Source organism: Dama dama, chromosome 30 (genome assembly GCF_033118175.1).
Source record: "Dama dama isolate Ldn47 chromosome 30, ASM3311817v1, whole genome shotgun sequence".
In the NCBI taxonomy this organism is placed as follows: domain Eukaryota; kingdom Metazoa; phylum Chordata; class Mammalia; order Artiodactyla; family Cervidae; genus Dama; species Dama dama.
The window spans coordinates 28,634,261-28,706,349 of NC_083710.1; the positions used below are offsets into that span (position 1 = coordinate 28,634,261).

Genomic DNA, 72,089 nt, shown 5'->3' on the forward strand with positions numbered 1-72,089 from the left:
TTACAAGATATTGAATATAATCCCCTGCACTATTCAGTAGAACCTTTTTATTTATCTATATCAGCTATATATTTTCATGCAACAAATCTATCCTATAATGACTTAGAAAAGCCTTCAAGTCAAAATAAGTAAAAATAGTGCTAAACCACATGTTTAGTATAATTCCACTATGTAGAGAAAGTTTTCTTTATGTATTTTTATGTATACTTATGTATATATTTAAGTGCTTATTAAAAAACTACAGAAGGACTCACCCTAAAATTTCAATATAAACTCAAAAACTGAACAGTGTCCTTTAGCCAGCACTTCCCACATCACCTGAAGTTCCCCTCTTTTCCCAGAGGAAGCAATCGCCTCTACATATTTCTATGTTTGAATTTTTAAAATAAGAATATATTTGTAATTCCTTGTATAATTATTAAAACATTTGTTTTTTAAAATCATATGACACTGTGCAGATATAACATGCTGCTTTGATGTTACTCTTGCACAGAAAACATCTGCTACTTTGCAGATGGAAATAAATTGGCCTTTCTTTTTTGCCTTTCTCTTCTGTCAGCATTAGCAGCAAATTCCTGTAAGATCTTCAGCAAAACAGATTACCCTATATGCTTACTTCTGATTGACAGAGAGGCTTAGTGTGCAGAGTAGAGACATGAACAGAATATCTGGGTCACCTGCAAGCAAAGTTTAACATCTGTAAGCAATGTAAGGTCACATTCCATGATATCTTCAGCAGCAGCTGGCCTGCCAGCATCGTAATTACGTTTCATGCAAGTCTGCCTTGCCAGTCTAGACACAGGAAAACACAGATGAGCTCAGGATTTTTAAGCAGGCTCTATATCCTGAGCTGAAACCATATGACCATTAAAAGGCAGAGCTGAAGAAATAACACAGGAACACCCTGAAGTCATTAGCAGAACTAGCAAGGAGCAAGAGTCCCTCTGCAGTAATAACGTGAAGAAAGCCTCTTCCTGTGTGAAGTTTAATGGATGGCAATGTTCTGTCTGCCGTATGTCTCCCTCTTGATCCCCACAGCTATGGCAAACGGGGTAGACAGTGATGCTGTTTTCTCAGGAGGAAACTGAGACCTCAGCCCATGAAGGCGCTGGGTTCCGTCACTAATCACATGACTTCAGGGCACCACTTCAGGGCAACAATGAGGCACAGCCCGAGAGGCAGACACACCCTTCTCCCACCCAAAACATGCCAGTTTTAGACAGGCATTAAAGAAGCCAAAAAGTCCCTCTTGGCGGGTTCAGCAGGCTGTCTGAGATCATTCCTTTAAAACCTACTCAGGTCGTTTCAGCAGCACCCCGAGTGTTGCCATCTACAGACCAGGACAATAAAATATGCATGTCCATGCAATCACAGGCATACATCATCTTCTTGGTGAGCTCAATAAATTTTTTCTTCTATCGATACTGGGACATGCTCTTAGACCTCTCTCCCTCCTAGGTAATTCTGTTTGAAAGAGTCTCAAAAACCTTATTTAGGATCATTATAATGTGGGTGTGTCTTCTTTAAAAATCAAATTTTGTTTCTATATCAAAGCACATCTTTTGATATCATGTTATGTACTCTTAATAAAGAAAAGAACATCCAGAAAGATAGACTAATGGCAGAATGCCCAGATTAACTTAAGATAAATGCGAGCCAACTGACAAAAGGAATAGAGGGCAGCGGAGGAGGGGCGGGTGGGAAAACCAGACAGACGCGGTTGACAGCATGGGAACGTGTCTGCTTTTCTGAACTAACCGTCAGTTCTGCCATCCTGATGAGGGCAGAGGGTGATGATGCTCTCCTACTCGCAGTCGAGGACCTGCTTGTCTCACGGTCTGTCCTCACCGTCACCATGCAGAAGGATGCTGTCAGTAAGATTTTTTAGATGCCATGACTGCACACTTCCAAATGGAGCAAGAGCCTCCCTTTGCCCCTCTGTGTCTCTGCTCTCGTGGTCTACCCGAGTGACCTTAATTAAGTCACTTTTTTTTTAAACTAATTTTCTTTGGCGTATAGTTACTTTACACTGCTGTGTTAATTTCTATCGTACAGCAAAGTGAGTCAGCTTTATGTATGTGTGTGTGTGTATGTGTGTGTGTGTATATATATATCCCCTCTTTTTTGCATTTCTTTCCCATTTAGGTTATCACAAAGCACTGAGTAGGGTTGCCTGAGCTCTGCAATAGATTATTATTAATTTTATACATAGTATCAGTAGTCTATACATGTCAATCTCAATTTCCTAATTCATCCCACCCCCTTCCTCCTTTGATGTCCATACATTTGTTGTCTGCATCTGTCTCTTTATTTCCGTTTTGCAAATAAGATGATCTATAACATTTCTCTAGATTCCACATAAATGCATTAATATAAAATATTTGCTTTTCTCTTTCTGACTTACTTCACTCTGTATGAGAGTCTCTAAATCTATCCACATCTCTACAAATGACCCAATTTTGTTCCTGTTTATGACTGAGTAATAATCCATTGCATACATGTACCACAACTTTTCTATCTATTCCTCTTGTAATGAACCATTTAGGTTGCTTCCATGTCCTGGCTGTTGTAAATAGTGGTGAAACTGGGGTAAATGTGTCTTTTTGAATTATGATTTTCTCTGGATATGTGCCCAATAGGGGGATTGCTGGGTCATATGGTTTCTATTTTTAGTTTTTTGAGGAATTTCTATACTGTTCTCCATAGCAGCTGTACAAATTTACATTCCCACCAACAGTGCAGTAGGGTTCCCTTTTCTCCACACCTTCTCCAGCATTTATTACTTGTAGACCTTTTTAATGATGGTCGTTCTGACAGGTGTGAGGTGATACCTCATTGTGGTTTTGCATTTCTCTAATAATTAGTGATGTTGAGCATCTTTTCATGTGCTCGTTGGCCATCTGTAAGTCTTCTGTGGAGAAATGTCTGTTTAGGTCTTCCACCTATTGTTTGATTGTGTTGTGTGTGTGTGTGTGTGTTTTTTTTTAAATATTAAGCTGCATGAACTGTTTGTATATTTTGGAGATTACCTCTTTGTCAGTTGCTTTCTTAGCACATGTTTCCTCCCATTCTCAGGGTTATCTTCTCACCTTGTTTATGGTTTTCTTTGCTGTGCATAAGTCACTTATTTTTTTGAACCTGTTCCTCATCTGTGCAATAGATCTCAATGGACTGCATGCTCTGCCCAACTCACAGAGCTCTTCTAAAGGTGCAGATGTTTTCTGTGCAGTAAAGCAAAACACAAATGAAGGATTCTGAGTCACATTAGCATTGCCCTGTTATTGAGATAAAGATTAAATGAGTTTAATCAGAGTTAAACCCACAGAGCTAGGAGATAACCAGAAGCTTATTAAGAGAAGCTAAGGCTGTTTAGGGAACAAAAAACAGGACAGAGTAGTGATATGGGTCTATAGAGCATTTCTCATTTTAATTTTTTTAGTCCTGTCTGTACATCTAAGAACAATAATAATTTTTAAAGCTAGATATTATTGCGAGTTGAGCGCCACACTTGTGGTTTGTGTACATTGCCCTTCCTATGAATCACGGGGTAATGAACGATGCTGAAAAACCACACACAGCTATTTTTACAACAGCTCGTTTGTTCTTTCACTCAACAGATTTTTGCTGAAGGTCTACCAGGCACCAGATCTCTGCTCAGCCTCAATCAGGATACATACCATGAAAGAAAGAAAGAGGTGACCCATCAGTACTAACAATATGGAATGCTAGTAGGGAGTAGGGAAGGATACCTTCACTAAATAGGAGTGGTCAGGGGTGAGTGCCTGGAGGACAACATTTGAGCTGAGAGCTGAAAAAGGAAAAGGAAGCTGGGCAGGGTGTGAGACAAGAGCATTTCAGGCAGGGAGCACAGCAAGTGTAGAAGGTGTGAGGGTAGAAAAGGGCTTGATATAGCTGAGGAAGAGATAGGAACCCAGTGGGGCTGGAGCCTAGTTGCATAATATGATCATCTTATAATGCATGGTTCCATGGATACCTTGTAGATGCCATGAAAATTTGAACAACTGTCTTGCCGCATTAGGAAGACGAAGCTGTGTCCTGTCTCATCAGGAACAATGGGGACCCCAGGATTTGTCCCCCCACCCACCAAGAAGGAGACAAGGTGGATGTGCTCATCTTGAGCACAGCATTCAACATTATCTGCTTTAGACCACATCTGTCACTGTTAAAGTAGTCAGTGTCCTATAGTTTCTGTTCAGATCAAAATGCCATCTGCTGGAAGGAGGAAGTAGATGGTACATCTTTTATCCATTGTTACAGAAGACTTGGATGATCCCTCTGACCAATGAAATGCTCTCCATTCATCACAGTGCCATGTTTACTTAATCAATGAGATGGGAGAGTAGCTAAATATAATGTAAAAAGAAGATCTTCAGAGGATTGCTGTGACTGCTTCTAAAAACCCTTTAGAATTGAGTCAATCTATCAAGAAGTTTTTAATTTGCTTCTACTATGCTAGGCATTGTGGAAAATGCAAAGTAATATAAGACAAAGTTTCTGCCCTCAGGGATCTGCAACTAACCCCTAGAGAAAGGATGCACTGAAGATGAAACAAGAATCATGAGATATGACTGCTGTGTAACTTAGAATGTTGTAGGAGTCCAGGGCAGGGGGGTGGCGGGGCGGGGGGTGGGGAGCAGGCGAGTAAGGAATTGACTGATTACATCAGGAGTGATGTCAATCGCAGTAAGTTTCAAGTTGTTCTATGTCTGGTGTATAAGTGAAAGTGACAGTGAAGTTGCTCAGTCGTGTCCGACTCTTTGCGACCCCGTGGACTGTAGGCCACCAGGCTCCTCTGTCCATGGGATTTCCCAGGCAAGAGTACTGGAGTGGGTTGCCATTTCCTTCTCCAGGGGATCTTCCCGACCCAGGGATTGAACCTGGGTCTCCTGCATTGCAGGCAGACGCTTTAACCTCTGAGACACCAGGGAAGCCCCAATAAATGGTTTGTTGAATAAATAAGTGAGGTAGATGTGAGTTTTTATTTTGAGGATATGCATAAAATGAATTGGCAGTGAGAAATGGGGGGAGCTCAAGGCGAGGGGGCCAGCATGATTGTACACAAGGATAGGGATAAATATGACATATAGAGAGGTAATTCAGAGGCAGGGTGTATGAAGGATATCATACCAGTTCATAGAAAACTATGAATGGCAAAATCAGAATTTTGAATTTGGTTAAATAAACAGTTTTAGGTTCCTGAGAAAGGGAGAAACATGATTTTCAATAGTGTTTTAGGAAAATTACTCTAATAGTTGAATTCAAAGGAAAAGAAGACAAAGGTCCAGTTACAAATTATCAAAAACATTTTTAGAATAACACAGTATAAAAAATAAATTCATATATACATAAAGTTATGCATTAGTTAGAGATAGTACAGTGTATCTATGGTAATAGTAGGAGGCTGAATGATGAAGTTGGCAGTCTGTTACACAGTGAAAAATCCAAGCTGTGTCCTTAGGTCTGAGATGCTGCCTTGCTGTTGCTCACGCAGATGTGTGCGGTGCATATTCCTGCCTGAGGGCATTTGCAGCTGCTGTTCCTTCTACCAGAAATGCTCTTCCCCAAATATCCGACTGGTTTATTTATTTTTTTTTTATTATTTTTATTTTTTTTATTAGTTGGAGGCTAATTACTTCACAACATTTCAGTGGGTTTTGTCATACATTGACATGAATCAGCCATAGATTTACACGTATTCCCCATCCCAATCCCCCCTCCCACCTCCCTCTCCACCCGATTCCTCTGGGTCTTCCCAGTGCACCAGGCCGGAGCACTTGTCTCGTGCATCCCACCTGGGCTGGTGATCTGTTTCACCATAGATAATATACATGCTGTTCTTTCAAAACATCCCACCCTCACCTTCTCCCACAGAGTTCAAAAGTCTGTTCTGTATTTCTGTGTCTCTTCTTCTGTTTTGCATATAGGGTTATCATTACCATCTTTCTAAATTCCATATATATGTGTTAGTATGCTGTAATGTTCTTTATCTTTCTGGCTTGCTTCACTCTGTATAAGGGGCTCCAGTTTCATCCATCTCATTAGGACTGATTCAAATGAATTCTTTTTAACAGCTGAGTAATATTCCATGGTGTATATGTACCAGAGCTTCCTCATCCATTCATCTGCTGATGGGCATCTAGGTTGCTTCCATGTCCTGGCTATTATAAACAGTGCTGCGATGAACATTGGGGTGCACGTGTCTCTTTCAGATCTGGTTTCCTCAGTGTGTATGCCCAGAAGTGGGATTGCTGGGTCATATGGCAGTTCTATTTCCAGTTTTTTAAGAAATCTCCACACTGTTTTCCATAGCGGCTATACTAGTTTGCATTCCCACCAACAATGGCTGGTTTATTTCTTCACCTCCTTCAGTCCTCTGTTCAAACGCCTCCTTCTCAGTAGGCTTTCTAGACCTTCCTTTTTAAAATTGCAGCCATCCTGAAGCTTCCCACTCCTCCTGCTTTATTCTCCTTCATAGCATTTATTACCATCTCACATTCGAAATATTTTACTTCTTTATTTGTGTACTGACTGTTTCCTCCAACTAGAATATAATAATCTATGAAGTGAGGGATTTTTGTTTGTTTTCTTCATTGTTTTATCTCTAATGCCTGGAACATGGTAGATAATAAATAGTTTGAGGATAAATAAATCAGTTTGAAGCAAGTCTACTTTTTTGGTGGAGGCACTAAAATAGAATTATTCCTCCCAGTAAACTCAATTGTAGTAAAAATCTACTGCTAGACTTATGACCCAGAGAAACTACCATATCAAAGCACATAATACTATTTGATATTAGACAACAGTCTGAAACTCAACACTGTAAATCTGCAAATAATCTTTTTTCTTACATTTTATTTATTTATTTATTTGTGGCTGTGCTGGGTCTTCACTGCTGTGTAAGCTTTTCTCTAGTTGCAGCAAGCAGGGACTACTCTCTGGTTGCAGTGCACAGGCTTCTCCTGTTGCAAAAGACAGGCTCTAGGGTGCTTGGGCTAGTAGTTGCCACTCCCAGGCTCTAGAGCACAGGTTCGGTAGTTGAGACACAGGGGCTTAGTTGCTCCCCAGCATGCAAGATCTTCCCGGATTAAGGTTCAAATCCATGTCTCCTGCATTTGCAGGCAGGTTCTTCACCACTGAGCCACCAGCCAAGTCCTCTCTGACTATCTTAATTGAAATAAGTTAAGCAGACAAGTGCTACCTGCATCCTTAACAAGACACTAATTGATTTTTAAAACAAAACCAAGCCTGCTTTTTTTAAGGCTTTACGTTGTCTAGGGTTAGCAATCTTTATAAATGGAAAAAGGTTCAGTGTCTCATTTACTAGTGTCAATTCTTAATTTCACAAATGGATTGAGAGACGCTTTCGCATAAACATAAAATCACAGCAACATAGTGTTGTTCTGTCAGTCAATTGGAAGCACTTTCTGAGTGCTTCCTTAGGAGGCATTTTACCCAGGGTCATAAAAGAATAGTGGCCAAATACAGCCTGCCGAGTTTAGACAGCAGACCTTTGAAGTGAGAAAGAAAGCCAGATTTCCAGAAATTAATGCTGTCAATAGAGCAGAAAGCCATGCAGAAGGAGTAATGGACTTCATTTCAGCATCAAGCAGTTATTGTCAGGCATGGTCACAGGAACACTCTAAGTCACTGGCCAAGGGAGCTAGTCTCAGGGAACTGTCCAATGTACCATCTCTCAGTATGTCTCATGAAGCCAAATCCCAGGCTTGTTCTACTTCACCTCTCCCTCATTCCCTAGACTGTCCTGATAAATATGGGACCACTAGCCACATATTACTATTTAAATTTAAAATAACTCAAATTTTAAAATGTAGTTCCAAAACTGGTGGTTGCCAGAGGGGTGGGGCATGGGGCAATGAGTGAAATTGGTGAGGGAGATTAAAAGGTACAAACTTCCAGTTACAAAATAAATGAGTCATGGGGAATATAGTCAATGATATTGTAATAACATTGTCTGGTGACCATTGCAAAATGGTCATTTTGCAATGCTTAAAAATATTGCATCAGTATGTTGTACACCTGAAGCTAGTATAACATTGTAGTCAATTATACTTCAAGTTTAAAAGAAAAAAAAGTTACCAACTTATATTTCCAACCAACATGAAATTAAGAGAAGAAGGGATTTATGGTCTCACCTAAAGCAAACATAAAATGGACAAAATGTATGAAGCAATGGTTTTTGTGACACTGGGAATTTTAAGTGAGACGACAGTGAATCAACACTGAAAGAAAAAAACGTGGCCAACACAGAATTCTGTATCCAGCAAAATTTCCTTTCAAAAATGAAGAAGAAATAAACTCTTCTTCAAACTTACAAAAGGTGAATTCACTCATCATCATCACACACACACTGTTAGAGATATAAAGGGAGATTAAAGCAAGTTCTTTAGGCAGAAAGGAAATGATCCCAGGTGAAAATATAAATCTATACAAAGAAATGAAGAGAACTGGAAATTATAACCTCAGGGGTAGATGTGTAAATATTTTCATACTATTTAATATCTTTATAGATAATTGACTTTCTAAATAAAAATAATAACAAGGCAGTGTGAAGTTTGTGATATTTATAAAATGAAGATGTGGGACAATAGCACAAAGAATGGGAGGGGAGACAAGGAAGTATATGTTGTAAGTTGCTGATACTATTAGTGATGAGTTTTATAATCTCACTTGAGGCTGGATTGTGACAAGTGAAAATGTGTACTATAGACCATCAATCCACAAGTATAAATACAGGACAGTTACCACTTATAAGAAAACAATGGAGAAAAGATAAAATAATTTTAAAAAATATAACTGATCAAACGAGGAAAAGGAAGAAAAAAGGAAAGAACAAATAGAACAAATAGCAAATAAATAGCAAATGATAAATACACACCTAAGTAACTCAATAATTATATTAAATGGAAATGGTTTAAACTTCCCAATTAAAATACCAAGATTATCAGAATGTATAAAAGAAGCAAGACCCAACTATATGCTGTCTAGAAAAAAAAAACACTTTAAATAAAAAGTAACAAATAGGTTAAAAAGAAAATAAGGGAAAAAAGAAATGCTGTTCTAATATAAGGGCTTCCCTGGTAGCTCAACTGGCTCAGCTGGTAAAGAATCCACCTGCAATGCAGGAGACCCTGGTTCAGTTCCTGGGTCACCAAGATCCCTTGGAGAAGGGATAGGCTACCCACTCCACTATTCTTGGGTTTCCTACATATTGAGGTATATTTCAGAGCTCAGAATATTATCAGAGATAGAGATGGTCTTTTCATAATGCTTGGCAGTTTTTTGTTTTTTTTTTTTTTCTGTTTCATCAAACCCTGGTAAGTTCCACTGAAGTATCACTACTTAAAGTCCTACTTGTGTCAGCTATTGTTTGAGAGGTATATATTCTTATTAGTGTAGAGTCACGTAAACTCATTTATATATTCCCTCTCAGAAGGCAAGCTTCTTCCTGAACCCTAGCACTTTTAGAACCCCCAAATCACTGCTATTTACATTTACCATGGCTTCTGCTCTGAACCCAGTCATCAACCCAAGAGCTAGATCACTAAATCACTAATTTCTTGAGAAAAAGAAAGAAGGATAAGTTATATCTCTAGTTCCACTATGTGCTTCTCATTTAAAAAAAAAAATGCTCATTCTTGAGACTATATCAAACTAAAAAGCTTCTGTATATTGAAGGGAACCATCAAGAAAATGAAAAGGCAACTGGTAGAAAGGGAGAAAATTTTGTAAATCATATATCTGATAAAGGGTTGATATTCAAAATACAAAACAACTTATACAACTCAATAGCAAAAAAAAAAAAAAAAAAAAAATCCAATTTTAAAATGGACAGCTCTGAATAGATCTTCTTTCCAAAGAAGACATGCACATGGCCAACAGGTTTAAAAAGTGCTCAACATCACTAATCATCAGGGAAGTGCAAATCAAAGCCATGATGAGATATCAATTCACACCTGTTAGAATAGCTATTATTAAAAAAAGTAAAATAAAAGAAGAAGTGTTGGCCAAATATGGAGAAAAGAGAACATTTGTGTAATGTTGGTGGGAATATAAACTGGAACAGCCTTTATGGAAAACAGTGTGGAGGTTCCTCAAAAAAATTTAAAATAGAACCACCATATGATCCAGCAATTCTACTTTGGGGTAATGTATTAGAAGAAAATGAAAACACTAACTTGAAAAGATGTATGCACCCCCATGTTCATTGTGGTAGTATTTATAATAGCCAAGATATGAAAATTATCTAAGAGTCAATCAATGGATGAATGGATAAAGAAAATGTGAAATATAAATGCCATTCAATACTATTTAGCCATAAAAAAGAAAGAAATATTTCCATGTGTGACAACATAGATGAAGGCATTATGCTACGTGAAATAAGTCAGACAGGGAAAGACAAATACTGTATCATCTTCCACGTAGAGTCTAAAAACAAAAAATACAGCAAAACAAAACCCACCAAGCTCATAAATAGAACAGATTGGAGGTTGCCAGAGGCAAGAGGGCTGTGGTAGGGTGGGAAAAACAGATGAAGGTAGTCAAAAGGTACAAACTTCCAGTTATAAAATAAATAAATCATGGGGATATATTGTACAGTGTGGTGACTATAGTTAATCATACTCTACTGCATATTTGAAAGTTGCTAAGAGAGTAAGTCCTAAAAATTCTTATCACAAGAAAAATAAATTCTATAACTATGTGTGATGACAGATGTTGACTATACTTATTGTGGTGATCATATGCAATATATACAAATATCAAATCATTATTCTGCAAACCTGAAACTAATATAATGTATGTCAATTATACTTCAATTTAAAAAATAATAAAATTGGAAAATACTCACTACCGTTTAACCAACAATAAACATAATTTGGATGTGAGAAGTGACATGGTATATAAAGATGAAAGGAGACAGACAAGAAGTAGATAATTGTGATTGTGTTTTAATTAACATAGATAATAAGTGTCAAAATTCAAGTTCTCAAGTTGCCTTAAAGCTCATTAGATAAGAATTCAATTAGAGGATGAGTTCTGTTCCTAAATTTAATGAAGAGATGGTGCTGGATTTTACTAACTTTCATTTCCTGAGACTACGAATGTGAGAGAAAGTGAATGTATTCCTTGCCTTTTCAAAGTCGATTAGATTGCTGGAGACTTGCCTGCATGTTAATGGGAGAGAGAACATTCCTTGACCCTGTCAACTGAGGTGAAAGCTTTCTCCCCAATGGAAGATATTAGGAAAACCTTCATCTATTTTTAACAAAATTATTTAAAATTTTGATACTCAGAATATATCTGAATCTCATTACACTGATAAGTCGTCTTCAAATTTCTCCTCTGACTTTACTACTGTCAGCAATAGCAGTAAACACATTATAAGTAGCAATTTCTAAGGTGTCTGAAATAAAATTATCCTCATTTCAAAAATGAGAAAGCTGAGACACAGAAAGGTAAAATGACTTATCCAAAATCACACAGAGTGGAAGAGCCAATATAAATTAAATCCTCAGTAGAGACTGATGGAAAAGATTTAACACATATACTTTACCTATAGATGGAATTTTTGGATCATGTTGTGCTTGTTCAGCTTTACTAAAATATCCAAAATTGACAAAAAAAAATTGATATTTTATTCCAAGCCACTTGAAACACCCATCATTTCCTAGGACTTGTCTGAAGTAAGAATCTCCATCTTTAAAAGGCCAAGTATTTTTCTGCAAATACTTGAGAAAGAAAAAAAAGAACAGTAGAACTAAAGTGGTCTTCTCATTATTTAATTATAATTAAAAATTTATAGATGCAAGTGATAAAAATAGAGCACATAGAAATCAATTTCAGCTCGGTTCATTGAGTATACAAAAAAAAAAAAAGACTAGAAATACTTTATAGTATTAGTAAGTATATTTAGATGGTGGGACTGTTAGTAATTTTCCAAAGTTCTCTAATAAAAGTATACATTTAAAATAGGTTTAAATATTTAAACCCTTAATGGACACCGGGGCTTCCCTGGGGGCTCAGTGGTAAAGATTCCACCTGCAATGCAGGGGCCGCAGGAAATGAAGTTTCAATCCCTGGGTAAGGAAGATCCCCTGGAGGAGGGTATGGCAATCCACTCCAGTATTCTTGCTTGGAAAATCTCACGGACAGTGGAGCCTGGTGAGCTACAGTCCATGGGGTCCCAAAGGGTTAGACACAACTGAGTGACTTAGCAAGCAGCGTTTTGAAGACTTTTTTTTTTACTCTCCTAAAATGTTTTTTAAAATCAAATATTAATTGGAAAGAAACTGAACATTTTGGCCAAAAAGAGTTAGAAAACAGCTGGGAAGAATTATAAAAAATCTCAGGGAGCTCTCTCCATCCCTGGAATTCTTCAGGAAAAACACAAACTCTATCACCTGGTTGCCCTTTACGTATACTTTTTTGTTTCCTTAAAATACCGTTTTCTCTACTTTTATCACCACCTTAAAATGTCTTTCTCGTCTTCAAAGCCCACCTTGTATGTCACCTGAGCCTGTGTGAAGTCTTTTCTGCCCCCTCCAGGCAATGTTGCTCACGTATACTTTAAGGAGGCTCTGGGTCCAAGATCCGGCTAAGTTCCCTGGAGATAGTGTACCATGGGAAACAGAGTGTGTGTGCAAGACAGTGGGAATCCACAGGTCTGAAATTCAGTAAATACAGAGAAATCAAGAGAAAGTAATCTCTGGAAATCAAATATGGGGTACCTACCTCTATCTCTGAGAAAACTGCCTTCTTAGTGTCTTGTGAAAACAGAATAAGAAAATGCTGTGTGTAATGCACATGTGAAAACAGAATAAGAAAATGCTGTGTGTAATGCACATGTGTGCTAAGTTGCTTCAGTCGCATCCGACTCTTTGTGACCCTATGGACTGTAGTCCACCCGGCTCCTCTGTCCATGGGATTCTCCAGGCAAGAATACTGGAATGTGTTGCCATACCCTCCTCCAGCAGATCCTCCCAACCCAGGGACTGAACCAGCATCTCTTATATCTCCTGCATTGCAGGTGGCATCTTTACCACTGAGCCTCCAGGGAAGCCCGTATGTAATGAAAGGACTCAAAGAAAGATTCCTTTCTTCCTCTGGCTTTGGGGAGAAGCAGACTATGGGTTTGGTCTGGAGGCCTCTGGGTGGAATGACCTGAGAATAGCAGGGTAAATAATACACAGAGGGAGCCACGAGCAGAATCTTCAGAGAGGAAGATCCCCTAAAGATCAGGAACTGCCTTGCTTCTGACCTCCCAGGTCCTCACTCCTAGCTAATTCCTCCAGCTAGAGGCTCAGCTTGATTCTCTTCACACACACACACTTCCCATGCTGTGACTTTTACTCAGATTCCTCAGTGGATCCTGACCTATTATTGCCATCAAAGCCATGGCCTCTGATTCTGGTTATCTGGGTCTTTCCCTGGGCCCCTGACACGTTGTGCCTGACATCGGAGTCTCTAGATCTTGCTTTGCTTCCTAAGTCCTGAGTAGCTGCTCCCTTCCTTAGCACCTGGGCCTAGGTTAGCTTACTGTTTATGGATACTTAGCCAGGCCCCTCCTGACTTATTTTCCCCAGTGTCTTGGTTTTGTTCCTTGAGGGGGGAAAAAAAAACAAAAACATAATGTCTAGAGATTTCTACGGAGAAGGCAATGGCAGCCCACTCCAGTACTCTTGACTGGAAAATCCCATGGACGGAGGAACCTGCTAGGCTGCAGTCCATGGGGTCGCTGGGAGTTGGACACTATTGAGCGACTTCACTTTCACTTTTCACTTTCATGCATTGGAGAAGGAAATGGCAACCCACTCCAGTATTCTTGCCTGGAGAATTCCGGGGACGGGGGAGCCTGGTGGGCTGCCGTCTATGGGGTCGCACAGAGTCAGACACGACTGAAGCGACTTAGCAGCAGCAGCAGCAACAGAGATTTCTATAAACTGCGAGATAATTACATGAAGGAAAAAAATGCAGACACTTCCAAAAATATCTTTGAATAAGTGAAAATACATAATCCTTTGCTGACCAAGTTCTGTCACCATGACCAAAATATCTCGCCACTGTTCTTGACTCTCCATCTGCTTTGCCATCATCTTTTTTGAAGACAGTGTTGCAATAGCTTACCAACTGGTCTTCCCACCTCCAATTTGACCTTCTTCTCATCCAAGGGCCTAAAAATTCAAATGCTTAATTAGAAGAAACACAAATGAGTGACCAGGGCTGATATAAATACATGTGAAAATTCCATGCAGATGGTGGGTTGGTGCAATGGAGAGAATACTTGTGCCATATATAAGGGGCACCCACTCTCGTTTATGGTTATGGTTTTCTTTTAGGAGACAGTCTAAAAGAATATTTATTTCTAGAATTTCCTATTATTTTTCCAAAAAGACCCCAAATTTAGACTTTTATATTAAAAAATCTCAGTGTGGGCTACCCCCCTCCCTCTGTCTCCAATTGAATAAATGCCCCCGTACACCTGAGCTGTTTGAAGTTGAGTTTGGTCATGAACAAACCAAGAGTCTTGACTAATATAGTTCTTTTTTTCGATATTTGTGTGTTAAAATATACTGTAAAATAATCATCATAGTAACTCAAGCTAACATCCATCATCATACCTAGTTACTTTTTTTTCTCGTAATGAAGACTTAAGATCTACTGTCATAGAAACTTCAAATATGCAATATGGTAGTATTAACTATAGTCACCATGCTGTACATTATATCCCCATGACTTATTTTATAGCTAGAAGTTTATACCTTTTGATCCCCTTCACCTCCTGCTTCTGGCAACCACCACTGATGGAAATATAGTTCTTTAATGAGTGTTTACATGACTGTCTCCCAAACTCAGAGGTGAGTTTTCAGCTCAGGGCCTGCGGCAGAGTCACCTTTGTACCCCTGGTGCTACACAGGGGTTGGCAGCGAGCTAGAATTGAATTATTTACAAATGAATGAGTGGATGAATAAATATATATCCTTTGCAGACCTATTTTGAATGAACTTTTCAAAATAATAGGCAGCAGGAGATTTAGCTCTTGAAATTGTTGAAGTTCATTGAAACCGATGTTTATGTTTCTTATTCAGGATCTTTATTCTTCCAAAGAAAAAGGGCTTGCACCTGACTCCTCAAGGTTGCCATCCTGTTGACCCCTCCTGAAAATGAGCAGTCAGCTCTCACAAAATGCTGGTGCATTCAAGTAGAATGAACACAAAATTCATACTTCCTTGGGGTACAAATTGACTCAGAGTACACAGGCAAATAATAACTAAGTCTTCCCAGGTACAAGGGACAGAACAAAGGGGCTTTAAGAAACAAAACAAAACAGCTTTTAAATTACTATTCTGAATGAAGATTGGGTAATAAAATGCAGTGATCCTTCCATGCCATTGTCAGAGGCCACTTCGATGCCTGAAGTTGTTCTTCGTTTTTGTTAACATTCATTCATTCATTCATTCATTCATTCATTGCCCACAAGTAAATACCTGCTAAATCACATGACCCTGTACAGGATTGACCTTGACACAGTTACTGCCAGACATGCACAAAGCCTCCCTCTGTGTGTGTGACAGAGAAATATCTTCTCCATTTTCCTCTTAAGTCTCAGTTTCTCGCACCTGACACGCTAGAACAAACTAATGATCACCTTTGGGAAGGTGCTGGCATGTGGCTCGTTAGAGTGGGAAGACAGTTATCAATTATCTGGTTGAAACCTCTAACTTTGTTTTTAAATTTATTTTATTGAAGTGTAGTTGATTTATAGTGTCATGTTAATTTCTTCTATAGAGCAAAGTGATTCAGATACACACATGCATATATATGTACACATCCTTTTTCATATTCTTTTCCATTCAGTTTCTCCAGGATATTGAATATAGTTCCCTGTGGAATACAGTAGGACCTTGTTGTTTATCCATCCTATATATAGGGCTTCCCTGGTAGTTGGTAAAGAATCTGCCTGCAGGAGACGCTGGTTCCTTTCCTGGGTGGGAAAGATCCCCTGGAGAAGGGATAGGCTGCCCACTCCAGTATTCTTGGGCTTCCCTGGTGGCTGAGATGGTAAAGAATTCACCTGCAATGCGGGAGACCTGGGTTCGATCCCTGGGTTGGAAACACCCCCTGGAGGAGGGCATGGCAACCCACTCTAGTATTCTTGCCTGGAAAATCCCCATGGACAGAAGTGCCTGGCGTGCTACAGTCCATGGGGTTGCAAGGAATTGGACATGACTGAGTGGCTAAGCACAGCACAGTTGATTTACAATATTGTGTTAGTTTCTGCCGTACAGCAAAGTGATTCAGTTATGCATCTTAGATATAATAACTTGCATCTGCTAATCTCAGCCCCTATCCCTCCCACGCCCCTCTTCCCTGTGGCAACCACACGTCTGTGAAACCTCGAACTTTAAAATGATGAAACCAAGGTCCAGAAAGGGTAATATCCACCAAAAGCCCACAGCTAGTTAATGCGTATACCTGACCCAGCCTGGCAGTTCTTGATTCATGGGACTGAAACTTGTATTCACAAGACTGAAACTCTAATTACACAGTTCTGCTGACCTTGAGGTAGAAAAATGCCATTCCTCCAAAGAGCATTCTGTACATTAGCCACATTGGAGCAGGAAATTTGCAAGTGAGCAACTTCGGTTTTCAGATCTCGTTATCGGGCGAAATGTCTGAACCTTGTAACCAACCGGCCTAAAGTAGTCAAGTCATGAGCACTGTTTCCTACATCCAATCCACTGGGAGGTGGGGGGTTCCCATCCCCCTCCCCTGCCTGGAGCTCAGAAGCTCTCGGCCCAGGCGTTTCCTGAGGGTGAGAACCAGAAGATTGCTTCCCAAGCTGAGTTTTTGTTCCTCACTCTGAGCAATAAGGACAGCTCCAGGGAGGCTTGGGAGAACTTTATGAAAGCTTTTATTTGCCTGAAAACAGGAATCAGAAGGCACTGGAGAAGGCAGGGCTTCAAAGGCTCTCTTTGTTGCTGTGTTCCGTCAGGGCCAGTTTCCTCTACGAACTTGGAGCATTTTATTTTCAAAGATGTTATGAACACTGGTAATGTAGGATGGCAGCCAGAGAAATGCTATTGTCCGCTAAATCCTCCAGCTAGTGTCACAGAAAAATAAAATTCTTGCCAGTCTACCCTGTCATTGAATTCTCATCCATCAATCTGCCACATATGTGATGCCTTGGGAATGTTTGGGCAGCTTTTGTAATAGGCGGGTACCAGAATCATCCCAATCTAACGACTGTCTGTCGTCATTGCAAAGATATTCCTCCTTCTGTAGGCTGGCCATTCACCACCTTGAAGAAAGCCTTCCATTCACCAAACACCTGAGCCAGGCTTGCTCTGCACAATGATATGAAGAAAGAAGCATCTTTTTCTCTATTCACATTTCCATGGTCCTCCTTAACTTTTATGCCTCCCACCCCATATTATGACCCCAGTGTGGACATGTTTTTTCAAATCTCAAGGACCCAGCGTCACACCAGCCTCCCCAGGACCCGTCCCACCTTCACGCAGGCTACCATGCAAATCTTGTCTTCCCTACATACCTTCCCTTTCAATGGGAAAATAGCTAGTTAATCTGATTGACAGAATTGGTGTTTCCCAAACTTTTGTCATTTGTCACCCATCCTCACATTTTTTGCATTGCACTTGAACCACCTGCATTGTCATCTAGCTGGTATTTTTATTTTAAATGACTCACTTTTTAACTGTAGGCAATCATTTTAATTTCATTTTAATCAATAGTATCTGTGAAATTACAGATTAGATATGTTATTTAATTAAACAGGAGAAATATATGTAGAAATGTTAAAGAAAAAGTATATATTCATTCATGTGCTACTAATATCATCTTTGTACCAATGATCCTGCATTTCTCAAACTCTGGAGAACAATAAACCAAATCAATCTAAGATATTGGCTGGTATAGGCCTGATAAGCCTCCCCATTTGTATAAGAATTGCATTTTAATGGCCACTTTTCATACTTTTAAGCCAACTGAAAGAGGGAAGGAAACATGGTGGAGTGGAAGGCATACTTTTTTCTTTTTAAGCTGGAGAAAACTCAATTGTTTTTAATTTATACAGATTATACTGTTGGTGACTGCAGCCATGAAATTAAAAGACACTTGCTCCTTGGAAGGAAAGCTATGATAAACCCAAACAGTGTATTAAAAAGCAGAGACAACACTTTGCCCAAATGTCCTTATAGTCAAAGCTTATGGTTTTTCCAGTAGTCATGTATGGATGTGAGAGTTGGGCCATAAAGAAGGCTGAGCGCTGAAGAATTGATGCTTTTGAACTGTGGTACTAGAGAAGACTCTTGAGAGTCCCTTGAACTGCAAGGAGATCAAACCAGTCAGTCCTAAAGGAAATCAACCCTGAATATTCTTTAGTGGATGCTGAAGCTCCACTACTTTGGCCACCTGATGCAAAGAGCCAACTCTTTGGAAAAGACCCTGATGTTGGGAAAGATTGAAAGCAAAAGGAGAAGGGGGTGGCAGAGAATGAGATGCTTGGATGGCACCACCGACTTCAATGGACATGAATTTGAGCAAGCTCTGGGAGATACTGGAGGATGGGGAAGCCTGTCGTGCTGCAGTCCACAGGGTCCCAAAGAGTCAGACATGACTTAGCGACTGAACAACAACAGCATACTGTTGGTGAGCATTTTTGCTGCTTTTCCCTACTAAGCCCCTCTCCTGGGCCTTCCATAGTCCAGCTATGCCTTCTTCCAGGGCATGGATGTCAGCCCTGGGATATCTGAACTCATCACATTAAAAAACAAAGATTTGTACCCAGGTCTTCGCTATTTTCCTGAGATTCCACAAGACACAGTGGTGCTGTGTCCCACTGCTGACCTTGTACCTCTCTATGGAAGAATTATACCACACCCTCTCTCCATCAGTATCAGAGTTGACCATGTGATTTGCTTTGACCAATAAGATGCTAGAGGAAGGGCCATGTATCATTTCTGGACAGAAGTTTAAGAGCTGTCTCATGAATCTGTCATTGAGTCCAAGAGCAATTTTTTAAAATTGTGTACAGTTTTAATAGCTACTTTCCATGTACAGTTATTACAAAATATTGGCTATAGTTTCTGTATTGAATAAGACACAATTGAATCTGTCTTTTATGCAACAGTTTGTGTCTCCCGCTCCCCCACCCCATACGGCCCCTCCCTCTCTCCGCACTGGTAACCACTAGCTTGTTCTCTATATCCGAGTCTGCTTCTTTTTTGTTACATTTACTAGTTCATTGTATTTTTTTAGATTCCACATGTAAGTGATATCGTACAGTATTTGTCTTTGACTTCGTTCACTTAGCACAATTCCCTCCAAATTCATCCACATTGCTGTGACTAGCAAATTTTCATCCTTGTTTATGGCTGAGTAGTATTCCATTGTGTGTGTGTATGTGTATATATATATATATATGTATACCACATCTTCTTTATCCATTCATCTATTGATAGACACTCAGGTTGCTTCCATATCTTGGCAATTATAAATAATGCTACAGTGAACCTTGAGGGGCATGCCTCTTTTTTAATTAGTGGTTTTGTTTTTGTTTTGTTTTTGGATATATAACCAAGAGTGGACTTGCTAGGTCATATGATATTTTTAGTTTTGTGGAACGGTTCCTCTGTCCTTCCTTACTTTCATGACCTTTAAGTTTACAAGAAAATCATTTCGCAGACTGTCCTTTCAGTGTGAGTTTGTTTGAGGTTTTCTCATACTTTAACATGATTGGAAACTTTTTGTCAGATTTCTTCAATGCAAAGTTACATTTTACCCTTAGTAATTAATAGATATTTCATAGACAGATACTTTTAGACTATAGTAAAATCCCCTTTCACCCACTAGCTTTAGCATCATCAATGATTTTTGCCTGAATCAATTATCATTATGATGGTTGACAAATGATGTTTCTCTAATTCCATCATTCCTTGTACATGTATTTGTTGGCCTTCTACTGTAAAGAAAGGCTTTATCTTCTTTCAGTTGTTTATATCAGTGTGGTCCGTGTATTCCTTTATTATTCATTGTGTTATAATCCACAGCTGCCATTATTTATTTTGATGCTCAAGTTATCCCGTATTTGACCAGGAAAAGCCACTTCAAGGCAGCCTCTGTGTTTTTTTTAACCTAGCACATCATTCTCTGAGTACGTCTTTACTTTTTGGTAAAAAAAAAAAAAAAACGTGTCACAAACTCATCTTGTTCTTTTCCCTGTTTAGTCCTGGAGCCAGCCACTTCTTTAAGGAGTGTCTTTGAGTGTCTTAGTGGAGAGTGCTATTTAGAAATCAAGATCTAAGTGTCAGATGTGTTTATAGCTGCCAGGCATCACTTCTACTAGATTCTTTCTTTGTATGTAATTGTACTATTTAATTCTAGCTAGTGCTCTGAATGGTATTCCAGTTACTATACAATATGGCCTTACATAGGGAAATGTGGGGCTTTTGTCTTGTATTTTTTCAGCATGGATGTTGGACAGATCTAGGAAATATATATGTACAAACACACACATATATATGTGTGTGTGTTCTCAGTCATGTCTGACCCTCAACGATCCTATGGACTGCAGCCCTCCAGGCTCCCCTGTCCGTGGAATTTTCCAGGCAAGAATACTGGAGTGGGTTGCCATTTTTTTCCTCCAGGGGATCGTCCTGACCCCGTGATCCAACCTGCATCTCCGACATCTCTTGCATTGGAAGGCAGATTCTTTATCACTGAGCCACTGGGGAAACCTACATATATACCTACCTACACATATACACATTTGTGTTTACGTATGATGTATGCATACATGTATATGTACACACATAGGCACATGCACACATTGAGAATTCACATAGATATAGCCAATTGCCCTCCAAAGCCACAGGTTCATTCTAGCTTTCACCCTTTCCACATTCGTATCTTCTTCCTGGAGAAACCCAGCTCCAGGTTTCCTTGATGTATTTACTATTTTCTTAATCCTCCTCAGGCCCCCACTCTTTCCCCCTGACCCCACCAGGCTGCCTCTCCACAACCTCCTTGTGCAGGCCCAGCCCCAACAAAGCCCCCAATCCCCTAAAAATACTCAACTGCCTTCAACTGTGTGGGCTCCATCCTCTGTCCACCTGCCTTCTCACCCTCCTTGGAAGAAAGAAAAGAAGTAAGGGAGGGAAAGTGGGAGAGAGGAGGAAGGAAAGGAGAAAGGGAGGTCAAGACTGACCCCCCCCCCTTTTTTTAATTCCTGGTTCTTTTTAAATTACTTCACCTGTATATACACCAAGATATTCTTTTACATAGATAGAATAACATCATTTTTGTGCAGTCTTTTTGCATTTTGTTCCCCAACACCACCACCATCCCATTCCTTCTCACAAGATAGTATACATAACAACATCTGTGTGTCTGTGTGTAGTATGCAAAACCAAATGGGGATTTTTGCCGATTTTACTTTCCCAAATGGGACCTTATCTTCTAGATTATTTTTCTTAGTATTCATATTTCCCACTTCTGAGTTTTTTAATCAATAATACCCTATGTAATTCTCTTTGTCAGATAGCCTAGTTCTAACCCATCATTTTTTTTAAAGAGAGAACTCTTATCTGAACTCTCCTGTGACCTTTGCCCAACCACAGCTCTTTCTCATCTCTTTAACCAGCACCACCACCATCTAGCCACTCAAGTGGAAACCATCCTTGATCCTTCCCTTTTTTCTGCACCACATCTTCCTAAATGTAACTTGAGTCAGCCGACTTCTCACCATCTCCTTTTCTCCCACCACCATCTCTCATCTGACTTGCTGCAGAATTTTCCAAAGTGCTTTATCCACTTCAACTCATATCCCCCTGAAAGTTTTTGGGTTTGAGTTTAGCTTCAAGCATTAGAAATTTAAAATTACTAAGGATTCAAAAAAATGGATTAAATGTGCCAACAAGAAAGAAGTTTTCTTGCTATGCCAGAAATAAATTGCTTTTTCAGCGAGATATGCTCTCCAATATGATGCTTTTTCTCATGTGTGGATATCAGACTTATACTCATTGACTCTCTTTGCTTTCCAAGATCATGTTCCTTTCTGTTTAAATAGTTTCATGCACTGGGATAAGAGTCTAAAAGTTGGGACTTCCCTAGTGGTCCAGTGGTTAAGGTTCCATGCTTCCACTGCAGGGGACCTAGGTTCAACCAGGGATCAGGGAACTAAAATCCCACACACCCCAAGACTTTGCCAAAAAAAAAGAAAGAACTAAAAATCTAAAAGTAATGGATCTAAACAACAATATAACTTATCAAATGCAACTGAAAAAAATCTGTTCATAGAGCAAAATTAAGTGTGCATGTTGGTTTTAGAAAACATGTTCAATATTGCATAATGCAACCATTGTTTCTTATGCTTAGGCCCTCTTTTATCTGTTCCACCAATTTCTCATTTATTCAGTTAAAATTGTACACTTACATGAAGGGAAGGAAGAAAGGATCTATTGTGCAAATAACAAAATATATAGCAGTCTCTCAGTCTTCCTCCATTGAAGCTCCTTTTATCTCAAAGAGCAGTTTGGAAATGAGTCCTGCTCTTTGGAATGGAATGGATGGTCACCTGCCATGGATAGAGCATGCACTTCTAATTTCCTTGTTACAAGCATCCTATTTTTAGTAGAACTCCAGAATGGCTTCCTTTCTCCTTTGAATGGTGTTGCAACGTTTGCACTATTAGTCTTGTCATCTTATAAGACAATCCTCCCCAGATAGTATTTATATCTGGCAGCTTGATGATTGGAATCAGCATTTAATTGTGCATATTAACAACTGCAGTCACACACAGATTCTATTAACCTGGAATGCTGCTGGGCTGCCTATTTCAGAATCCTAGAATAAAAATAATGCACAGATGTCCTGTCTTATTATCTCATTTTCAAAATAACCTTTTAAATGTTTTAAAAATTTACTAGAACTTGTCAATTTCACAGACTGTGAAATTAGATCAATTTTGCTCTTAATCCTGCCCGAGCTGAAAAAAGAAAAGAAAAAAAAAAAAGAAAGAAATATGGAGCTCCTGGATCATAAGGTGAACACTGTGTATAACCAGAACATAGTTCCTTACCACACACATCCCTTGCCTTTACCTTGAGATCTCAAAGGTTATTCAAGGTAAAGACAGAGCCTTTCCTGAGAGAATATTTTAATTTTGTCGAAATACTGGCTGCTCTTCTGTGGCTGGGGCAATGGCTTTCTTACCTCATGCAATTTCTCTGAAGAGTCACATAAGCCTTTAGCAAAGCTTTCAGCAGACTTTAAATTGAGTTACTACAATTCTCTGGTATTTTTCCCTCCATAACGTCATCAGGCTGAATCCCATGGTTCTTACGTGTACTTGCAAGTTGAGCAGACATAAATTTGAGCAGCATTTACCTGTTTCTGGGATGGACCCAGGTAGAATCAGGAAAACCTTCCAGTAGATAATGACAGTCAGAATTCCATGGTCCTAAGAATAAAATGTGCACTCTTGAGTCAAGAGGTAGGCAATAGACTTGGATGGAGGAGACAACCATACATAGTTTTCCCTTTCTTATTTTGCGTGGGTATGAACATGCTCCAGTAAGTAGCATCAGCTTTGAACCTGGCCCATCCATCCATTCTCCATACCACAGCCTGGATGAGGTTTCTGAACAGATGCTATCGTGTTGATCTCCAGTTTAAAATGATTCACTGACTCTCCACCGTCTTCAAGATTAAGTCCAAACTCCTTAACACAGCTTAGGAATATTTTACCATTTGACATCTGTCAGTATCACCAGCCTCAACCCTTGCCTCTCCACTCCAGCCAAACAGAACTCTGGGTTCTCAAACCCAGCCAGGTAGACTTGCTACCCACTCTGTTCATGCCGCCTCGATATGCTTTCTCCAATCCCTTGTCCGTGCATGCATGATAAGTAGCTTCAGTCGTGTCTGACTCTTTGTGAAACTATGGACTGTAGCCCACCAGGCTCCTCTGTCCATGGGATTCTCCAGACAAGAATACTGGAGTGAGTTGCCATGCCTTCCTCCAGAATCCCACATCCCTTGCCTGACTAATACCTATTCATCCTCCATATCTCAACTCTGACTGACTTCCTAAGCCTGATTATGGAGATTCTCTTCTGTGTTCCTGTAAATCTCTGCATTTATCCCTGTTGGAGTATGGATCACACTGGATTGTAATCAGACCTGTTCACCCTGATGCATCCTTGACGTGTGTATATCTCGTCCTGCCTGTGTATCCTAGCACCCAGCATGACATTAGCACATAACTAGGCCTTGGTCAGTATTTCCTGAATGAACAAAAGTCTGTTTCCCAAACACAAGCGTGTACCCACCAGAGGAACCTATGGTTATAGGCACGATGCTACACTGCTCCTCACTTTCTATTCAGAATAGTCCTATCCCCCCATCAGGATGCTGAATAAATGTTGAATAAATGCTTTCCGTATCAACATTTCAAACTTTAGCAAAACTGAAGAGATTTTCACTTGAAACGAACCCTCCCTTCTCCTCTTCACTTCTTCAAACTCTCCCTGACTTTAAAGGTCTCATAGAGGGCCGCCCCCGCCCGAGGTAGGGAGCCATCCCTGGTTAATAATGATGTCATATTGCTTGCTCACTTTCTCTCCTTCCTGTCTTCACAGATCCTCATTCTGCATCTTCTAGCTTAGCTCTTCATAGTATAACATCCTGTTGTTTTCTTACTGTTTCATGTTTAGCCCATCTCCTGGGTAAACTGTGACTTCCCTTAGCACAGAGAGGGGTTCTTACACTTCTTATTAAGTGTATCATGGAATCCAGAAAAATGCTCACTAAAGCAGCACTATCTCTATTAACTCTTACCATATACTTTCCATTGAAATTGATTCTTTTTTTTGGCTGTGCTGGTTCATCGTTGCTGCGCATGGGATTTCTCTAGTTGTAGCAATCAGGGGTGACTCTCTAGTTGCCGTGCGCAGGCTTCTCCTTGCAATGGCTTCTCTTGTTTCATAGCATGGCTCTAGGGCATGGAGACTTCAGTAGTTGTGGCATGTGGGCTCAGTAGTTGTGGCCCACAGGCTTAGTTGCCCTGGAGCACGTAAGATCTTCTGGACAAGGGATCAAACCCATGTCCCCTGCATTGGCAGGCAGATTCTCAACCACTGGACCACCAGGAAAGTTCCTGAAATTTACATCTTAGTATCTAGTTTCCCCTACTAGAGTCCAGATGTTTGGTCCTCTGTGGCCTAATCCACATCTTATGGTCCTTTCACCTCATGTCTGGGTAATGTGTGTGTTGTGTGCTGTGCTTAATCGCTGAGTTGTGTCCGACTTTTTGTGACCTCATGGCCTGCAGCCCACCAGGCTCCTCTGTCAATGGAATTCTCCAGGCAAGAATACTGGAGCGGATTGCCATGCCCTCCTCCAGCAGATCTTCCCAACCCAGGGTCCAACCCAGGTCTCCCACATTGCAAGTGGGTTCTTTACCATCTGGGCTACCAGGGAAGCCCCAATGTGTGTGTTACCCACATAAATAAATGTTCGCTGTGGTTGATAACAATGAGGATGATGGTGTGTTTTCAACAAATACTTGTTGATTATTTGGTTGATTTTCCAAGGCAGATCTATTTCCGATCTGAGAAGAAAAAAAAAACAGCAACCCATCTTTGTGGCCAGTCATTGGCTTAGTGGGGCTCCAGGAGTCCACAGATTTCAGGTCCCATTTATCTTTTGCATTTGAGCTTGAGCATCTCCATTTGGATGCCCAGGGGCCCCAGGGGTGATACCCTCTTTGATAAGTTGCTCCTTTTGGCAGATAGAGTAGCATTTTTACTATGGAACATTTACCTGTAAAGAATCCTTTTGTAATGAAGAGCACACATTTTGCTTAATTTAAGTCTGCCTAGCAGGAGGCAATAGCATGTAACTACCCCCAGCTGCTGATGCTTTCCTTGTAAGAATTGTATTTATTTTGAGATATGCAGCTGTAACGAAGACATTAAGAAATGAAGTCCTAGAACTCTGCTGCAGTCCCAAGATATCGGGATTAAGTTTATGATGAATAATATTCACACACCAACAGCCTAAGATAACAAACATTATCATCACTCTCTTTAGATCTTAGGATCTAAAATTACTCATCCTCTACTGAGTAATGAAGATTTACAGTCTTCCTCTTCTCAAACCAACAGCCTCACCTTCTCTAGATAAATAAACCCCTTTATGGAGGAGTCAGGAGGATGCAGGATATGCTTACCCCCATAGAACTTTGCAGCAGTGACAACTCTATCCTTCACTGATAAGAAGAGAATTTATCCCAGAGATCCTTGAATCCCTGATTAGTATTCTATCAGTATATTATAATGGCAATATTTTTTTCTAAAAAAATAATGTTGGAATGTATCTATAGCACTGATAATTTTTTACCTAATTTAAGTATCTGAAAACCTAGGTTCTTAGCTTTGCCTAAAATGGAGAACAAAGGGTAACATGATTCCTCCTTACTCCCTTCCCAACCCCATTAATCATACGATACCAATAAGAAGAGCAGCAAACTCTTGCAGCATGGCACAGCTCCAGGAGAGACCGTTCACACTGTAGCCCAGGGGCACAGCACAGGATACCGTAAGTGGGGACCGACCCCCTCAGGTTGTGCAACACGGCAGAGGTGAACATCCCTTTTCTCCAGAGAGAAAAGTACTCCTCAAGCTACTTACGTGTATTTGGAACCAGACCCTGAAAATGTATGTGGGCTAAGGACTCTGAATTCCCTATTTTTTCAGTCAGCAGATGCATTTCTCATGTATTTCAGCTACAGTCCTCAGGGTTGGCACCCTTCCTGATAGCGTTCCTTGTGGCAGGAGTAATAGATGATAGGGGGCTTCCCAGGTGGTGCTGGTGGTAAAGAACCCGCCTGCCAATGCAGGAAACACAAGAGATGCAGGTTTGATCCCTCGGTTGGAAAATCTTCTGAAGGAGGGCATGGCAACTCCCTCCAGAATTCTTGCATGCAGAAGCCCATGGACAGAGGAGCCTGGCAGGCTATGTCCATGGGGTTGCAGAGAGTCGGGCATGACTTAACTACTAAACACCATGAACATATTCTTTACACCTGTAAAATTTAGATAATGAATGTATATATGTATATATAAGCATCCTGCCCACAAACCAGTCGTTAAACAAGTAGCACATCACTGGCTAAATTCCTTTCCTCACCTCATCATGTTCTTACCTCCCCTAGAAAATCCCAGTCTATTCAGTGAAATGTTGACCATTCCTTCTGGAGCAATGTCCTTCTGGTGTCCTACAATGACAGCAACTCAGGGGTCTGGGTGACATAGTTGGTAAAGAATCCGCCTGCCAGTGCAGGAGATACAAGAGACGTGGGTACAGTCCCTGGGTCAGGGAGATCCTCTGGAGGAGGAAATGGCAGCCCACTCCAATATTCTTGCCTGGAGAATCCCTCGGACAGAGGAGCCTGGTGGGCTATAGTCCATGGGGTTGCAGAGTCAGACACAACTGAAGCAACTTGGCATGCACGCACACACAGGGGTCTAGGAACAGAATGAATCTAAAATGAAGATTATACAAAAAAAAAAATAAATAAAATAAAATGAAGATTAGGTTAGGGCTCCTCTGAGCGTTTTCCACTTAAGACTAAGCTTTAAAACAACCTATTAGTCATACTTTAAACAGAATTTCTGTACCGTTGGCTTCTCATCAGAGTTTTTGGCTTAGATTATTTTCATTTGGAATCCTTTTTTTCTTTCTGTGTTCTCCTTTCTCTAAATTGGCCTGGAATCCTGTCATTCAGGACTCCTAAAATATAGAACTCTCCTGATAGTCCCTGTTAAAAAAAAAACAGGAAAAAAAAAAAAAACAGACTACAAATGGAATCATTTCCTTCTACAGACAGCATCCCAAGATTTTGTTACAGTTTCAGACTCTTTCGATTATGACCTTTATAATCAATCAGTCTGAAATTTCAATTAGCACTAACAAGGTAGTCTGCAAGGTTAGACCCTTACCATTCCCTTTCCCGAAAAGATGATGCCCTGTCTTAAAAAAAATCTAATTTCTTTTGCTAACTTCCTTGCTGCACCCGCCTTCTATCTATAAAAACCTCCTACTTGGTTTAACTCCTGGGGGTATATTTCTACTTGCTAGCTGGGATGCTCCCAGATTCACAAATCATTGAATAAACCCAATTAGAGCTTCACATTTATTTTCCTCTGTTGAATTTTTGTTTTCTAACATCTCCCAGATGACTTAAAGCTGAGGCATCTTCTCCTTAACCTGCCTGACAGAATGCTTCTTCCTTCTTTCCCTTACCTCAATCAAAGTTGCATAAACTGAGACGGCAGGAGCCATCACTCAAATTAAACCTAGCCTCTGGGCAAACAGCAGGTAAAAGACATCTGAAAGGATTACTAGCCCTTCTCCCTCTCAGCCAAGTTTCTCTAACCAGGCAGTGAAAACAGGGCTGTTCAAGGCCTGGATGCAGAACTTGGGTGTTGATGCAGTCATCATTTCTTTTTCTGAAACTGAGGTTGCTGAGCTCATTCACACCCACACACACAAAAATTAATTAAAAATATTACTAAAAAAAATTAATAATTTTTTTCCTATGGCACAGCTAATCTAGAATCAGAAACTGTATTAACTTAAGACAAATACATCAAAGCTTTGGGTTAGCAGAATTCGTAAGAGAGGGCTGTATCTCTCGCTATTTTCTAAAGTGAAGGAAATGTATGCAGCTCATTTAAAAACTTCTCACTTCACACCTGAGCAAATGTGTTTTAGGCACCAAATCAATGCTTTTATATAATCACTTCAAAATTGGAGAGCCGCTTTAAATTACAATTATAATCAAAATTAATAGCATGACATTTTTTTTTTCACCATTAAACGTCTGAAAAAAATTATCCCTCTACTTTACCGGGGGACTGTCACCAACTGATTTCAAAACGACCCTGGCTATCTCCTGGTTAGCTCCGGTTGTCATTGACTAACATGTCACATCCCACCTTTCATCAGCTTTTGCCAAAATAATGTGAAGACAAATCTGCTTATATTTTCTCAAACCAAGGAAATACAGGGGGTGTAATGTTTTAAATTAAACAAGTTTGTTATTCTCATAAGAATAGAAGAGCTTAAAAATAGTATACCAATTCAGAGAGCCCTTATTCTTATTTCATATACTAAAGTAGCTTTAAATACTGTATTACATCCTTTTGGAAGTTTGGACATTAAGCAGCTACTGGACAACTTGCAAAAATAGCAAAGATTATTTTTCTAATATAGTGCCCAAAACAATAAGATTTCTAATATGGAAGAAAAAGATTGATTATATTTAGTTAATGTATTGTTGTCTTGAAATGCTCCCCTAAGCTTATGAAATTCCTCCTTTAAATTGTTTAATTTATTAGAATGGAGTTTCATTTGGTAAATGGCTAATGGTCATATCATTCAATGTGTTACATAGAGTAGGTTAATGATTGTGACTTTTATTATATCATAGTAAGACTTTTGAATAATTTATTAATGTTAATAACACTGATTAAATAAGGAGATGGGCTTGTATATCAAGGCTTTGCTACATAGGATGGAAATTTCTAATTCCAGAAAACAAAGGCATATGTACCCATCCCTGCTTATATGCACACATATCTTTGTATATTTGTATTATTCATTCATATATATAATCTGCAATGAATTTGTTTTGATCAAGTATAATTCACTTGTCTCAAATTAGACAGGTAAAGCCAGAACAACAGCGGCAGCAACAAAGACCATCAGAGCATCATTTAGAGACCTGAGTTTCACGCTTCCTTTCAAGCACCTGACATTTTCATCTTCTGGCAGCCCCATTTTTAGTGCCTCCCTCCTGTTTGGCCAGAAATTAAACCTTGACAATCTGCCACATCCCCCTGAAATCTGATTATAAATCACATCTGTATGTCTTCTCAGCAGCAGGCAGGAGCTTCATATTGGGTTGCAGAAATCTACACGGCTGGAGCTAAACTGGGATTTTATTCAAACACTGCATGAAAGCTGGAGAATTATAGGCATAGCTAATAAATAGATCTCTAGGAGAAGATATAAAAGACAGAAGGGGGTCAAACAGAACAAAGAAACAAAGGCAGATGGATACAGTGTGGTCTCTGTGGCAAAGGTTGAACAGGAGACTGCTTCCTATCAAAATTCCTACCAGGAGCCATCCTTGAGTTAAAATTAACAAACATTTACTGTGCTTCCTATGTGCGGGCAATGATCCAGCTCTGGTGATACCAGAACAAAAGAAGGTGGTCCCAAGTCCTGAGGGAGCTTAGAGTCTAGGGGATCGATACACAGTGTGGTAAGCTAGTGAGGTACAGAATGCAACTAGGAAAGAGGTGGGGCACGTGGCCAGGAAGGGGGATGGGACCAGAAAATACTTCTTAATGAAGATGAAGTCTGAGATGTGTCTAAAATTTCTCAAGCTGATGCATAATGGGCAGACCGTTGAACTTTGAACCAGAAGCAGATGGTTTGAATCAGGTCTAGCGTAATCACGCATTAGTTGTGTGAACTCTGGCAGGAATCACAGCTTCTTCCTGATCCTGAACTTGAGTTTACCACAGTTTCTAGAGTTCCTTTCTCATGAAGCATTCTAGATCCTAGCTTGAGGCAGGGGTCAATATATAGTATATACTGACCCTGCTGCTGGGAAAGACTAAGGGCAGAAGGAGAAGGGGGCGACAGAGGATGAGATGGTTGGATGGCATAATCTACTCAATGGATATGAGTTTGAGCAAACTCCAGGAGACACTGAAGGACAGGGAAGCCTGGCATGCTGCAGTCAATGGGGTTGCAAAGAGTCGGACACTACTGAATGACTGAAAAACAAAGCATCAGATCTGGACGCCTGGCTTCTTGAATTAATGAGAGAGAGGAAGGGAAGAAGAGCCTTGAGGGCTTCCCCTCCATACACAAAGGCCTCACCCATGGTCTTTTCCCACTATGTGATTGTGGAATAAGCATTTCAGAGCACAGGAATGGTGCCTAGAGACTAAATGCTGACTCTTTTGTACATTTCTCTGAGTTATACTGCCACATAGAGGTCATTAAGTAGTCAAGAGAAAGTGGGAGGGTGGCAGAGATGGCGCCACCTCCAAGTTCAGTTTTTGTTTCAGATGCAGGATAGGGAAGCAAATAGAATATTAATTTTTAAAACCTCTATCTTAATGTATGTAAATCTTGTGTGCATGCTTAATCACGTCCAACTCTTTGGGACCCCATGGACTGTAGCTCACCAGGTTCCTCAGTGTATGGAATTCTCCGGGCAGGAATACTGGAGTCAGTAGCCATTCCCTTCTTCAGGGGATGGAACCCAGGTCTCCTGGGTTGTATTGCAGGAGTATTCTTTACAGGCTAAGCCACCAGGGGAGCCCATGAAAATCTTTTCTTACTGCTTATTTTTACTGTTGCTGTTTAGTCGCTAAGTTGTGTCCGACTCTGCAAACCCATGGACTGTAGCCCGCCAGGCTCCTCTGTCCATAGCATTTCCCAGGCAAGAATACTGGAGTGGGTTACCACTGCCTTCTCCAGGGGATCCTGTCAACCTAGGGATCAAACCCACATCTCCTGCATTGCAGGCCAGTTCTTTACCACTGACCCACCTGGGAAACTGATTTCTAGCAGATAATAGTGAGGCCTAGACTTGACAGCAACCCTTAGAGCAAAACAGTTGAATGTATTTACCAAATCTTGCAGAATCTAGTCTGCAAGGAACAGCCAAACTTTATTAAACTCATATTTCTGAGTTAGGTGCTATAGAGCAAGTGCCTATCAAGCTTTCATGTGCGTGTGAATCACCTGGATGTCTTGTTAAAATTCAGGATTAAGTTCAGTAAATCTGCTGTGGGATCCAAGGTTGTTCATTTCTAACAAGCTCCCCAGGTGATACTGGTGTTGCTGCCCATGGACCACACTTCGAGCAGCAAAAGAGTAGGGGATACAACAATGAAATAGCATTTCTGCTCTTGAGGAGCTTGTATTTTCCCACAAAATGGACTGTTCTTATATTAATACTTAAAAATACCAGCGTGAAACTTCTCAGATTTCATTTTTTAAGTTGCAGAAAAATATACATAAAATTTACCATCTTAGCCATTTTTAAGTGGACAGTTAACTTCTCATTGTGGTTTAGTCGTGTCCGATTCTTTGCAACCCCATGTACTGTAGCCTACCAGGCTCCTCTGTCCATGGGATGTCCCAAGCAAGAATACTGGAGTGGGTTGCCATTTCCTTCTCTAAGGGATATTCCTGACTCAGGAATCAAACCTGCATCTCCTGCATTGGCAGGTGGATTCTTTATCACTGAGCCATCAGGGAAGCCCTGTACAGTTTACTAGTACTAAGAATATTCACATTGTTATACAACCAATCTCTAGAACCTTTTCATCTTGCAAAACTGAAACTCTATATCCATTGAACAACAACTTCTCCATTTCCCCTTGCCAACCCCCTGGCAACTCGCATTCCACTTTGTGTTTCTATGAATGTGACTATTCTGGATACTTCATAGAAGTGGAATCAGTATTTGTCTTCATGTGATGGCTAGTTTCACACAGCATAATATCCTTAAGTTTAGCCCATGTTGTATCGTGCGTCAGAGTTTCCTTTAACGCTGAATGATATTCCTTTGTATGTATACACTACGTTTTCTTTATCCATTTACTTGTCAATGGACAGATAATTTTAAGAAACTTCGAATACTTTTCAAAACATACGCCTGAATGATTCTCCAATATATAATACTTACATTTACCTTGGGGGCTCAGTTCCTCTCAAAAAGCCAGTGCCAAAGAGTTATAAATTTTCTATGCTATGCTATCAGAAGTTCATAATCAGAATTTTAGTTTCTCCTGGAATAATAATAGCTATAATAGAATCACTAAAAGTCTAATAACATATCAGACATTTTTTAGTATTCCAGAAATCCCTCATGTCAATATTTAATATACAGTCAGTCACCATCTTGGGGATTTGCATTAACGGCATTTAACGGGTTGCCCCCAGGGGACCCAAAGAAAAAAGCTATTGCTTGCCTAGATTGCCGCTCCTCTGCTTGGATACCATGACAATAGCTATAATTGCACCTAAACAGTTAGCAATCTTTCTTAATATAATTTGAGGGATGCATTAAGTTCAGAACACTGAAATAATTGACTATGAAAGGATTATATAAAATTTATTATACTAACAGATAATTTAAATATATCTGTACAAATCAAATTGTACATAACATAGAAATTAAAATGTAGATTAGCTTGGGTAATTATTTATCCTTTTCCCCTAGGGCATTATATCTGTGTTCCTCAAAACATTAGTATCCTTTTAAACACTGACAGGTTTGTGTAAAGAACATTTTCTCTAGACAAGTACATTTGGAAACACCACTTATTCCCCCTTTTAATGGGTTTATAAGGCTTCTTGGGTGAGTCTGGGGCCTCTCCCAAACAGACGTGGAGACAGGAGTAGATGTGCAAGAGATTGTTTGGGGGTATCGCCAATGAGATAAAAGGGGAGGAGCTAGAGAAGTCATGGAGAACCTTCAGACAAGGATGCAAGCCCCACCCCTGTGAAGGAGAGAAGGGGAAGGAGGGTTGCATATGAAGAGACTCCCACTATGGTACAGTGATGTGTTCAGGAGACTGTCCAGGAGACTTCCCTGTGAATCCTCTAAGGCAGATAGAGGAATACGTGAAGACAGCAGAGCCCTGGATGTACTTCTCAAAAAAAGCCACTGTGTTCCCCATTCTCATCTAAGACATAACTTTTGTTTCCAGACCCCTAATGAAAATTTTCCTTTATCATCCAGTTTCTTACACTAAAATGAATGTAAGAATGACAAAGAGAATGAACTTTTTACAATATGTGTATACCATTTACTCTTACCACTGATTGTGATTTTTCATTTTAAACTCATTTTATCCAAATGTACTTTGAAAAGCTTTATGCTTTGTATATTCCCAGAAATATCACTTTAGATTTGACTAAACTGAGGGCTAGTGATTGTAAAAAATATTACCCATTCATTCAGTCATAACAAAATATGATAGAATCTCTAGGATGAAGCCAGATGCTAGGAGGACAGGGATGAAAGGAGGGGAGACAGACAAGCAGCAGCCAGTGGGAGTGAGAGGCACCTACCCTGGGGCTGACAGGGAGGTGAGGCCAAAGGCTAGATCTGAAGAATCACGTCATTTGCCAAGCGGTGCAGTCAAGTGGGAAGTGTTTAGAGAGACAGATGAATGTTTGCGAGTGAGTCAAGGGAGGGGGAACAAGGGCCAGCGGGGAACTAGAAGGGACAAGGCGGGGGTAACAAAGCAGAGGCTCTTCCTTCCAGGTAGGCAGGGCCTGGCTCATTCAAGAGCCTGCACGCCCCCCCCCCGCCCCCCCCCGCCCCCATTTTATCCCAGTGGTGATGCAGCACTAAAGAATCAGATGCAGGAAAGAGATGCCATCGACTTTATTTCAGAAAGCCCTGGAAGCAGGCAAAAGGAAACTGAAGCACCATGAGGAGTTTGCTACAGTGATGGGTGCGCATAAGAAATGACCGGGGCTGAGCCAAGGCAGAGACAGCATGAGGAGGAAGGGATTCAGGCGTTGGGGAAATAACCCCTATTATGTTTTATTTCTAGAAGACGTCCTAGTTTGACACATCATCTCAATGTTATGCACCTTTCCCAGCCCTTCTCTTGCCCTCAGTGTCAGAACTGCCACACTGAATTGTCCACTCCAAACAGAGGCAGTCAATCTTCCCACTTCCCTGGCTCTTATTTGCAGGGGAGGAAAAGAGGAGAAATGAGGCTGAAATGAGATACCATCCCATTATTTTGAAGACCTAGATACATATCACTCCCGGCTAGTGGTTCTTCATCATCCTAAGAGTCTGCCATTCTTAGTAGAGAATTCAGTTCACAACTAACCTTCAAACTTTCTGCCCAAGCACCCTCAAGTTTAAGATACATAAAAAATAAAGTGAATTTTTGTTGGCATTTACTTTTTCATGCATTACAAACTTTCTACAGAGTTGGGCAGAATCTCAGATCATTGAAGCTGGTGTTTCCCAAGGGGTAACACACACCCACCCACACCCACACACCCACACACACACACATACTTGGTGGACGAAGGGGCAGTGAGCACAGGTAGCCTGGGTGAACACCTGTCCTGGAAGGTGAATAGGACTGTGGGCACAGTCTCTCAACTTACCTGCCTCAGAAAACTTCACCTCCAGGTGCAAACTTCCATTTGCAGATCCTTTTGTGACTCATTTTAACTGATCTGATTTCCCATGACCTCCTTCCCATATCCCCTCTCCCTGCGCGTTTCCCCTGCCCTTCCTCATTGTTACTCTAGCTTATTGACCGTTGGCCATTCTGTTTTTTAAGAATACCATCAATTGCTAATAAAAGACATTTTAGAAGTCAACAGTTAGCTTGCTGCCTAAAGCAAGCTCACACAAATCCTGTGAGACTGCAGGGAAGATCTTCCCGGAGTAATGGGGACATTAGGTTTTATGCACTGGGCCTTGCCCTGGAGCTGGGATGCTATAATAAATGGGGTCATGGCCAGGAGCCCTGAGGAGAGTGTCCCATCTGCCCGACCCCCCAGTTCCCACCACCACCACCCCCCCGACCAATCTGGACACAAGAATCAGAAAGGAGAGGACACTCTCACATAAGTAGTGCGGGCTTCAATTTCAAGGTTTGAGTGGTACATTAGATTTACGCGTTTTCATTCTGGTGGTGAGAACTCAGGAGACAACGGAACCATTTGCGTGACCTGAGCTTCTCTCTTGGGGTCCTGATAATGTGTAGGCAAATGTTGCTCCCTTAGTTCTTTCTCATGGCCCATTTCAACAAGGGCCTCTTGATTCACAGCCGTCTCTGAGTCTTCAGAAAAGCCAGAGTCTGTCTGAAGCCACAGGCTTTCAAAAAGCCCACAGAGGCAAACAGAGGTGGCCCTCCCAGATCCACAGTCCTGCCTAGACCAGGTTCCTTTACTGGCTGACGGGCAGTGGGTAGGAGTGGGTCAAACAGAAAGATGGGGAAAAATCAAGAGAACAGATATGAGATAAGAACAGATATGTATGTTCACTTAAAACTATATAACAGTATAACCAGAATCCTAGTTGTCCACACAGATCATCTCAAAATTTAATGCTGCCTAAAACATGTATCACCGAAGAATCTGAAAGAAAGTCAATATTCAGGAAATTTTAAAAACAAGCATTATTGTTTATGGACATGTTCTTGTGAAATATAAAAACCATGGTCAACACCGAATTCAGGGAAGACAAAGAGTGGGATGGAGGGACACATACCACAAGTTGTTGCTCTCTCTTTAGCTGGGTGGGAGGTACAGAGGTGACAGTCATATTTGTATATTTTTAATAAAGTATTTTAGGGACACAAAAAAGTAATAAGAAAGGGTAGTCAAGTTGGAGACCACCTCTTTGCAATCTGTCAGTGTGTGTGTTGCAGGATGGGAGCGGGCTGTGTACAAACTGCCGGCCCCCAGGAACACGAGAGTTGTGGGTTCGGACTTCTATGGCCTGCAGCATGGTTTTGTGACCTAAAGTCAAGGTCAAATGTCAGATCCAATTTTAGAAACAAAAGCCTCTTTTGCAAAATAGCACAGAAAAACAGAGAATCTAGTATTGATACAGGTCCTAAATCCCTTTTGTGAAACTTATGCCATAAACCACAAAACCGTTGAGGGAAATGCTGATTTCTTCAGTGGAATCAGAAATGGAGACACCTTGAGAATATTTATCTGCAGCGAAAAAAAAAAAAAGGCTACGCCAGACTCTTTTAAGGGCTTGTGGAAACTTTAAAAAAAAAAAAGAGGCTTCACAAAACATGTCAAATATGGCTGTATTTTTATACTTATAATTCCATTAGGGTGCATGCGTGTGTGCTGTCGTGTCCGACTCTGTGACCCCGTGGACTTCAGCCTGCCAGGCTCTTTTGTCCACGGAATTTTCCAGGCAAGGATACTGAAGTGGGTTGCCATTTCCTACTTGCTTGGAACAAACATTAGATTTGGAGTTAATATCATCTACTCCCATTTTTCCACCTGGGTCTGATATTTTCTGTGTAAAGGAAATCTGTTGTTCTCATTTCTGCAGAGCATGCGGGCTGAGCCCTGGGGCAGGCCTGGAGGCAGAACACAACCAGAGGCTCCTGGGCCTCCAGGCCTGCTGGCCCGGGGCTACTAAACTGGAGATTAGCAACATTTCTATGCAATCCCCAGTAAGCACCACTCTCCCTCAAGGCCAAGTCTACTCTTGATTTTCCTTCCAATCTTTAAAAGAAAGTTAAAACGAGTGCATTTTTGCTCCAGTTTTCCTCATCCCATATACATATATGTGCTGAAAGGGACCATGTACGAATGTGTAGTGAGTTAACCACAGGATCGTGAATAATTTGAGTTTCAGCTGTATTTAGCATGGATATCTTCCAAGGATAAACATGAGGAATTAGCTTAATTTTTAAAAAATTTTTATTTACTTATTTCTGGCTGTGCTGAATCTTCCTTGCTGCGCGGGCTTTTCTCTAGTTGTGGCGGGTGGAGACTACTCTTCGTTGCAGTGTGCAGGCTTCTCACTGCAGTGGCTTCTCTTGTTGTGAAGCATAGGCTCTAGGGCGCACGGGCTTCAGTAGTTGCAGCTCGTGTGCTCTAGAGCACAGGTTCAGTAGTTGTGGCTGAGTTGCTCCGAGGCATGTGAAATCTTCCTGGACCATGGATTGAACCTGTATCCCTTGCACTGGCAGGCAGATGCTTAACCACTGGGCCACCAGGGAAGCCTGGGATTAGCTTAATTATTATGAGGTCCCATTGTATGGTAAAATTTTCTTCTTCTACCTCTCTGAACATCTTCTAAAGCTGAATATATGCTTGATGGGTGACTAAATCAAAACTGGACATTGAAATAAAAGTCCTTTACAAAATAAGCATCATAACCCTCAGTGAGAATGAAGTTAGGTAAATTACCCCTCTGAGGTATCTGATAACATTTATTCTTCAATCCACTGTCTTTACCCCCCAGGGCCTGACAGGGACACCAGAATAGATAATGCTTGCTTATGTCCCTTCACTAATCCGTCTAGACTTGGCATTCACCCTTGCCAGTTTATGGAGAGCTACATGAGGAGTAAAAAGATAGGAAGAAAAATGTCTCAGGGTAGTGATTTACCAAACATGAAAATCTCTGGATTCCTCAGAACACTTAATCCTAACAGCATACCAGATTTATAAAACCAATGTAGAAGCACTCTTAAAATAGAAATGACATTTGTAATACTCTCAACTAAAATTCCAGGCAAGCGTGTCAGCCATAGTCAGCAGTAAATAAGTCTAACACCTGATCAGAAGATAGGTTTATTCTTTAGAAAGTACTAGACTATATTACAAGCTACTATGTCTAGGAGAACCTAAATACACTTACATTCTAAAAACTATGTCACCTATATTGCAGCAACACTAGTTTGACGCAACCTGCAGAAAACCTGTAAAAATCACGACCGAGTCTGTTGATCAGGAGGTTAAATCCTGAAGGCGCTTGAGTTCGGAAACTCATTGCAGAGGAAGGACCGTGGGTGGCTCCATGAGAGACACGTGCATGTACCTGAAACAAGACCCATGGCAAGTTCAGCGCGAGCCGAGGACTTTGGTTTCATAAAACCTCATGTAGGCCCCAGAAAACCGTCTGGTAGTTTTAACAGAAAGGAACGAGCTGGCTGACTAGATGTACTCTGGAAAGTGTCAGTTGCTCAGTTGTGTCTGACTCTTTGCGACCTCATGGACTGTAGCCTTCCAGGCTCCTCTGTCCATGGGGTTTTCTAGGCAAGAATACTGGAGTAGGTAGCCATTCCCTTCTCCAGGGGATCTTCCCAACCCAGGGATTGAACCCAGGTCTCCTGCATTGCAGGCAGATTTTTACTGAGCCACCTGCTACTCTACAAGGTGACAGATTATAAATCTAGGCCCTGCCAAACTGATTTTCTCGGTTTGACATGCGACCCTACTTTTCAGCCCAGCACCATATACAATTTGTTCTGTTTTTTAATTCTGAAATTACTATCACTTACTCAAGTTTTAAGTAGTGAGCCTAGATAAGAGAATTTCGGGAACTTACTTTGAAGCCTTGTACTTCTCCCTGATTGCTTGCTGAGGTCGATGGGGTATACTGAGGCACGTTTTATGTAGCTCACTCAGGCAAGGCACAATTTCACTTAATGAATAGCCTGTAAATGTGGCGAGGGTTTCTGGCTAATCAAGACAAAAGAAGAAATTTGTATCAGAGAGCTTGAAGATCTTAATATATGATATCAGAAATCTGAAGATAAAACTGTGAACTGAAGGGAATTAATAGGTATACTTAGTAAGTATCCATGTTCATCTCAAAAGAAACCATAATCCTTATTCAGAGCCTTTAGGAACAAGATATTAAGAAGAACAATCAGAGTTCTAAATTTGCTCATATTGTACAATTATAAATGCCTAATTTAGGGGCAGTTTATTCTTTTATGAGCAGGATTTTTATCGGCCCCTGAAGAGCCTCAACTTACTTGAACACTCTATTTAAATAGAATATGGAAAGATTCTTAGCCAAATGCAGAATAAGAAATAAGAATTTTCGAAAATAAAAGTAGATGCCCTGCTCTCTCAGCACAAAAGTGAGCCTTCAGAACCAAATCTTAGGAGCCCATCTCTAATCCTGCCAGCTATCACGAGCCAAGAAGCAACAATAATTCCCTGTTCCCTTGAAAGCCTCATACAACCTCTGACCATCCTAACTGGACTGAGGTTCTTTTACATGGAGGGGAAGAGTCAACATCCTTTGCCTTGAAGTGGTCAGTGCTTACGCTACAAGGGCACTCCCTACATAAGGGTAGACATTGGGGTTTCCAGGCCAGCTTCCACTGAACGAGTGTGTCACCACCATCTCCTTGACTTCCTGCACCCTCTGCACCCCAGTGAGCTAAGCCACTGAGTCCAAGCCATGAACACTGACTAGCTACACGTTGTAATCTGGGGGTTAGGCAACTAGTTCCCTATAAAACTAACTCTTCCTCCTAACAGGCCCACCAGTTTTAAGCCTTGAGTTACTAAATAGACTTTAGATAGGCCTTGAGGATCATCTTGTTGTTGTTGTTTAATCACTAAGTCTCTTTTGCAACCCCATGGATTGTAGCCTGCCAGGCTCCTCTGTCCATGGCATTTCCCAGGCAATAATACTGGAATGTGTTGCTATTTCCTTCTCCAGGGGACCTTCCCAACCCAGGGATTGAACCCACATTTCCTGTGCTGCAGGATTCTTTATCACTGAGCCTCCTGGGAAGCCTAAGCATCATCTAGAAACAATCAGTTAGAATCTTACCCAGAAGTGCTTGTTCACAGTATAGTTTGCCAGGCAATAAGCAGCTGCAGCTATCAGTGAAGGAAGGTATTTCAAGAACGGGTCAGCTTCAAGGAGACTCAGTTCTGCTACGTACTAAGCACAAGAGAGAAAGTCTCATTGGAATTAGGAATCTGGCTAAGGTTCCAAGTAAACCTAGAAATGTCAAGGGAACAAACTGTCATCTTTGTTCAATGTGTATCTAGTGATAAGCACAGAAATAGATGCTCAAAAGTATTCACTGAGTCAGTAATCACCATGCCTGTCCATAACCAGAATAATATCTATGTTTTAATACATTTAATTACAAGTAAATTTCAATATTGTATAGGCAAGGATCAATATTTGGCCTATCTGTACAGTGTATGTGGTAGGTTACCTATACTAGTAGTGCAGGTTTATGATGGTCAAATAGCATTCCTCTAGCCACTGGAATAGACTGGAGTCTTCAGTGAAAGGCAAAAATATGTCCATATTATAGCTATTAATTTATCGGGTTGGGTAGGGAGGGATAAACTGGGAGATTGGGATGGACATATGCACACTACCATATATAAAATAGACAATTAATAACCTACGGTAGAGCACAGGGAAGTGAAAGTGAAAGTCGCTCAGTCGTGTCCAACTCTTTGTGACCCCATGGACTATACAGTCCATGGAATTCTCCAGGCCAGACTACTGGAGTGCATAGCCTTTCCCTTCTCCAGGGGATCTTCCCAACCCAGAGATCGAACCCAGGTCACCCGCATTGCAGGCAGATTCTTAAACCAGCTGAGCCACAAGGGAAGCCCAAGAATACTGGAGTGGGTAGCCTATCCCTTCTCCAGCAGATCAGGCAGATTCTTTACCAACTAAGCTGTGAGGGAGCACAGGGAACTAAACTCAATACTCTATAATGACCTACATGGGAATAGAATCTAAAAAAGGGTAGATATACATATGTGTATAACTGACTCACTTTTCTATACAACAGAAACTAATACAGCATTGTAAATGAAGTATATTCCAGTAAAAAATCAATTAAAAATTTATCAGGCAAATGCATGCAGTTCATTGGCTAGAACAGTACCAGGGGGGACTTATCAGATTAAAAGAAACATACTGGGAAATTTAGAGAGATGTTCTTCTTGCTCTTTGCATTGCATATAAATACCAGATATATTATATCATAGTGGATGGGAACCAGGTTTTCCAAATCAATACTACAGTGAATCTAACTAAAGTTCTAGGACTCCAAAATGACCAAATAGTGCTTCTTTACTTAACATGTTAGAATGAGATTAGAGCCAAATCAAACCATGTTTATCTTGTTTCCTTTCTGTAAACCAAAGAGGTACTGCTTGCCTATGGTCTGTATACAAGAGAATGGTTTCCAAGCTTACATTTTTTTTCTAAGACCTGTGGGTGATTAGACAACCCACATCGGCCAAACATGATTAATGGAAACATCTCGTAAGCAGAAGTCATATTCTTCAAATTAGTTCTCTTCCAATTGCTAAAAAGCTTTTCTGGACCCAAGGCAAAGAACTGAAAAGGAAGGAAGAACTGAAGGAGGCTACTTTTTTTATCCCGTTGGCACCGAGGTTCTCGGAAGTCACGTGGCCTACCTTGGCCAGGTTCTCAGTCCTGACGCACACTCCTTGCCTCCTCAAGTACTGAAGGAGGAACTGGTTGGTAGTTGGCACTGTCAGATCAAACGCCAGGACCTTCAGGAGCAGGTGTTCCATTCTCAGCAGTTGTCGTTTTGTGTAGGTGTCATCAGTTATGTAGACAAACTCGTCTACCTCGGGTGGATATATTTCTTCATATTTCCTACAAAAGGGAAAGAGTTTGGGAAAGTAAAGCCTGGACCCTCTGACTCTCTTTCTTGTGCTATCCCAACCAGGCTTGTCACGTGGCCCTTGTAAACTTAAATATCACTTATGAATCATGAAATGGTACAGGTGTGAAAAAACACAGAAGCTTGTTTCCATAAAGAGCATGAGTATGACAAGGATATGTCATACTTACTGCTATGAGTAGTAAAGAGACAATTTTCAACTAGGGATTTTAGGTTTTGGCGTCTGATAAGCTGAAAGATTCTGAATGACAGACATGAGGGTAAATTCCTCTTAATTCTACAAACTTCATTTCGTGGAAAAGAATTTTATGTTGAACATGATGATAGAAAAAAAAAAAAAAACAACCTCCTTAGGACTTAGATTTTTTTTTTTAAAGATTGTACTCAGCTTTTTCTATTGAATTAGCAAAAGATGCTGTCTATCCGAGAGAAAGATAATGATTTCACTGGTATCAATTCTTTGCTTTTGCTTTTGTTTCTCCTTTCCACAGGGAAATTTTTGCAAAATTATAGTAGTTAATAAGTATAAAGTCTGAGACCAGAAGAATAGAAAGGAAACTACTATTCACCATCTGGTCACTTATTTAAAAGAAGCTTAGCCACAATCCCAGCACTTTTCTACACAAATAAGGCTTCCCTGTTGGCTCAGATGGTAAACAATCTGCTTTCAATGCAGGAGACCCAGATTCGATCCCTGGGTTAGGAAGACCCCCTGGAGAAGGGAATGGCTACCCACTTCAGTGTTCTTGCCTGAGGACCCCGTGGACAGAGGAGCCTGGTGGGCCACAGTACTTGGGGTTGCAAAGAGTTGGACACAACTAACACTTTCACTTTTAGCCACAACCCAGACCTTTTCTACACAAATAGATATTGTTATGAATGACTGATAGTAACAGGAATTAGCTAAAATAGTTTATTCACTGTAACCAAATAAACTGGGTTATTATGAGTCACTTGCTAGAGCCTGGAGAAGGCTTTCATAAACCCAAATTTCTTTAAATAGGGCTTTTACTCACAGTAGAATACAGCCAAAAGACTATACTACAAAATAATTAAACTAGATTCTGAATTTGAGCTGATGGTTGCCTTAGTCATGATACTGAACTTGTCACTGCTGCTGCTGCTGTCGCTTCAGTCGTGTCTGACTCTGTGTGACCCCATAGACGGCAGCCCACCAGGCTCCCCCATCCCTGGGATTCTCCAGGCAAGAACACTGGAGTGGGTTGCCATTTCCTTCTCCAATGCATGAAAGTGAAAAGTGAAAGTGAAGTCGCTCAGTTGTGTCCGACTCTTAGCGACCCCATGGACTGCAGCCTAGCAGGCTCCTCCGTCCATGGGATTTTCCAGGCAAGAGTACTGGAGTGGGGTGCCATTGTCTTCTCCTGAATTTGTTGTTAAGAGGATCTTAAACATCCAAATTGAAGAGTGAACATGTGGTGAGATTCAGTTTCTCAGTAAACACTGTAAAAATAATGATATTTTATCAAAGGAGGCATGAGTAAGTTTTAATTATCAAGCACTATATTTCTCCAATAAATGGGAACAGAAATCAAGTGTTTAGACAGGCTGACATTTCATGTTATTTGAGCTGAAGGACTTACGAAGCCAGGAGAATAGCTGCTGTTCCTACAAGCTGCAGTTTCCCTCTAAGAACAGACATGCAGGAAAGAAACCTGTCCAGGAAGTTGACGGCCAGGTAGAGGGTCTCTGCCCGGAGCTTGTATTCTTCTCCGACCTCAACCAGCCAGTCCACCAGAATGGTCCGCATGCTTTCTGTGATGTCTGGCTGTTTCCTCATGTAGTGTGCCTTGGGCCTGTGTCTTATCTGTTTGGGGAGAGAGTTTTTTGATGTTTAAATACCTGTTATCTTAGAAGGATCACTCCACAGTACAGTTGGTAATTTTTAAAAAGCTCATGGGCAAAGGTTAGCAGGAAACTCAGTCAAAAGCCAGAGGAATCTGTACATCATGATATGGAACAAGTGTGCAATTCTGACTCTGTGATGCAATTTAGTTAATGAGTAACTTCAAGGAGGGGGGACATGGCAATAATGGTTCTTCCCAAGAGTGAAATACTTAATATACAAACCCTTCTGAGACATAGAGACATAGTCCAAGTAACTGCTACTCACCGTACCCAACTATTATTTTTCATAAACGTTCTCATGTTTAGATGTCACAAGAATGCCATTCGCTAGTGGTCATGGCCAAGAGCACATAACTATCTTAATACAGAGTGCTTGGGGTGCTGGAAATTGAAGGAGAAGTTGGGAAAACTCACTTCAGCTTCTCTAAGGTACTGATGAATTTCCTCAGCATATTCAGTCACATTTATCACATCGGTACCAAAATCTGATGCATCTTCAGACTGAGAGTGGAGAGATGAATCTACCAGCATAGGAGAAACTGCAGGGGGTTCAACATTATCAGGTAAGACATTTCATTTCAAAACTAGTTCCATCCACTAACCCTCTACAGGCAGCTGTGAAAACAGTTACTACTCCAGGGAGTTCTCTTGCTAGTTCTGTGCTACTGAACACTGCAGGCGATGACAAAGACAGGGTACTGTCAGCCATGGGTGAGTCCCATTACCTGTGTTAAAATCCAACAGGAAGTGAAGGTCTGACTTGAGTGCGCTGGTGTCTACTTCATACGCATCCTCTAAGGCCATCCCCTTTCTCCCTGGGCAGCTATCTCTGGTCCCCCGCTCAGGCTCATCCATGTAGATGTCAAATCCTTGCTTGGCAGGTGCCTGAACCCTGCTGTCGGACAACGCTTTCTTTCCAGCTAGAGGGAAGACATTTTCTGATCCAGAGAAACACCTGAGTGTGGTGAGCCCCTAGAAAAGGATGAATTTTTTGTGTTAGAGGCTTACCCCAGAGCCCGCATAGGTGCTAAGAATCCATGTGACTCAAACCAGCAGGCTGGAAAGATGAGAGGAATCCGAATTTGAAATATCTATGTCTGCAATTGAATTCAGAACCTGAAGCTTCCAAAGGATTACTTTGCCCTTATCTTTGTCTATATGTGACATCTGGGGAAGGAGCTAACCTAAAATTTGTCATCTTCCTCATGTATTTATCAAAGGAACGCAAAATTATAGAAAAAAAGAAAAACTCCTCCAAAGTAAACTAGGTAGCACATATTGGGGGGCGAGGGGGGTACTGTAAATCAGCTTTTGTGCTTGTAGCATGCCAGGTTTTTATAACAACCCAGCAAGGTTCTTGAAACATAGTTACAGAATCCTCCTTAAAGTCAACTTTTAGTCAACAGGCTCCTGGAAAGTTCCCATTTATACACAGTTATTCAGAAACACGATGCTTTTAGAAATGTGTACTATGAGTTAATTCTCTTACAAGCTATGGAACACTATTATATGACATAATGATAAAGAGAAATGAAATTCTAGACATTTTTAAAAGTACAATCAACAGCATTTTCTCAGCAAATTAAATGTGGGGTGGGAGAAAAAGAAGAGTCAAGGATGACAACATTTTGGGGTTAAATAATGAGAAGAATGGATATTCTTCTTACTGAAATGAGGAAGACTTTGGGAAGAGCAGGTTGGGGCTGGAATCAGTGTTTGGTTTCACCTAAGTCTGAGATTCCTACTGCATGATCCCAGTGGAGATGTCAAGTAGATAGCTAACTTGAGCCTGAAACTTAGCTGAGAGTTCCAGACCAGAGATAGAAAAAGGAATCATCAACAGAAAGATGGTATTTGTTGCCAGGAGACTTGAACAGATTGTGAAGGGAGTGAGTGCCAATTCAGATCAAATACTAAGCTCTAGCACACTCTTAACTTTCAGAGAGTGGATGAAGAAGAACCAAGATAATGAGGTGTGACCAGTGAGTGAGATGAGAAACCAGAAGAGAGCTATGTTCTCTGGGCTAAGTCAGAAGAAACTACTTTAAGGAAGAGAGAAAGAATGACCAACAATGTCAAACGGTGCCTTTCAGACAGGTAAGGAAAGGATTGCGAATTGAGTCATAGAGAGGGACTTCCCAGGTGGTCCAGTGGCTAAGACTCTGCACTTCCAATGCAGGGGACCTGGATTCAATCCCTGGTCAGGAAACTAGATCCTGCATGCCTCAGCTAAGAGTTTGCATGCTGCAACTGAAGAACCTGCAAGCCACAACTAAGACCCATTGCAGCCAAATAGATAATAATTTTTAAACAAATATTTACAACTTTAAATAAGAATTGAGGCAAAGAGAACAAAAGAAGAAATCAAGACAGAGTATTTGTTCAACAAATACTTGCATGCTACCTTGGCCAGGCATGGTTTTTCTAAACACTGGGAGTACAGCAGAAAACCTGACATCTCAAATCCTCATCCTGATAGAGTTTATAGTAGAAAAATTCTCAAGAAATATTGCTATAAATGGGACAGTTGCTATAAAGAGCTTTGTAGTTGAAAGGTTTTTAAGATTGGGAAAAAAAATCACAATATATTTGTATTTGGGTGTGACCCAGTCGAGAAGAGAAAACTAAGGAGAAAGAAGAGCTGATGGAATGACATCCTTGAAGAGGCAAGAGGGCATCAGGTGTGCCTCACACATGGGGGTGCACCTTGCATAAGAGCAGGAACACATAGGTCATGTAGTAGGAGGAGGGTGGCAGGTATATGACACATGGGGGCATGTGGAATTCTTACAGTTGCATTTATATTTTTAGGAAAATAGGATATAAAGTTATAAGCTGAGAGGCCGAACGGAGATAGAGGCTTTGGAGGATAAAGAGACAAGGGACAGTATTAAATAAAAGATTTCTATAAGACAGTTGTAGAGGAATAGAACCAGGAAATGTAGAGGTAGCACCAAGCAACATAGAGGTTAACTAACAGTTATGAATTTAAAGTGAAACCACTAAACCAGGGCTAACTGCCGATTCATGAGAGGTTTTAGACTTTGTGTTTTAATTATTTATTTATTTATTAATTGGAGGATATTTGCTTTCCAATTTGTGTTGGTTTCTGCCATACATCAACATGAATCAGCCACGGGCATACATATGTCCCCTCCCTCCTACCTCCCACCTCATCCCACCCCCCTAGATTGTCACCAAGTACCGAGTTTGAGCTCCCTGCGTCATGCAGTGAATTCCCACCAGCTCTCGGTTTTACATGTGGTAATGTACATGTTCCAATGCTACTCTTTCTATTCATCCCACTCGCTCCTTCCCCCACTGTGTTAGACTTCATGTTTAAAGAAGTACACCACGATGCTAAGCAAATTGTTTGTTAAAACCACCTTTACTCCGTTTTTCCCAAAGCTTGAAACAGATTACTTTGGTTAATTTTCTCCCACTAACCAGATGCCACCAAAACACAAATGACTTGTGTCGTTGTGTAGAAGAGGAGTAGGAGTAGTCAGTAGATGAGGAGAAGCTTCTGATCTGGCCTCCATCATGACTTTTATTTGGGTGGGAAGGCTTTCTCAAACCTCTCAAATTTTCCCACCTATAAAATGGAAAGGATACCTGCCCACCTATTCCACTATGCTACTGCCAATGTCCTGCTGCTATAGATATACAAGCTTATGAGAAGCTGGTGTAATAATAGACTTGAGGAAGTTTTTTTGTTTTTTTAATCTCAAAATTCATTCCTAAGGATCCAAACTCCTTATTTGCATTTTAAGTGTTGAATTTATTTACCCTCTGTTTACATTCTATTAAGGGAGGTACCTATGATTAATTAAGCACAAGCAACTGGACATCAGATGGCCCACGATCTTTTGCCCAACTGTCCATGATCCGGGGGAGAAGCCGCCTTTCAAAGCACACATTTGGAACTAATCTAGTATACTGTGATTCAATCCTTATTCTAACACCATCACCAATGAACTTAAAGGTTATCACAGATGCTTCAGGCACAGCCTAGGTCAATCTGAATACCATTCTGATCTAGAGAAACACCAGTACCACAAGTTATTTTGGAGAAAGAAATCAAAACCCACTCCAGTATTCTTGCCTGGGAAATTCCATGGATAAAGAAGCTTGGAAGGCTACAGTCCATGGGGTTGCAAAGAGTCGGACACAACTTAGCAACTGAACAATAGTTTATTTTGGTGCATTCACAATTTCCTTTTAGCCCAGAACTTAAGTGTTTTCCTGGTGCTCAGAGGGTAAAGTGTCTGCCTGCAATGTGGGAGACCCAGGTTCAATCCCTGGGTCAGGAAGATCCCCTGGAGAAGGAAATGGCCACCCACTCCAGTATTCTTGCCTGGAGAATCCCATGTATGGAGGAGTCTGGTAGGCTACAGTCCACAGGGTCACAAAGAGTTGGACACAACTAAGTGACTTCACTTTCACTTTCTTTTAAGTGACTTTTTTTTTTTTCCTTTTTCTTTTTTTTTTATTATTTTTTTTTTTTTTTTTCCAGTGGGTTTTGTCATACATTGATATGAATCAGCCATGGATTTACATGTATAAGTGACTTTACACATACTTGACTTACACAGTTCCTAATAACAAAGAAAATTATTCAATATTGCTAGCTGAAAAAGGGACCTGACAAAGTGCTCGTTTAAAAAATCAATGCCCCTATAGGCCAGATTCCAGGGCTAAATACTCAAGGGGAGTTTGTGCAGAAAATCTCAAGAGATCCCACTTCCCACCAAGACACGAGGGCCTTCCCAGCTCTTCTCAGGCATTACCTGGCCACAGGTCCTCCTGTACTGCCCATTCTCAGTTAGCACTCCTAGGACTGTTCTTTGTGGCGGATCCTGGCCGAACTGGCCTCTGGTTATCATCTGACAGGCATCAGGACCTCGGGACACTGGAGCCAGCACTACTCCACTCTTGGAGCTGCTGAGATGCATAGCCTCAGTCTCCACAGCTTACTGCTGTCAAGGAAGGAGAAACAGACATGCCGGTTAGTCAGCCTCTTCCACCAAGGATCCAAGGATGCTGAGACTCTGTAGAAGACAGAGCCCTGTGACACATGATCTTCCTTGCAGTTATTAGGGTTGAAAGGGCCTGAGCCACAGTGCAAGTGATCAAAGCCACTTTGAATCAAAACGGTGATTTGAATCTCTCCAGCCTTTCTTCCAATACCTGGCTGATGGCTGGCAAGGGAATATGACAAACCTCCAAGCCAAGACACTAACCCCCACATTAGTGGGGAGTCCAAACCTACAAGCCCGTGTCTTTCCTAGCTGTGATGCTTATCCATCACTCCACCACCCCCTTCCCTGCAAACCAGTGACCCAGGATACATCACTGTTGGAAAGTACGTCCCCTTCTCAAGTGACAAGCAGAGTACTCTTCTGCGGCCTTTCTCCCACAAGACAAAAGGCCCCAAAATCTGCTTGGAACCCACAGCGGACCTCGCTCTTCTCAGTCTTATCTCTTTACACATAAGTCTCGAACAATTAGCAAATGCACACGAGGATGGGAATAAGGGTCAGCTGAAGGGGGCGGGGCGGGGGCGGGGCGGGGCGGAAGGGGACGGAGGTGTTAATAGATTCTAGCCGGGGCGCCGGGCTCCCAGCGTCTGCGGCCCAGCTCAGAGCTAATTACTTTCAACTCCCCCCGCCCCCCGCCGGCCGCGTCTGTTGAATCGGCCAATCAGCGCAGCTCCCGGGCGTCGCGGGGGCCGTTTCCATGCCAACCGCAGGGGGGCGTGCGCGCTCCGCGGCCGCATCTCTATGGCGACCTCCTCACCCGACAAGCTCCGGGAGCACGCACCGCGACCCCTGGGCGTTCAGGGCCGGGTGGGGCCAACTGGCGGCGGGCCTGGGCCCCCTCCTAAGCGGCCCTGCCCGGGCGTGCCCGGGCGGGCGGCCGCCCTCGGCGCCCACGCCCCCCCCCGTGGCAGGTGTCTGTAAAGGAGGAAGAAGGCCCGCCCCGCGATGGCCGGGGTTTGGAAGGGGCTGTTTTTACTTGAACCGGTCCCCCCAACAGCCGCTAACTCCTCCCGCTAACGTCTTTTCCGCGGCCCGCTCCTGAGAACCTTGGCCCGGGAGGGCGACGCGGGCCCTCGGGGCTGCTGAAGCCGCGGCGCCTTGACCGCGCCGGGCAGACAGCGCGGCTCACTCCCCTTTCCCCAGATCACACACCTAAGCCTGCTCCCAGAGAGAGGCCCAGTGGCAGCGAGCGAGCCTGTCGTTCGAGTCGCGGCCTCCTAGTCCATGGTGGCGGCGTGTCTTCGGTCATTTTGGGTCCTTGCGTACCGGAGGCCACGCCTGGCCGACCTGGGTTCGGGTGCATGTAAACCCGGCTGGGCAGGAGAGGAGACCCGGGGTTTTAGGGTCGCACGTGGTGCTCTCAGTCCCCAGGAAAGAGACCTTCCTCGACGGTTCCGGCAGCCCCAGCGTGAAACTGGCCCAGGAAGAGGAAGGAACGCGAGTGGCAGCGATGGGGTCTGGGACGTTGAGGGACAATAGCGGGGAGGCTGGGAACTAGGGACTGGGCAGGTGGCCTGGCCACGTGGGAAGAGAATCCTTAGATCCGGGCGGGGTCCGGGGTTCACGGCAAGGTAAGGTGAAAGCAGGGGGCCTAATTTGACGGTAAGAGGTGAGGGTAGGGAGAAGCGGCCTTGGCCACGCAGGAAGGGAAGAGGGGTCCTTGGAAACTAGGGAGCCCTGGAACTTGCAGAGGTAACTAGCGAGCCAGATATAAGAATCTATATCTTTATTATTTTTTGAAGATGTTCTTGTGCATACACACACACGTTATATATATGTTACTGTTTTTGTCTGCTTTTAATTTTTAAATTCCCACCCCTAAGTTCCCATCCATAAAACAGATTATGGAAACCATTCAAATGGTCGTTTTAAGAACTGGTTAGTTATTGCCTTCTTCCTTGTTTTGAATAAAAATAATTGCTAATCTTACACCTCTCCCAATTTTTTCTTAAATATTCTTTTTTTTTTTTTTTTCACACTACGCTAGGTGGTTTATTTTATTTGTTCAAGGACTCATCTTGCAAGCTTTAATAGCAAGCATGGGCTTTGATTCTGGGAGCCCAGATTCACAGACTTAGTTAGGAAGACAAAAGCGAACTGTGCTCCATGTACATGGACGCAAACTAAAGGCTTGTGGTTAATCAAATTGTAGTTTTAAGTTTCTACAGCCTCGCAGCCAGAAGTCACAGGTCCTTTAGGTCCTTTTGGATGCCCCAGAGGGTATCTGCACTCTTCTTGAGTTGGGCAACCTCTTCATCCTTCAGCTTCTGGTTGATAACACTGGTTAACCCCCCAGCATTCAGGATACATGGAAGGCTCAGGAAGACTTCATTCTCAATGCCATACATGCCCTTCACCATTGTTGACACTGGGTGAATCCTGGATAGATTTTTCAATATGGATTCAATAAGATCAGCCACACTTAATCCAATAGCCCAGTTGGTATATCCTTTTAGCTTGATGACTTCATAGGCACTCTCAACCACCATCTTATGCACTTCCTTCCAATTTTCACTATCATTGTCTGTTCCCATTTCTGGATTCAGTTCCTGGAGAGAAACGCCTGCCACATTCACTCCGCTCCAAACAGCCACGCTTGAGTCGCCATGTTCTCCCAAAATCCATCCGTGGCAGCTGCTGGGATGAATGCCAAGTTTTTCAGCCATAAGATAGCGAAATCTAGCAGAATCCAGATTACATCCACTCCCAATCACACGGTGCTTGGGTAATCCACTTAGTTTCCAGGTAACATATGTGAGAATATCCACTGGGTTGGAAACCACAATGATGATGCAGTCAGGACTGTACTTGACAATCTGAGGAATGATGAACTTGAAAACGTTAACGTTCCTTTGCACCAAATTCAGGTGACTCTCCCCCTCTTGCTGGCGAACTCCTGCAGTTACCACCACGATCTTGGAATTGGCAGTGACAGAGTAATCTTTGTCTGCCACAATTTTTGGTGTCTGAAGGAATAAGCTCCCATGCTGCAGGTCCATCATTTCTCCCTTGAGTTTATCTTCCAAAACATCCACAAGAGCAAGCTCATCAGTCAGAGACTTTCCCAGAATGCTGATGGCACATGCCATACCAACTTGTCCAACACCCACTACAGTGATCTTATTGTTTAGGATTGTTCCTTCTTCTTCCGCAACTGGTGCAATCAGTTTATCCTTAAGAGTTGCCATTGTGCCCAGGGGAAAGAAAGTTCTCCGGACAGTGGTAAGGGCTGCACGAAGAAGACGAGGTCAGCAGCATCTTAAATATTCTTTATTAATGGGTTCACCCAGTGATCTGTGTATACATTACTTTAATGGGAAAATTGAAATATTCTACAGGAAGTGAGGATGAAAGCGATTGAGTCAGGTGTTAATTCAGGTGTTAAGATGCAGTTAGGAGGCATCTTGCAAATCAGTCCTGGATGCCCAAGGAAAGTAGAAATGGATTTTAATGTGAAACTAACTTATATATGTTTATTACCCACTTTCATTCATTGATGAATGATGAATGAAGCAGTGATCCCTTTGCATCCTGGAATTCCTATGCCTTCAGATATGAAGGCAACACAGGAGCTCTGATAACAACTTAAATTGTGGCAACATATGTAGGTAGGCCCCAAATGCTTGGTTTTGCAAGGTGCTGCTATCTGGTGAGGAAAGGAGCCTTTCTGCCCCCTTCTCATCTGGTGCTGCTTTTGGAAGTCTTCTGGGGAGGCTTCCACCATCTGACCACACTGTTGTGACTTCTGGGGATTCTGAAGGCATCAGGGGTGGACTCTGTTAGGGACTCAGGAGCAGGTTTTGCCAAGAGCCAGGGTTACTTTGGCAGGAGCTAGAGGCTCAAATGGTAGAGAATCTTCCTGTAATGCTGGAGACCCGGTTTGAGCCCTGGGTTGAGCCCTGGGTTGGGAAGATCCCCTGGAGAAGTGAATGGCTACCCACTCCAATATTCTTGCCTGGAGAATTCCATGGACAGAGGAGCCTGGTGGACGCAAAGAGTTGGACACGACTGAGTGCCTTTCACTTTCACTTCCATGCCCTCCTGTGACCTGACGCTCTGTACATCCCTTTTGATGTGATTTACTCAAGGAAAGTGACCAGAAACCTCATACTCATCCTTTCTTCCAAAACAGAAGGAGCCAGTGCAATGTTTGTTCCTGGGGCCTGTCATTTTGATACTCTTCTCTGAGACTGGAGCTCAAGTGGGAAAAGGGTAGTGCTGGCCCCCGGCAGAGGCAGGTGTTTGAAATTGGCTATCCTGACTCACACATCTGGTCAGGACCAGTGGAGGAGGCTACTAAGGGGTCTGTGCCTCTCAGCTGTCTCTAGTCCAAAAAATGCCTTTTAAAGAGAAAAGAACTCTTAGCCAGATGAGACCCTCTGATTATTTCACACCCATCTTCCCCCACCCCTTCTCGTGTGAGTTTTGTGGTTGTTGCTGTTCAGTGTCTTAGTCGTCTCTGAGCCTTTTCAACCCCATGGACTGCAACATGCCTGGCTTCCCTGTCCTTCACCAACTCCTGGAGTTTGCTCAAGTGAATAGCTGCAGCCTAATCCAACCTTAATGCATATGAAATATTATCATTACATATTACCATCTTTCTTCTTTCTCCATCCACTTTGTTAAACTTGACAAAGAGCACCAATATGTGGCTTATGAGTTTATTGTTGTACTGCCTTCGAATTCAGTATTAAATCATTACAGTTCTCTGGTAAGATCTTAAATTGGAGAGTAATTGAGGTGAACTTTATGCATTTTTAAAATATGTGTGCACATATAAATTCAGATATTTATATAACTTGCACAATACTTATGGCTTTCCTGGGTTTAAAAAAAATCATCATTAAATATTTGAACTAGTAATGATTCATGGCATTAAAACCAAACTCAACTAGTAAGATCACAATTTTTATAAAAAATGTAAATGGAAAGCTTGGCCTTGTAATTAGGAAAAATTGGAGCAGAGAGAATAAAAGGACTTCCTCACAAATTATGCATTTTTAGTGAGACTCATTATTTTGCTATTAGTGTAGCAAAATCAGGAATAGAAATCAAAGTTGAGTAGATTTTCAAGGTCTGCATGTTTTACATAACCTATCTGTTAATATATTGAGACGTGAACAATACATTTTATTATAAATACATCTTTAATGTCTAAAATATTTGGTATAGGTTATATGCTAATATAACACTTCTTTAGCTTAACAAATGACTTGGTCAGCACTTGCCTGATATTCAGTGCTCAGCTGTTTTGGATGCTAGGGTTAATTTCCATAATAAGGATGACAGTTGAATTCTTTACTAGGGATTTTTAAAACCTCAAAGTTCTATTAAAACTGACTCCTCCCCGTTCCAAATTTTAATTCAAAGACAGTCTTTTCTGTTTGCCAGCAATTACCTGGCAGTTCCGAAGCTGTTATTATGTCTATCCCATTTGCTCATTGTAGCTAGTAATTAACCTCCTGTTCAAACATTTCAGTTTTCATTAATTTGTATGAAATGAAGTTGATTTTCAGCATAGGGATGGAAAAGAGATGAAAAAGTAGAAGAGCCAATTTTATTTTAAGGACCGAGGTCCTTTTAAGGACATATTTTACCTGTTAACAAACATGCCTTTGCCATTCTCAGTATATGTTTAAATTTAGAACATAACTATGTTGTAAGATGAGAGACAGATGTTGGGGATGACAGAAGATTTGTGACATTCTAGCCCACTTGACCAAAGGATCAAGTGAGTCCAGTTTGAGAAGCAGCCAAAAATTTACCGCCTTAGGGAAGCATATATTCTCGTGTGGTACAAAATGGATCTCTTAACACATGACAGATGATGTATGTGTGTTTGTAAAGTCACTTTCTCTGAATAAAAGCAGTTTGAATATATACGTGAAAGTAGCCAAAGTCTACTATTCATTCATTCATTTGGGGTGGGGGGGGTGGGGGTTCCCTGGTGGCTCAGCTCGTGAAGAATCTGCTCACAATGCGGGAGACCTGGGTTTGATTGCTGGGTTGGAAAGATGCCCTGGAGGAGGGCATGGCGACCCACTCCAGTATTCTTGCCTGGACAAGCCCCATGGACAGCAGTGCCTGGCAGGTTATAGTCCATGGGGTTGCAAAGAGTCGGACGAGACTGAGTGATTAAGCACAGCACAGCACAGTTGATTTACAATATTGAGATCTGGGTTCGATCCCTGGATCCGAAAGATCTCCTAGACAAGGGAACGGCTACCCACTCCAGTATCCTGGCCTGGAGAATTCCATGGACTATATAGTCCATGGGGTTGCAAAGAGTTGGAGATGACTGAGCGACTTTCACTTTCACTTTCTTTCCCACACCATTGTCTCCTGAAGGTTGAAGGAACTTCCCTGCACTGCATGCTAAGTTGCTTGTCATGACTGACTGTCTGTGACCCCATGGACTGTAGCCTGCCAGGTTCCTCTGTCCATGGGATTCTCCAGGCAAGAATACTCGAGTGAGTTGCCATGCCCTCCTCCAGGAGATCTTCCCAACCCAGGGATCGAACCTGCATCTCCTGCAGCTACTGCATTGCAGGCGGATTCTTTACCACTGAGCCACTCCCTCACCCAAACCTCTCAAAGCAGCACCCCAATAATGCTCATTGTATGTTACTGCCACCATGTGGTTATATTTTTCCCCTGCTCTTCCCAACCCTTTAACTCATGTGTCCAAGAGAGAAATTTTTCTTAAAATTGCTTTCTCAAGCCTTTGTGTTTGTTTCTTCTTGTTTAGTAACTTCAGAGTTTGGCACTAACTGAAAAATTTCTTAGACTTGGAAAGCTGGAAGAGGACTGGAAGTTATTTCATTAAATCCTGTGTTACACAGATGAGGACACGGGTTCAGACTTCTCTTTCTTTCCAAATTCAGCTCCTGAAAATGAAGTTTCAGAAATAAATCAACACACATAATGCCCAATTCCAGGATTTACCTAAGAAAGTGACCATAAGTCGCTTCATGCCAGTAGTCTGAATCACTATTATGCAGTCATGTAAAATAATGTAGATTTTTAAAATAGCATACAAAAATGTTCATAATTTTAGGATATAAAGAAGAAAAACAGTGTGTAGTATGTTGCATTTTAAAAATTTTTATATGCTTAGAAAAAGCACCAACAATAAACAGTATTAAGTAGTTATCTGTCCTTTATAGGATTAACTGATTATATTTAAATTCATTTGGCATATTTATAGTTTTTAAATTTCCTATAATAATATTAATTGCTTAATAAGAAAAAAATCATTATTGAAGAAGTAAATTATCAGGGAGAGTTTCAGGATCAGACCAGCACTGTTCAATAGAATTTTCTGTAATGATAGAAATAGTCTATATTCTCACTGTCCAATATAGTAATAAGTGGCCAAGTGAAGTGACTGAGCATTGAAATATATCCAGTTCAACTGAAGAACTGAGTTTTTAACTTAGTTTACATAGTCATGGGGCTTCCCAGGTGGCACTAGCGGTAAAGAAACTGCTTGGCCAATGCAGGAGACAAGAGAGACGAGGTTCAATCCCTGGGGCAGGAAGATTCCCTGGGGGAGGAAATGGAACCCACTCCAGTATTCTCGCTGGGAGAGCCCACGGACAGAGGAGCCTGGCGGGCTACAGTCCATGGGGTCGCAGAGTCGGACGCGACTGAAGCCACCCGGCACACAGCACACGAGGTTACGTCGGGCCAGCAGTTACCATATTGGTCAACGTGGGATTAGAATATATTTTGGTAGTTGAGAACAGTTACAGGGCGTTGAGGCATCGTGGACAATCTAATTCTACTGTGTATGCAAATATGAATATCTTGACTTGCTTCCTCCTATGTTATCCTTATATCATACCTTGGGATAAAGTACACCGATAAATATTAACACAAAGTCATCTATTTAGTGCCGGTTCTATGAGAAGCATTGATTTCACCATGCAATTCATAAAGAGGACCCATTAACACATGAACAAGGAAAAAAGTGCATTTTCCTTCGTTAAAATGAGAAGTTTACCCTTTCCCCCCAATCAGGCAATAATCTAGAGATAGAGCCAGAACACCTGAAAGATCAGTTTGAATTCTGTTCACCTGGTGCATTAATCAAACTTTCGACATTTCATCTTCTAGCTACAACTATTTACTTGGGTATGCTGAATGCTGGACTTACATAATAGTTGATATAAATTTCAGCTTAAGCTTTATGTTTGTCACTAAAGTTTTATTTTGAATTTTATGACCAAATTCATACTCTCTTTCCCTGATTTGAGAACTTTCCTCTCGGATTGATACCAGTGTTTGTGAAATCTTCCTCTCTCTACCAATATTTGATCAGCACCCAAGATCTGTCCTTATTTGGGATTTGTTGTTTTCTTTTTTTTTTTTATTTTTTTTATTAGTTGGAGGCTAATTACTTCACAACATTTCAGTGGGTTTTGTCATACATTGATATGAATCAGCCATAGATTTACACGTATTCCCCATCCCGATCCCCCCTCCCACCTCCCTCTCCACCTGATTCCTCTGGGTCTTCCCAGTGCACCAGGCCCGAGCACTTGTCTCATGCATCCAACCAGGGCTGGTGATCTGTTTGACCATAGATAGTATACATGCTGTTCTTTTGAAACATCCCACCCTCACCTTCTCCCACAGAGTTCAAAAGTCTGTTCTGTATTTCTGTGTCTCTTTTTCTGTTTTGCATATAGGGTTATCATTACCATCTTTCTAAATTCCATATATATGTGTTAGTATGCTGTAATGTTCTTTATCTTTCTGGCTTACTTCACTCTGTATAATGGGCTCCAGTTTCATCCATCTCATTAAGACTGATTCAAATGAATTCTTTTTAACGGCTGAGTAATATTCCATGGTGTATATGTACCACAGCTTCCTTATCCATTCGTCTGCTGATGGGCATCTAGGTTGCTTCCATGTCCTGGCTATTATAAACAGTGCTGCGATGAACATTGGGGTGCACGTGTCTCTTTCAGATCTGGTTTCCTCAGTGTGTATGCCCAGAAGTGGGATTGCTGGGTCATATGGCAGTTCTATTTCCAGTTTTTTAAGGAATCTCCACACTGTTTTCCATAGTGGCTGTACTAGTTTGCATTCCCACCAACAGTGTAAGAGGGTTCCCTTTTCTCCACACCCTCTCCAGCATTTATGGCTTGTAGACTTTTGGATAGCAGCCATCCTGACTGGCGTGTAATGGTACCTCATTGTGGTTTTGATTTGCATTTCTCTGATAATGAGTGATGTGGAGCATCTTTTCATGTGTTTGTTAGCCATCTGTATGTCTTCTTTGGAGAAATGTCTGTTTAGTTCTTTGACCCATTTTTTGATTGGGTCATTTATTTTTCTGGAATTGAGCTGCAGGAGTTGCTTGTATATTTTTGAGATTAATCCTTTGTCTGTTGCTTCATTTGCTATTATTTTCTGCCATTCTGAGGGCTGTCTTTTCACCTTGCTTATAGTTTCCTTTGTTGTGCAAAAGCTTTTAAGTTTAATTAGGTCCCATTTGTTTAGTTTTGCTTTTATTTCCAATATTCTGGGAGGTGGGTCATAGAGGATCCTGCTGTGATTTATGTCAGAGAGTGTTTTGCCTATGTTCTCCTCTAGGAGTTTTATAGTTTCTGGTCTTACATTTAGATCTTTAATCCATTTTGAGTTTATTTTTGTGTATGGTGTTAGAAAGTGTTCTAGTTTCATTCTTTTACAAGTGGTTGACCAGTTTTCCCAGCACCACTTGTTAAAGAGGTTGTCTTTTTTCCATTGTATATCCTTGCCTCCTTTGTCAAAGATAAGGTGTCCATAGGTTTGTGGATTTATCTCTGGGCTTTCTATTCTGTTCCATTGATCTATATTTCTGTCTTTGTGCCAGTACCATACTGTCTTGATGACTGTGGCTTTGTAGTAGAGTCTGAGGTCAGGCAGGTTGATTCCTCCAGTTCCATTCTTCTTTCTCATGATTACTTTGGCTATTCGAAGTTTTTTGTATTTCCATACAAATTGTGAAATTCTTTGGTCTAGTTCTGTGAAAAATACCGTTGGTAGCTTGATAGGGATTGCATTGAATCTATAGATTGCTTTGGGTAGAATAGCCATTTTGACAATATTGATTCTTCCAATCCATGAACACGGTATGTTTCTCCATCTGTTTGTGTCCTCTTTGATTTTTTTCAGCAGTGTTTTATAGTTTTCTATGTATAGGTCTTTTGTTTCTTTAGGTAGATATACTCCTAAGTATTTTATTCTTTTTGTTGCAATGGTGAATGGTATTGTTTCCTTAATTTCTCTTTCTGTTTTTTCATTGTTAGTATATAGGAATGTAAGGGATTTCTGTGTGTTAATTTTATATCCTGCAACTTTAGTATATTCATTGATTAGCTCTAGTAATTTTCTGGAAGAGTCTTTAGGGTTTTCTATGTAGAGGATCATGTCATCTGCAAACAGCGAGAGTTTCACTTCTTCTTTTCCTATCTGGATTCCTTTTACTTCTTTTTCTGCTCTGATTGCTGTGGCCAAAACTTCCAACACTATGTTGAATAGTAGTGGTCAGAGTGGGCACCCTTGTCTTGTTCCTGATTTCAGGGGAAATGCTTTCAATTTTTCACCATTGAGGGTGATGCTTGCTGTGGGTTTGTCATATATAGCTTTTATTATGTTGAGTTATGTTCCTTCTATTCCTGCTTTTTGGAGAGTTTTAATCATAAATGAGTGTTGAATTTTGTCAAAGGCTTTCTCTGCATCTATTGAGATAATCATATGGTTTTTATCTTTCAATTTGTTAATGTGGTGTATTACATTGATTGATTTGTGGATATTGAAGAATCCTTGCATTCCTGGGATAAAGCCCACTTGGTCGTGGTGTATGATTTTTTTAATATGTTGTTGGATTCTGTTTGCTAGAATTTTGTTAAGGATTTTTGCATCTATGTTCATCAGTGATATTGGCCTGTAGTTTTCTTTTTTTGTGGCATCTTTGTCTGGTTTTGGAATTAGGGTGATGGTGGCCTCATAGAATGAGTTTGGAAGTTTACCTTCTTCTGCAATTTTCTGGAAGAGTTTGAGTAAGATAGGTGTTAGCTCTTCTCTAAATTTTTGGTAGAATTCAGCTGTGAAACCATCTGGTCCTGGGCTTTTGTTTGCTGGAAGATTTTTGATTACAGTTTCGATTTCCTTGCCTGTGATGGGTCTGTTAAGATCTTCTATTTCTTCCTGGTTCAGTTTTGGAAAGTTATACTTTTCTAAGAATTTGTCCATTTCATCCAAGTTGTTTATTTTATTGGCATAGAGCTGCTGGTAGTAGTCTCTTATGATCCTTTGTATTTCAGTGTTGTCTGTTGTGATCTCTCCATTTTCATTTCTAGTTTTGCTAATTTGGTTCTTCTCTCTTTGTTTCTTAATGAGTCTTGCTAATGGTTTGTCAATTTTGTTTATTTTTTCAAAAAACCAGCTTTTAGCTTTGTTGATTTTTGCTATGGTCTCTTTAGTTTCTATTGCATTTATTTCTGCCTTAATTTTTAAGATTTCTTTCCTTCTGCTAACCCTGGGGTTCTTCATTTCTTCCTTCTCTAATTGCTTTAGGTGTAGAGTTAGGTTATTTATTTGGCTTTTTTCTTGTTTCTTGATGTAAGCCTGTAATGCTATGAACCTTCCCCTTAGCACTGCTTTTACAGTGTCCCATAGGTTTTGGGTTGTTGTGTTTTCATTTTCATTCGTTTCTATACATATTTTGATTTCTTTTTTGATTTCTTCTATGATTTGTTGGTTATTCAGAAGCGTGTTATTTAGCCTCCATGTGTTTGAATTTTTAACAATTTTTTTCCTGTAATTGAGATCTAATCTTACTGCACTGTGGTCAGAAAAGATGACTGGAATGATTTCAATTTTTTTGAATTTTCCAAGACTAGATTTATGGCCCAGGATGTGATCTATTCTCGAGAAGGTTCTGTGTGCACTTGAGAAAAAGGTGAAGTTGATTATTTTGGGGTGAAATGTCCTATAGATATCAATTAGGTCTAGCTGGTCCATTGTGTCATTTGAGGTTTGTGTTTCCTTGTTAATTTTCTGTTTAGTTGATCTATCCATAGTTGTGAGTGGGGTATTAAAGTCTCCCACTATTATTGTGTTACTATTAATTTCCTCTTTCATACTCGTTAGTGTTTGCCGCATATATTGCGGTGCTCCTATGTTGGGTGCATATATATTTATAATTGTTATATCTTCTTCTTGGATTGATCCTTTGATCATTATGTAGTGTCCTTCTTTGTCTCTTTTCACAGCCTTTATTTGAAAGTCTATTTTATCTGATATGAGTATTGCGACTCCTGCTTTCTTTTGGTCTCCATTTGCATGAAATATTTTTTTCCCGCCCTTCACTTTTAGTCTGTATGTGTCTCTTGTTTTGAGGTGGGTCTCTTGTAGACAGCATATATAGGGGTCTTGTTTTTGTATCCATTCAGCCAATCTTTGTCTTTTGGTTGGGGCATTCAACCCATTTACATTTAAGGTAATTATTGATAGGTGTGGTCCCGTTGCCATTTACTTTGTTGTTTTGGGTTCACGTTTATACAACCTTTCTGCATTTCCTGTCTAGAGAAGATCCTTTAGCATTTGTTGAAGAGCTGGTTTGGTGGTGCTGAATTCTCTCAGCTTTTGCTTATCTGTGAAGTTTTTGAATTCTCCTTCATATCTGAATGAGATCCTTGCTGGATACAGTAATCTAGGTTGTAGGTTATTCTCTTTCATTACTTTCAGAACGTCCTGCCATTCCCTTCTGGCCTGGAGGGTTTCTATTGATAGATCAGCTGTTATCCTTATGGGAATCCCTTTGTGTGTTATTTGTTGTTTCTCCCTTGCTGCTTTTAATATTTGTTCTTTGTTTTTGATCTTTGTTAATTTGATTAATATGTGTCTTGGGGTGTTTCGCCTTGGGTTTATCCTGTTTGGGACTCTCTGGGTTTCTTGGATTTGGGTGGCTATTTCCTTCCCCATTTTAGGGAAGTTTTCAGCTATTATCTCCTCATTTTCTCATGGCCTTTCTTTTTGTCTTCTTCTTCTGGGACTCCTATGATTCGAATGTTGGGGCGTTTCACATTGTCCCAGAGGTCCCTGAGGTTGTCCTCATTTCTTTTGATCCTTTTTTCTTTTTTCCTCTCTGCTTCATTTATTTCCACTATTTTATCTTCTACCTCACTTATGCTATCTTCTGCCTCCGTTATTCTACTCTTGGTTCCCTCCAAAGTGTTTTTGATCTCATTCATTGCATTGTTAATTTTTAATTGACTCTTTTTTATTTCTTCTAGGTCTTTATTAAACATTTCTTGTATCTTTTCAATCTTTGTCTCCAGGCTATTTATCTGTAACTCCATTTTGTTTTCAAGATTTTGGATCATTTTTATTATCATTATTCTAAATTCTTTTTCAGGTAGATTTCCTATCTCCTCCTCTTTTGTTTGACTTGGTGGGCATTTTTCATGTTCCTTTACCTGTTGGGTATTTCTTTGCCTTTTCATCTTGTTTAGATTGCTGTGTCTGGAGTGGGCTTTCTGTATTCTGGAGGTCTGTGGTTCCTTTTTATTGTGGAGGATTTACCCAGTGGGTGGGGTTAGACGATTGGCTTGTCAAGGCTTCCTGGTTAGGGAAGCTTGCGTCAGTGTTCTGGTGCATGGAACTTGATTTCTTCTCTTTGGAGAGCAATGGAGTGCCCAGTAATGAGTTTTGAGATGGGTCTATGTGTTAGGTGTGACCTTGGGCAGCCTGTATGTTGACGTTCAGGGCTATGTTCCTGCGTTGCTGGAGAATTTGCGTGGTATGTCTTGCTCTAAAACTTATTGGCTCTTGGGTGGTGGTTGGTTTCAGTGTAGGTATGGAGGCTTTTGGACGGTCACTTATTACTTAAAGTTCCATGTAGTCAGGAGTTTTCTGGTGTTCTTAGGTTTTGGGCTTAAGTTTCCTGCCTCTGGATTTCAGTTTTATTCTTCCTGTAGTCTCAGGACTTCCCCAACTATACAGCACTGATAATAAAACTTCTAGGTTAATGGCGAAAAGATTCTCCCCCGTTAGGGACACCCAGAGAGGTTCACAGAGTTACATGAAGAGGAGAAAAGGGAGGAGGGAGATAGAGAAGAGCAGGAGGAGAAAAAGGGGGACTCAAGAGGAGAGAGACAGCTCTACGCAGCTGTCTGTTCCCAGAGTGTTCTCCGTATCTCAGACACCTACAAAGATTCACAGAATTGGATTGGGAAGAGAAGGGGAAAGGAGGAAATAGAAGTGTTCTGAGGTAGAAAACAGAGAGTCAAGATTGGGAGAGAATAATCTTCGGTTTAAAAATAGGGCTTCTCTTTTTTTTTTTTTTTTGTAAGGTTATAGTGTATTGAAAATGAAAATTAAGGAGTAGTAGAGGAGTACTAGAGGACTTTAAAAGAAATAAGAGAAAAAGAAAAATAGAAAAAAGAAGAGAAAAAGGAAAGGAAAAAAAAGAAGGAAAAAGAAAAAAAAAGAAAAAAAAAAGAAAGAAAGAGCAAAAAAAAAAATTTTCCCTAATTAAAAAAATCATAGAAATCTATGAAAATGAAAGTTAAGGAGTAATGGGGGAGTAATAGGGAATTTTAAAGGAAAATAAAAGAGAAAAAATAAAAAAGAAAAAAAATTTTTTTTTTTTCTTCCTTACTTAGAAAAAAAAAAAAAAGTAAAAATATATCTAGGAATTTCTCTGGAGCTTTTGCGGTCAGTGTGGGTTCGGCTCAGTTTCAGATAGCTCCTCGTTCCAGCTTACACTTCTTGATACCTATAGGGCCCTTCCGGTGTAGTCCGTGTTTTCTATGGGGATTTTAATCTGTTGCACCAGTCCCTTCTGAAGCGGTTCCCTTTGTTTATTTGGCTTCTGTTTGCCGGTCTCTTCAGAGCCTCATTTCCGCCCTGACACAGGCGGGCGGAGGTGGACTCTTATTTAGGTAGCTAGTTCCGTCGCTCTGCGGGGAGGGGCTGGCGCTGCCGGGAGGGGCTGGTGCTGCGGGGAGGGGCTGACGCTGCTTTCTCCGTCTGCGCTGCTCAGGCTCCCGGCTGTTCTATATGGAGCGCGCCCCGCGCTGCGAGAGGTTCCAGCCCTCGGGTGTTCCACAAAAGCGCGGAACGAAAAGCTGCGCCTGCTCTCTGTGCCTTCCCCGTCAGAGCGGTCCAGGCAGCCAGGGGCTTGGTGGGCGCACTATCCCCAGGTGTGGCGCGCCCACTCCCTTCCACGGACCCAGTTTCAGTTTCCGCTGGCGCCAGTCGGGTGCGCGCGCCTTCTGCCCTCCGCGTCCCCAGCCCCGGTCCCCGCCTGCGCCGGTCGGGTGCCTGCGCCCTGTGTCTCGCGGCGACCTTCCCCTCCCCCCTGCCTCCTGCCTCCTGCCTCCGGCGGGGCTGGGCCGGTCCACAGCCTGCGAGCTCTTCTCTGGACTTTCTCGGTCCCTTTGTTCTGTGAACGGCCGGCAGTGTGTTCCGGCCGGTTAATTTTCTCTCTTTCTTTTGGTCTCCCACAGTTCAAGTTGGCAACTCACAGAAGCTCCCTCCGATTGTCCTCAGGGCACTCAGGCCCGGACCCTACCCCAAGCAATGCCGCCTAAGACTCCCTTCCCGGGACAGATCTCCGTCCTTAGCTCTTTTGTCTCACTTTTTATCTTTATATTTTGTCCTGCCTCCTTTCGAAGACAATGGGCTGCTTTTCTGGGCGCCTGATGACCTCAGCTAGCGATCAGAAGTTGTTTTGTGAAGTTTGTTCTGCATTCAGTTATTCTTTTGATGAATTTGTAGGAGAGAAAGTGGTCTCCCCGTCCTACTCCTCCGCCATCTTGGCTCCTCCCAAGGGATTTGTTGTTTTGTTTCTTGCTTCCCAACTGATGAGACAGTTGATCTGTAGGAATAAACTTCTGCTTTCCAGAAGATAAGAGTTAATTTATGCAGCAGTGTGCTCACAATTCTGCTTCTTGATATTATGGGGAACTAATCATTTCTCTAATTCCTTTCATTGAGTAGGATTATTTTTAATAGATTCCATAGTGCTTTCCATCATATTAATTTACTTGATAAAGCAAGAGCACTATAGTGATTCAAAATTCCAGAATTGTGCTGGGAATAACATTAGGAACATTATTAAGATGATAGGTTTTTCAAGTAGAAATTTTCTGAGAGAAAGCTTTATGATTTCAATGAATAAAGAAGATATACAGCTAGAGTTATGAGTTATTTTTGGCTTTCAAATCCAAGAGAATTCATTTAGCATAAATTATAAATTTTCACTGAAAACGAAAAAGAAGAGAAGTGGAGAGTTTGTAATTCAGGTCCAGGGGAGAGACAGGAAGCTATAGGGAGTTAGATCAGTCTAAACAAGGTTGCTATGCCAACCCTTCAGGAAAATAACCAGGAAACTTATTTACCCAGTTAATGAAAACAAGTTCAAATAAACAGTGATGATGTAATGCATAGTTTATAAATGGGATTTGGAAATAAGGGAATACTCTGAGTAATATCCTTGGTAATGAAAATAATAGATATTTTCTTTGTTTCTTTTTGTTTACTCTGTATACACAACATTTTATCCCACTAGAACTGAACCATTTTTAAGTTGTCTTCATTATGTAAGAAGCTGACTTTGGACCCTTTTACTGAAGAAATACAGAAAAAAAAACTTCTGTTGTTAAAGGAATATGAAGTATGGAAACTTCTGGCATTCAGATTAAAATTTCTGTTGATTTCAAGCAAAGACCAAAGCAGTAGTGAGGAAGAAACACTGCAAAAAAAAAAAAAAAAGAGAGAGAGAGAGAATCCCACTGGAAGAAATAAAAGGAGAAAAGCTTCTGAAGCTGGAGGAACAGGACCAGTCATGTCCTCCAGATATGAGGGGTGTAGTGTTCCTCTTTCCTTCTAATAAACTGCAATCTGTTGAGGACTGACCATCTGTCAGCTCAACAATAACAGTGATTTTTATTTGATAAATGAAATGCAAATTCTAACTCATTTGAGTAAATTAATCATCTGTTGCAGTGTATTCTGAGGTGTTTCAGGGTGGAACTCATTTAAACATATCCATTTAAATTCTGATTTAAATCATTGATCAAAAAGACTTTGTCTAATCTTTCTTTTTTTTCCCTATGAGCTGTAAATCACCCCCTCTTCATTTTCCTCTTTAAAAGTGCACTTTTGGGGAAAAATAAGGATCTGAATTATGTAAAACCAAAATTGCACACCAAAATTATTTTTTCTGAACATTCCTATGTTCCTTTGGGAGGAGAAAAGCATACATTACATGTTATCTTTGGAAAAAGCTTATAATTTAATACTTGAAGTTTATTATATTCTGTATATAATAAATAAAAATTATTTTACTATTATGAAATACTGTTTTTCAGAACAGAAATAGGCATAATTCCAAACTCTGATTTCCTTAGTAGCTTTCTAAATATGCCTCTAAAATTCCTCAAATCTAGCCCGCAGTACTATCTTTAACTTATTTGTAGAATTTTTTGAAAGTTTGAATGAAGGCTTCCCCGGTGGCTCAGTGGTAAAGAATCCGCCTGCCAATGCAGGAGACACAGGTTCAGTCCCTGGTGCAGGAAGACCCCACATGCTGCAGGACTAAGCCCATGCACCGCAACTACTGGACTGTGCTCTAGAGCCCGGAAGCCACAACTGCTGAGCCCACGTGCCACAACTACTGAAGCCCTACCAAAGCCCAAATGCTCTAGAGCCCATGCTCTGGAACAAGAGAAGCCACGACAATGAGAAGCCAGTGCATCGCAACTAGAGAAAAGCCCACACAGCAATGAAAACCCACCACAGCAGAATACAGAAGTAAATCAAATTTGTTTTAAAGGTTTGAATGAATATATTCTTACATGCAATGCCTTACCATGATATGTTTGAATTTTAATTTGTAAATTAATTATATTTTTGCAGTTGTTAGGATGTTTTGCAAAATATATATATGTATATATTACCAACAGTTTATGTTTTTGTAGCTGATTCTTAAAAACTAACCTGGTATTTATCCACGTTGAGTTTCTATGTAAGTATTTTTTAGAACGTATTTAGAATGAAGGTGAAATAATGATTGCTATTTTCTTTCTGACAATCTCTTGGACTTCCGTTAAGCTATAAGTAAGCAGAGTCTGGACTCAGAGAAAGGCTCTTGGCTGAGAATCAGAGTTGTACCTAAAACCATAAAGTTTTATTGCCCCTCCCTGTTTGTGTATTAATCTCATCATTTTTCATCAAATATTTATTAGGCACCAACTGTGTGCCAGGAACTTGCTAGGTATTGGGTTTGCAACAGGTCACAAGAGCGATGTGAGTTCCTGTCCTCAGAATTTATTAATCTACTCTCTTTGGATAGTGGCTGTGAATCAATCCTACCCATTGTCTTAAATTCTCTACTGAACTCTAGATTTGAAACAGTGAACTTTTCAAACACCTTTGCTTTTGCACAAGGGCCCAAGCTCCTCCGTCTAGAGCACAGGTCACCAGCTATGACTCAGTCATAGATTCGGTGCTGACAGTTCTATTTAATTCTGTGTTATTGCTCAACCATATCTAAGGATTAAAGGATCTGTATGAAAATTATATATTTATCTCTCAAACGCTAGATGGCTGAATGTTACCTTATGGGAACATGTACTCCTCAACAGTGGAAATATTGAAAAGGCAATTAAAATTTAATAAAACTGCCAAGTCAATGAGATTGATATCTTTAGAGATAATTTCCCTTGCCAGTTTTTAGAAATGATATAAAAGTCATTTCAAACATCCTCAAAGCTTTTCAAATTAACTTATACTACAGAGATATCATACCGGCTCTAAGAAAAATGGAGTATTTAGAGGCTTCAGAGATTTTGTTGTTGTTGTTATTTATTTACTAAGACAAAGAAAAACACTCCAGAAAAAGGACCAAGTTAAAAACAAAATGCATTATCTAAATTTGCTTTTGAAAGAAAATTAAAAGGGCATATAGGACTGTTTGATATTATTTCTCTTATTTGTGGCGCTTCCCTGATGACTCAGACAGTAAAGAATCTGCTGCAATGCAAGAGACACAGGTTCAATCCTGGGTCAGGAAGATCCCCTGGGGAAGGAAATGGTAACCCACTTCAGTATTCTTGCCTGGAGAATCCCATGGACAGAGGAGCCTGGCGGGCTATAGTCCATGGGGTCACAAAGAATCGGATGCGACTGAGCAGCAGACATTCTTACTTGTATTGTTTTCTTGAAATTCCAAAGTCATACAATGAACAAAAGGGTCAGCTGAGCAAATGCGTATATTGGGGATAAGCTACTGCTCAGCAATGAAGCTGATAGCATCTCTCATTTTTGTTTTAACAATGATTTAATGAATGCATTATTGCATTTCACAAAAACATCATAGTTACCTACTAAGAATCAAAAATAAGGGATCCAAGATGGTTAGGATAGTCTGCTTTTGGCAAGAGGGCAGACAGGTATTTTTAAATCCTCCTGCAACAGAACACCTAGATACCAGATAAATTTCACAAAACTGTGTAAACGTGTATCTGAGATCATATGAAAATGAGAGAGGACTAATATGTGAACGTTTGTCTGGCTCCGAGGCTTCAGCTGACCTGTGCATCTGAACAGCACAGAACTGGAGTCTTGTTTGTTTAACCATCATCATTGTTATTCCGTGCTGCTGCTGCTAAGTCACTTCAGTCGTGTGCAACTCTTTGTGACCCCATGGACTGTAGCCTGCCAGGCTCCTCTGTCCATGGGATTCTCCGGGCAGTACTGGAGTGGGCTTGCCATTTCCTTCTCCAGGGGATCTTCCCAACCTAGGGATCGAACCCAGGTCTCCCATATTGCAGGCAGATTCTTTACTGTCTACCACCAAGGAAGCCCTATTATTCCATAGCATTCACTTTTTAATAAGCACCCTGACAATCTACATGTGTTTCAGCTTTCATGTTTACAGAGAAGGAGATTTTTGCCCAGATTATGTTAAGAATTCCCATTGACTCCCTGGTGAGTTCCACGAATATTGAAGGAGAGAAGCTGTCTCCTGGGACTGACTGCCCCCGGTTTTCCTTTGGCTCAATATGAATGAGTTAGTGGTTCCCCAAAGTAAATCTAGACTAGATATCCTTAGGAGATGTTCTGGTTAATCTACTGCTGGACTAGAAACTAGATGGAGGATTCCCAGAATACTTACATGAAAAGTAGCTGGTTTTCTTTCATTTAATAGCCATGTGCAAAAAATAAGTCTCAACATTTAAAAAGCATACTTTCACTAATCTCTTGGCAAGAATGGAATTTGTATGAAATACCACAAATTTTTGGCCACGTGATGCAAAGAACTAACTCACTGGAGAAGACCCTGATACTGGGAAAGATTGAAGGCAGGAGGAAAAGGGGAAAAACAGAGGATGAGATGGTTGGATGGCATCGACTGACTGACTTGATGGACATGAGCTTGAGCAAAGTCCGGGAGTTCGTGATGGACAGGGAAGCCTGGCGTGCTGCAGTCCATGGGGTCGCAAAGAGTTGGACATGACTGAGCGACTGAGCTGAACTGAAGTGAACTGACCACACATTTCATGTTAGCTGGAACTTGTACTAAATGACCTTTAAGGTCCCGTCAGTTCCTTTTTAGTGGAATTCTCTCCAAGGAAAAATATGTGTTAGCTTCACATGATTTAAACTGACAGTCCTACTGTGACTACTCTTGATGCATACATACATACTCATAGATCAAAGCCAATTTATTTTAACAACATATAAAAAGATAGATTTTTAGGGTGCTAACTGAATGCTTCAATCTGAGTAATGATTTTCATTAGTAAGTTCCAAATTGCACTATTAGTCTTTTGGCTATCATGTTAGAATAAACACTGTATCTGTATTACCCTAGAATAAAACTCTTCTTAGAATTTCATTATATACCTCAACTTGTATCATACGTCAACTAGCTTGTATTTTTGTTCTTTATCAAAAATTGCTAAGAAAATTATTACCAGACTTTATATGGTTAATTCATAATTCCTGATTTCTTTATATTTTAATATGAAATGGTCCAGTAGCTGTTTCCACTGTCAAAGATGATAGTTCCTTTCAGTGATATAGCACATACTGGAAAATTAACTATTCCTCCACAAAAACACCTCAAATATAGTAAAAAGAACCATAGGTTTTTGTTTGGTTTTTGGTTTTTCTTTATTTTAAAGACAGTTCTGCAGATTTATAGTTTAATATTGAAAGATTAATAAGACTTTTATAATGTATACTCTGTATGTGTGTGTCTGTGTATGTGTGTGCTCAGTCGTGTCCAGCTGTTTGTGACCCCATGCACTATAGCCCACCAGGATCCTTTCTCCATGACATTCTCCGGGCAAGAATATTGGAGTGGGTTGCCATTTCCTACTCCATGGGATATTCCTGACCCAGGGATCGAACACATGTCTCCTGAGTCTCCTGCATTGCAGGCAGATTCTTTACCACTGAGCCATGTATACTGTGCTGCTACTTTATTTTTGTTTATTTTATTTATTTATTTGGGTGCTGGGTTCTAGTTGCAGCATGTGGGATTTCTAGCTGAGTCATGTGAACTCTTAGTTGCTGCATGTGGGACCTAGTTCCCTGACCAGATATCAAACCTGAGCCTCCTGCCTTGGGAGCCTGGAGTCTTAGCCACTGGACTGCCAGGGAAGTCCCCAGAACCTTAGGTTTTTAATGACCATTGTGGAACAAGAAGAAAGCCCTCGACTTGAGCAAAGCAGAATTAGAATCCAGGCACCAGCAGACATTGGCCCTGTCTCCTGGGAAAAGGGAGAAAACTGGGAAACTTTGTATTCTGATTCTTGCTCTGGGTCAAAGAGTAATATAAAAATCGGAAATTCTTAGCTGAGCATTTTTAACTGTGGCCCTTTCACTTGGAATTGTGTTTCAAATCACACTACCTCCATTATCCAGGCCTTCTATAGGGAAATATACCTCAGGTCAGAACTTAGGATTCCCCAAATCAGCCAAATGTGAGCTCCCAGCATTACCAAGCCTCCCAAGTCAGTCCCTGACCAGGGTCTGCCTGCCCGGTGTTGTTGGAGCCAATGGAACAAGACTGAATTAGATTCAGAAGCAAAGGAAAGCTTTCCTCTTTGACCAAATGGAGAGGCGGAAGCTTGGGCTATAGAGAACACTCTCCCTGACAGGCTGTGGGCGGGCCTGCTTTATAGGGATCTGGGGGAAGGGGGGAGGAGGTTCGGGGGGTGATGCTGTTCTGTGCAGGCTGCCATCACAGTCCCAAGGCGCAGCCGCTCTGCGCCTGCCCCGCTCCGCGCCTGCCCCGCTCCGCGCCTGCCCCGCTCCGCGCCTGCCCCGCTCTGCGCCTGCCCCTCTCCGCGCCTGCCCCGCTCCGCGCCACGCCCGCCATCTTGGTAGAGTGTCCTGCAGTGCGCGTCCGCCCGCAGGGCTGAGGGGCCTGCACAGCCATTCCCACGAGGAGCTTGGGTCTGATGTGCCAGGCTCAAGGCCAATGTACGTAGCACCTAAGAGCAAGTGACACTAGACTGAACACAAAAGGGGAAAAAAAAAAAAAGGTTAGACTTTATTACCCTGGTTCTGATCTTACTCCCCGGGAATTATTTAATGGACTTTGCTGGTGACACCAACATAAAATGGCAAAAGTTTTAAAAAATGGTGAAATGAGTCACCATGAGCAAAAAGTCATGACTGAATAAGATGCCAAAGAATTTCAGGTATTGAAATTATCTCATGGATAATGTAAAATAAATGTTTATAGAAACCAGCCATCAGTTTCAATGTGATTCCTCTAAAGGTGTCAAAAATATGAGTAAACAATAGCAGAGTATCATAAATGACCAGGATA

General features: G+C 41.1%; 2 protein-coding genes across 7 annotated transcripts; both read right to left on the reverse strand.

Moving 5' to 3' along the window:
- Positions 1–37,794: 37,794 nt before the first annotated feature.
- Positions 37,795–49,729, reverse strand: CCNA1 (cyclin A1). 6 transcript variants are annotated; one of them, XM_061133725.1, is made up of 9 exons: positions 49,655–49,729; positions 48,983–49,171; positions 44,918–45,164; positions 44,607–44,731; positions 43,928–44,151; positions 42,094–42,298; positions 40,469–40,582; positions 39,224–39,357; positions 37,795–38,713 (listed from the first exon to the last, which is right to left on the reverse strand). In XM_061133725.1, exons 2-9 carry the CDS (start codon positions 49,145–49,147, stop codon positions 38,662–38,664), a joined length of 1,266 nt encoding a protein of 421 aa, XP_060989708.1. In that variant the 5' UTR covers positions 49,148–49,171; positions 49,655–49,729; the 3' UTR covers positions 37,795–38,661. The 6 variants fall into 6 exon arrangements, with proteins under 6 accessions (XP_060989708.1, XP_060989710.1, XP_060989705.1 ...); XM_061133727.1 differs by having other exon boundaries at positions 48,983–49,168; positions 49,655–49,724; XM_061133722.1 differs by having other exon boundaries at positions 48,983–49,168; positions 49,549–49,697.
- A 1,487-nt stretch (positions 49,730–51,216) lies between these two features.
- On the reverse strand, positions 51,217–52,484 carry LOC133049225 (L-lactate dehydrogenase B chain-like). Its single transcript, XM_061133191.1, has one exon. It carries the CDS (start codon positions 52,420–52,422, stop codon positions 51,418–51,420), a length of 1,005 nt encoding a protein of 334 aa, XP_060989174.1. The 5' UTR covers positions 52,423–52,484; the 3' UTR covers positions 51,217–51,417.
- Positions 52,485–72,089: the final 19,605 nt, after the last annotated feature.

What these genes read in the sequence shown, in the direction of transcription:
- CCNA1 (XM_061133725.1), bottom strand. Translation starts at nt 49,147, where the DNA reads ATGCATCTCAGCAGCTCCAAGAGTGGAGTAGTGCTGGCTCCAGTGTCC. An exon ending in ACAGGAGGACCTGTGGCCAG is followed by an intron (nt 45,165 to 48,982) that starts GTAATGCCTGAG and finishes ATCCTTTTCTAG; the next exon opens with GGGCTCACCACACTCAGGTG. An exon ending in CCTGTTGGATTTTAACACAG is followed by an intron (nt 44,732 to 44,917) that starts GTAATGGGACTC and finishes AACCCCCTGCAG; the next exon opens with TTTCTCCTATGCTGGTAGAT.
- LOC133049225 (XM_061133191.1), bottom strand. Translation starts at nt 52,422, where the DNA reads ATGGCAACTCTTAAGGATAAACTGATTGCACCAGTTGCGGAAGAAGAA.